Raw genomic sequence first — 71,478 nt, forward strand, 5'->3', positions numbered from 1 at the left:
GCAAAACATGGTGACTCTGTAACACTGCATGGATGTGCTTCAGAGGAGTGCAGAGCACTGGACTCTGCAGAAGAACGAGGAAGGGAACAGTGCTGGATGGGAGAACACTTTTTCAGGAAAAGCAACACTTTAATGCGTCATAATTCAGGGAAACATGGACCACTGCATTCAGCATTGAGATGATTCTGTGGAAAGTTGGTGGTGGGTTGGAGTAAGCACTTTACCTTTCTCACTTCTCCTACAGCCCAACTCAACCACCACTGGAGCCCGGCTATGGTCCAGAGAATCCAGGGAATCTCTCCCCAAAGACAGAAATCAGCAGCTCTGAGCATCCCCGCCTGATCACCTGAAGAACCAGGAACAGCTCGTCCCTCCCTCCAGAGTGCCCTCACTCTTCCACAGCTGCCAACAGCACTCTCCGGGCTGTGCTGGCCCCGAGGCCACCACTTCCATTAGCCCACTGGGCCAGCCGGACACGGAGCCAGCTGCGCGGGGAAGGCAGCAGGAGGGCAGGCAGCGCGCTCCCGGATTATCACAGCCCGCAGGATCTCGGATTAGACAGCAAGGCTGTGTCCCGGGGGGAGCGGAGCCCGCGGCTCCCCGGGCTGACCTTGCCAGCCCGGACAGTGACGGGGCACAATCGCCGATCCCAGCCCGGCACACACCGCGCTCCTGCTTCGCAATGCTGTTAGTGCAGATTCCTCTCTCTTCTACCGCTTCGTGGTTTGTTTTTTTTTTTTTTTCCCCTTTATATTTTTTTTCCCCAAACCTTTGTGGAACAGACGCCCTCTCCTTGCCCCAGTTGGAGCTGCAGTAGAATGAAAAGGGGGGGTGGGAAGGAGGGAGGAGAGGAGGGAATAAAACCCCCGCTTTTGGTTGAGGTTTTCCTGTTACTATCACTGTAGCGTTTATTTAGCCAATCTCCTAACTATGACGTGAGGAAGGCAGGAATCATGGCTCGCTCATAATATTTAACACACCCACTGAAAGCTCGAGCTGCAGAGCTACTAGTCCAACCAGTCTCCAGAATTCAGTGTAGCTGAAAGAGGTTTTCACTCTGCACCTGCCAAAGATCTCTCCCCCCTTTTCCCTTCTCTCCCCCCTTCTCTCTTCCTTTCTCTCTCTCTCCTAAAGAAAGATCTGTAAGACCCAGCAGAGATCAAAGACCTTTTCGCTAAAAGAACCTCTGATTTATATTAGTTTCTTTCCTCTAATCCTTCCTTCTCCCCCCTCTTTTTTTTTTATTTTTTCCTGTGCCATATTTAACCTTTATGTTGCAGTTGTGCCATCAGACAGTTTTGCAGCCAAAAAAAACCAGCCCAAGCCAAAGCACAAGCCCAGCTCGGATACAGCAGCCACCCAGACTCGATCTCAGTTGAACATACTAATCTCTCCCAAGCACTGGACGCGATGGATGAAGAAACTGGAACCGCTCTAAGAAAATGATTTTCCAGCCAAGGTTCTTAAAGAGTCTGAGAGAAGAGAGGGAGCGAGAGCGAGTGGAGAGCGCTTCTGCTGCATCACTGCTCAAATCCAAGGGAAGGGAGTCAGCGTTTCCAGCACAGCCAAATATTATGGATGATTTTTTTTCTTCTGTCGCCTTTCCGCACAGGTTTTCTTAATATTTTTCTTTCCCCCCTCCTCCTCTCCGTTTTTTTTTTTTTTTTTAATTTTATATTTTATTCAGTCAGCGGCTGTGCTTGATGCCGGTTTCTTTCCAAGAGCCAGTTTTCCCTGTTTGTTGTGATCCCTGTAATAAAAAGAGGGAGAAATCGTGAACAGATGGCTTTCTATATTGCCATGCCGCTGGCACTGTTTTCCTGTTGATTTTAAAGGCTCGGTCCGGAGCTGCTTTTTTTTTTTTTTAATTATTATTATTTTCCCCCTTTATTTTTTTTTCCTCCCCCTCCCAAGTTCTTGATGATACTGAGACATGAGGACCTATCGGGTTTAGCCTGTTTATTTCTCGGCGCCTATGGAGGTAACTTTATTGACTTGATCGCTCGCTTCCCGACCCGAGAGGAGCACGCCGGAGCCCCGGGGGGGGCCCGGCAGCCCCGCGCCCGCCCGGGCTCTGTCCGCCGCCTCTCCTCCCTCCCCCTCCCCCGGTAATTCATCAGCCGCCCCGGCCATGAAAATGCTCCTGGTCCGCAAGTTCCGGGTGCTGATCCTGATGGTGTTCCTCGTCGCCTGCACCATGCACATCATGATCGACCTGCTGCCGCGCCTGGAGCGCCGGGGCCCCGAGGGCCGCCCGGGCTGCTCCTGCCCTCCGCCCGCCGCCGCGCCTCCCCGCGCCGCCGCGCCGCGCTGGCCCAGCAAGCACACGCTGCGGATCCTGCAGGACTTCAGCGCCGAGCCGGCCTCCAACCTCTCGTCGCAGTCGCGGGAGGCTGCGGAGCGGGCGGCGGGCGGCGCGGGCGGCGCGGGCGCGGCGGCGGCGGGGAGGGCGCGGCGCTTGATCGGCCCCGGGGCACCGCGCCCGCCGCCCCCCGCCAGCAACGCCGCCCCGCTGGCCGCGCTCTTCGAGCACCCGCTGTACCGCGCCGCCCTGCCCCCGCTGGCCGACGGCGACCTCCTCTTCAATGTCAACAGCGACATCAGGTTCAACCCGCGGGCGGCCGAGCAGCCCGAGTGGTGAGTGGCCGGGGCGGGGTGGGGACGTGGCGTGTGTCCCCAGGGTCGCTGCGCTCCGGTGGGTAACGCGGGCTTTAGGGTGTCGTGGCTGGGGGGAAGTGGGCAGAGGGTTGAACGGAGCGGCTCGGGGTCACTGGGAAAAAGAGAAACGGTTCGCAGGCTCGCCGCGGTCGTGTTCCTCCGGAAAATAAATGCCGTGAAATACAGAATAAACACAGGAGCACGGGAAGGCTGGAGCGCTGGGGCCAAGGGGTCGGTCTCCCCCCATCTCCAGCTGCAGCCGAGGAAGATGCTGCCAGAAGAACGGTGTGAGGAGGAGGGTGAGCTCACAGCGAGCCTTCCCTGTCGCCCACTCAGAGGTGAAGGGGCTGAGCGGTGAGGCCAGCCAGTAACACATTAACTTTTCTCAAAAGCAAGGTCTAGTACCACTAAGGCATTCATCCTGGCAGGTATTTCCGCTCTCAGGATCTGATCTGTGCTACATTTTTCATCCTCAATTAATTCCCAGTGCCCTGCACCTCCACTGCTTTCCAGCCTTCAAAGCAGTCAGTTGCCTCTGTGAATCGTATGCCCTGTTGGCTCCTTAGAAATGCTGAGAAATTCAATGACTGAAAAATCAAAAGGGTTGTCTAATACAACAGCACCCTCTTCCAAACACACTGACATTGTAATGTTTAAACAGCTGCATTGTACCGTGCAAAAGCTCTGTCAAGCTGCAGAGCAGCCAGCATGATCTAAACCTTTAGAAAGAGAGGATAAATAATTCTGATTTCCGCCCCATGAGCATGTGAATTGTCCAGGCCTCTTCCGTCTAATAATCCTAATTGACTGTGAAGGGAAATAACCTGGAAAAGTTTTGGTTTCTCTGAGAGAAAAAGAAAAAAAAAGTCACAAATGCCTGAACATCTGGAGATGACTGTAAACACAGAGAACTCTGAATCAAAAATATGGGTTAGTCTGTTCTGTAGGTGAAGAGTGAAATCAGCACTGATATCTACAATGCAGCTGCCTGTTGTACGTATTTTCCTTAGTGGCTGCAGCCAAAGTTCACAAAACTAAAGGGAAATTTGGAAGGTAACATTTTAACAGTTCTTTGGTGTAGTAGTATCCTACTGCTCAGGAAGGGGCAAAGCCAGCCAGTTCCTTCGCAACCAGTTCAGAGTGATGCAGTTTCTCTCATTCTCTCTCTTTAAGAAGGAGGAGGGAGTGGGAGCGTTGGGCACCACAGGTCAGGTTCTGCTGCACTCGTGGTTTCCTGCCCCACGTCCCTGTTAAACAAAGGTTCAGGATGATGCTGTTGTTCGAGTCAGACCTGTAAAAGCTGTGTGTAATGTAATGCAGCCTAAGCACAGGGTAGAACTGAGCTCTGTGTTTCTGCTGTAGAAGGGCCTCTGCCAACGCTCAGTGATGCCACTCTGAGTTTTGCTCCTGACTTCCATGGGCGTTAAATCAGGCAGGGTGAGGGAAAGTGAGAATCCATCTCCCCATTAGCCCCAGGTGGGAGAGGGCTCCTGGTGCAGGAGGAACCTGGGACTTCTCCCCCTCCTGTAGTGCTTTGCCTGTCCAAGTTGTCACATTTTGAAGCCCTGTTTCTTGACGCGGGTTACAAACTGTAGCATTATTTCTTTCTCCTCAACTTTGGGTTGTTGTTGTATTGTTCTTTTCTTTTTTATTTTTTTTTTTTTTGCTGGTAGGCAAAATGAAGATCATCATGAAGAATTTTTGCCAACTGGAGAAACCTCCATAGACTCCTACCCAAACTGGTTAAAATTCCACATCGGCATTAATCGGTACGAGTTGTATTCCAGACATAATCCTGCAATTGAGGCTTTACTGCAAGACCTTGTCTCCCAAAAAATAACCAGCGTTGGTATGTTTGGATATATGTTGTTTTTTTATCATTATTTGCTCTTTATTCGGGATCTCACTGCTGTTTGAGTATTCATATTTTGCATGGCTTCTCTCCAGCGTCCCTGCAACATCGTTTTCCGACTTCCCTGCTCATTTTCCGTGCTAAACATTAAGAGATATTGCCAGCTCTGTATTACCTGAATAATTGCCAAGTCTGCCAGCAAGGCAAACCTCATTCATGTCAGAGATCTTTTAGTCACAATCAGGCTGAAAGTGCCCTATTCGGTTATATAAAATAAATACGCTGACCAAAAAAAAGGGATGGCAGAAAGCAGACAGCATCCTGCACGAGCTAGATTTGTATTGTTGGCTGATTATGATTTAAAAGGCTGTGCCTGGCAGCGCTGGCCGTGCCAAGGAAGGAGAGGCTGCCCTGCAGCCCTGCAGCGGTGGCTGCGGGAGCATCCGGCACCGCGGGCTCTGCGGCTGCAGGAGCTGCAGCTTCCCCAGGCATGGCAGGGAGCTCCAGGCAAGGCAGCCTCCTGCTGAGCACAGCTCAGCTCTGTTTACTCTGCTTGTGAATCCACAACAGGGATGTGCCCACGTCAACCTTAGGCTCTGGTTAAGCAAGGTGACACCGTTCAGGGCTTTTCTCCAGGGTTGTTTAATGGCAATGTGTGTCTTCTTGAATTTAGCTGCGTAGCTGCATGGGGGAAAAAATGATACAGCCTTAGAGGAAAGCCCTGGGATACTAAACAAGTGCACACCCCGTGGTTTCCAGAGGTAGGGAATTGCAGCACAAGCAGTGGTTTCCATCCACCAGGCAGAAAATGGAGTTACTTGTGCTGACCACAAAGTTGCAAAGTCCCTTTCAGAGGGATGAAACAGCTGGAGCTCTGTGAAAGTGCTGATGGTGTGTTGGCACTGTGGAATGAGGTCAGCAGGTCTTTAACCCTGCAAGGCAAAAATTCCCCTGGCTTCAGCAGGAAATGGCCTGGGCAAGAATAGCTCAAGCAGCCCTAAGGTTTACATTTTCCATTGTGTGAATCACGGCCGCTGCTGAGCAGGAATAAAGGAGATCCTTGGTCATCAGGAGTGGGCTGATTTAGCTGGTTGGGATGGAGTAGGTGTAAAATGCAGGATGCCACAGGAGACCTCCAGCTCAGTGCATCTTGCTGCATGTTGGCTGTGCTCAGCACACTGCTCTGCTGGGGCAGCACTCTGAGTAAAGCAGTTTGTGGTACCCAGGTGCTGTCCCACATGTTGGATTCAGGGGTCCAGTGGACATGTAGCTCAGGAAAGATGACAAACATGGGCTTGTTTATTAACCTGTGATGGGTTTTCTGTCCCCAAAAGTCTGGATCGGAGTGATTCATTAAGGGGGTCATGTTTGACCATCAAGCCATGTGTTTTCCCTTCCCCAGCTCAGAGGTGACACTGCAGGTAGCAGCAGACTCTGCCCATGCTCCTCTGGTCTGCACTGGAGGGTGACGAGGGCACTGAATGGACACAGCCTGGGTGATTCTCTCCCTGACACAGCCCTCACCTTTCCTGAGCTCGCCCCTCAATACCCACCAGTTTTTGGACTATTAGTGGCACGTGCCAATGGGGATTGAGCCAGCACTTTGTAACACGTGTGTGAACGTTGCTCCTTGGGCACATCCACTGAGGAGGGAGAGATGCAGTCTGTGCCCATCCCTGTCCCTGCAGAGAGCAGCAGTGCCCAGGCAGTGGCCAGGTTGTCCCCAGAGGGGCAGAGGTGATGTCCAACCGAGCCATCTCCTGGCCCATCTCTTGAGCTTTGCACAAAGTGCAGTGGCTGTAGCAGTTTGTACCACGTGGCTGCTGAGTTCTGATCTCCACTCACCTCCCCAGCCCTCCAGAGCTCAGCCATGTGGTCTGTGCAGGAGGAGGAGAGCAGGGTCTGCAGCAAACTCAGCCGTGCTCGAGCCATGAGGTCTGTCCCTTTCTGCAGAGCAGGGGGATGGCTGAGGTGGAGTGGGGGCACACAAGCTGGGTTGGGGAGAGAGGGAGGTAGGAGCAAGAAATAGTAGGTGAGTGCTCACTCTTGATCTTCTGGGCTTGGTGTTCACTTGTGCTTCTGGGCATGTGGCTTCACCTCTCTCTGCTTCAGTTGAGAGCAGCAAAAAATTATTATCATAGAAAATGGGAGTGAAATCCTGACCCTGGTGACGTAAGTGGAAGTTTTTGCCACTTACTTCCCTGGGGCCATGATTTCACCTGATGTGTCATACAGATGTATCGTGGGGTTGCCATTAATTCTGATTTTGATAGAGCTTTCAGATCAATGGGGGGAAAGGGCAGTGGGACCTCAGAGGAAGATTTATGGCTGCTATTAGTGATTCCCTTTGGGATTGTCTCTGTTAATGTTTGAACAAGGCTCTTAAGAGCATGGTAGGGCCTCTTATGCCTCTAACAAAAACACAGAGCCACGGTTTCTAGCAATGAATCAGGATAATTTCCATAAATTAAACTATGAGGTGTATTTGGTATTGTTGTTGGCCGCTATGGGAACTGACAGGGAATGATTCCTACACATAAATCCCAGTCTAAAATCAAGTATATGGAAATGGAAGGGGACTTTTTGCCGATGCAGAGATGCCAGGATCTGAATTTTGGTGGTAGCATTCACTGCCTGGCCCTGTGGGGATTCAGCTTTGTCAGCCTGCAAAGAAAAAAAGAGCATATTGCTAATATACTTTTTAAAATTATTTTTTGCACAATGCAGCATCTCTTACTTTATGTTGCAAATTCTTCGGATGTTTAAAAATACATGCTTTAAAGTAATTCCTGCCAGTTTTCAGCTTTACTGCAGAGCAGCAGAGGGATTCAAAAGCATGTAAGCTGATTAATAAAGAGTAATATATTTGACCAAAGGACATTTATAGGGCTGTTACATTCTTTGCATATTCCTGCTTATCTTCTAATTAGCCTTGGAGTTTTACCTTATGGTAAATTTTTGCTGGGTTGTGTTGGGTTTTTTTTCTTCTTTTTAAGCCAGCTGGCAAGATGTCAGGTTAGGAGTAAAAAATAAATTGAAACCTTGATAATGCCTGGTCTTCAGGCTTCTTTTGGCAAGCAGGACAATTAAATGTACAGGGTTACATGCATTAGGTGAAATGGGATATGGCTTTATCCAGTTTCTTCCCGGTGTTCAGATTTACTTTGGCTCTAATAGAATTAGATGATTTGCCTGATACCTACAGCAATTAGATCCAAACTGCAGCGAAACAGCATTCTTGGCCTCACTGTGATTTCTCTGCTCACCCTGCATTATTTATGGGGGAGAGTGGGGACCAGACTGGCCCACCACATCTGCTAGAACCACTCACACGACTCTGTAACGTGCAGGGGTGTTTTAAAATGAAAACGGTGACAGAAGCAATTCCCAAGAGCAGGGAGCACCAAGGTGACATTTTCTTGATGTTAAAGTTTAAATGGAACAAATCCACGGATGGGAAGGAGCATCCCATCCAGCTCCCACAGTGACACCTAGAGCTGGCCTGGAAAAGGACAGGGTTACCCAGGCTCGGGCTGAGGAAGTTTCTGTGCCCTGCATCTATATATGTATTTATATATTTCCTATTCATTTTGTTCAGCATAAAGGGGTAGCTCTTAATTTGATTTAATTCACTGAAAATTTCCTCTTGCCATAAATAGGAGCCTAGAGAGAATTGTTTTTCCACTGAGCACTGAAGCCTGGTTTTCAGAAGCACATGCACAGGCAATTGCACATTTCCTTTGCCTTTCATTGCTGTTTATTGCATGCATAAATAACCATAGTTAGCTGTTTTCTTGCATATTTACAAGATGTCTGTGCATAATTGTGGCAGCAGTATCAGCAGTTCAACACCAGCTCTGGCATGGTGCATTGGAAGGGCAGTGTGGGCTTGGTCTTGCTGTCCAGAGGAGATTCCTGTAAGCAGAATAGGCCTTTGTAATTCCTCTGAGCAGCTGGGATTTATTTTTTGATTCTTTAAGTTCTCTGGTTGTAAAGGCTTGGAAACATTACCTGACTGAGGTGATTTGTGAATCTGTGATGCCTTCAGTTTGTTCAGCGAGTAATTAGACAGCAAGTGTGTGAGATTACTCACTCTGGGAATAAAAGCTGCAGTTACCTGAGGTGGGCTCTGCTTCAAGGCAGGGGAAGAAAAGAGAAAAGGAAAAGACAAGGCTCTAAATACTGAACATAAATTCTGGTTCTAAGGAAAGTTGTAAAAATTTCATCCGAAGGAAAGGAAGAAGTGCTTCTGAGAACTTGTGAAAACAATGAAATGTAGCACCTTTGATTTACTGTGTAAGAAAACAGTGAGTCTGCCAAGAGTCAACAGATTGATTTAATGTACTATTCCAGATGAAAGGAGGGGACTTAAAATGTACAGCAAAGCCTAAGAATAATTTCACAGATCTCTTCCCCTACAGTCTTTACTTCCTTGACTAAACCAAGAAAGTCCTTTAAGAACAAGTTAGCAGAATTGGCTGAACAAGGACAAACAAAGAGATGATGAGGGCTTGAATTTATTTTGAAATTTATTCTTCACAGCTTGTACAGGGCCATGTCTCTAGCCTGGGGCAGAGCATTACTTGTTAAAGGCAATCAACATGTTTATGTTAGATTTAAGCTTGATCTATAAATAGGAATCCAAAATGGATCTGAGCATCCTCTGTTTCAGATGTTAACTGCATCCCAGGCTGTGACTGTATCTCACTTCTCAGGAGTTAGCACTGCATAATTAAATACATTTTTAAATGTTTGTTGGATTCTGACCAAAAGAATCAGAAAAAGTTCAGGGGTCCTGTTGGGACTCTCTCTCTCTCTCCATCAGAAAACAATATGGTTTAGACAGGCTGGTAGGATCAGGGCTATCATGGGGCAAAACAGAGGAGCTGGAAAGCCAGACTGGTTGGAATTCCAAATCCCTTTGGGTCAAAACCCTCTGGGCAGCGTTGTCAGTACCAGACAGCAGCCAGGAATTCTGTAGCATTCAGCTTGAAAAGATGACTGAGAGATGATAGCTGGGTTATCTTTTGTGCTGGATGGGCTCTGTGGCTCAGGGAGGGAATTCAGACCTTGTGTTGCTGAGGGGACAGGGTGGGGAAGTAGCAGACGTGGCATGTGGCCATGACAGCAGGCTCAGAGATGTAAATGGGGTGGGGATTTTTGCAGGCTTGATCCAAAGTCTGTCAGAGAAAACAGAAGGAGTCCCACCAATTTCACTAATCTTTGGACAAGACTGTAATCCCAAACATTCATGCAAAAAGATTTCTCAGGGAATTTTTTGCAAAGCCTCCTGAAGTTAGGAAGATTTCTGATCACACCCTAGAGCCCTTACACTGGGTTAACAGGAAAGGTTAATGCTGCTTTCCATTTGCTTCTGCTTTGGAGGGAAAAGAGAAGCTTTGAGTTGCCTGAAGATGAAAAGTAATGATGGCATTGGGATTTGTTTTTAGCAGTGTGCCAGTACATCCAGGAGCTGTGTGAGACTTGATTTGAAGAACCTGCTGTGAGCTAGCAGGTTTATAAAGCCTTTACAGAGCTGTTTGTGACCTGTGGTGTTACAGTATATTAAAATACTTAAAAAAAAAAAAAGGTGAATTCAGAGTGTGACTGGTGGTTCCTCTGGAGTCAGCACAGCCTTGTGTTGCAAGGCTTTTGTAAAAATCCCTGAACTTGCTGATCACAGATGTGACAGAGCGCGATGGTGCAGCACCCTCCACTCCTTGGAAAATTGGATGTGCTGCTTCTGGGTGTGCCACATTCTTCAGGAATGGGCCTGTGGGCAGTAGATGAAGGCACAAGGATGTCTCCAGATGAGCAAACAATGTTTGGGACAAACCCCTGGAAGATTACAGGCCATAATGGCCAGAGGGACATGTTTAACTGAGGCTGAGGAGGAGACAGAGTTCCTGAGGAATACAGCTCAGAAAATGAGAGGGAAGCCAGTGTGCAGATGTGATGCTAAGTTAGGACAGGGGAAGAGATCTGACTTAGAGTGAATCATCTCCAGGGAGATCTGCTCTTCTCTGGCATTGCAGCCCCAGAATGTGGGCACCCCAGACTGCTCCAAGGCTGCTTAGTTTGCAGGTACAGCAAGGGTCTTGTCGAGCTCAAAAGAACAGTCCAAGCACAGGTGTTTCCATCTCTGCAGGGATTACAGTGCTGGGCTCTAACCAGCTGGGATCTGGAGGGTGGCCTTGCATCACCCCCAGCCCGGCCAGCACATCAGTGGCACTGGAAGAGCAAAGTGGGAGTAGCTGCACATGAGTCTGGATGACGGGGGGAAGCCAAGGTGGAGCTCTGGCATGGGGTGTTTTCCATGATCCATGTGGGTTCCAGCATGCCCTGCCACAAAGCACAATGGGAACACAATTCCCACCAATGTCCCCCTCTGGTTTTCAGAGTTCCAAAGTTTGCTCCCAGCAGCAGTGGAGGAACAACTTGTGCCGGCAAAACTTGTGTTGGGGGGAGGCTACTGGTGCAAGCAGTTAAGGCAGTACAATAAGATGGATCTAAAAAGACGAGGGGGATGCTTTTGTCTTACTTCAGCTCAGTTCCTTCTGACAGGAAAGCAGGCTTTTGTGTCTCATGGAAGAATTATTCTGAATTGTTAATCTTCATACATTTCCCTGCTTGGTGGTGACATCCTCGCTGTTGAGTTTGGCTGCTAACAAAATCATTATCTGTCGAGTGGCTTCAATTTGCTGAGAAACCAGTCCTTTTAGTATCTGAAACTCTGTGCTTAGAGAAGGCCGTGCTGGAACATCGTTTTTTGCTTCTTCTTTGTACTGCTGTGATGGTAGGGGTGTAGATTAGTGGATCTTTAAGGTCCCTTTCAACCCAGACCATTCTGTGATCCCATGTAGCTTTGAAATGCCACGCCTGTGGCAGTGGCTGGGCAGGGAAGGTGGTCAGGACTGCCCTGTGCCCTGAGCCCTGTGGGCATGGGGCAAGGGCAGCTCCAGCTGCCCAGCCTAACCAGGGCTGTTTCCAGAGTGCACAGACGGTCCCAGGGCACCACATGCAGGGTTTGGACTGGAAGGTTTCTGCTTTTTATAGTCCTCAGGATGGGAGCTGGCCATGAAAAAGCCTTGTGCTCCTCCTGCCCTCAGGTGCAGATCAACTGACCTGTCCTGCACAGGAGAGGGAGTTTAATCCTGGAAAGCCCTGTGCCTCTGCTTTACTTGGTCAGTGCAAATTGCTTAATGCCCTTTAATTTCTAATTATTTATTTGTTCCTTTGGGATGAAGTGGAAAGGCGAGAGAAGGCTGGGATCAGCAAAACAGCAGGGCAGGAGGGATTTTATTCTAGGAGAAGTATAATTACACTGACCAGATTTGCATAGCATTTTGTTGCAAAAATATAGGCTACAAGTGCTGAAAGAGAGCTGATGACCTATCAGTGATAAGGCACAGAGATGAGTAATTAAAAAGATGTGCAGCTAATAGCATTGGTTAGAGAAAAAACATGTACAAGCTTTATAGGTGGAACAAGGGCAGCTCTCAGCCAGAATTTACAGAGCAAGATAACCTGACATTTATGTAGTTCTCCAGCTGACACAGGTTTTGTCAGAGCTGCAGAGAAAGGGATTGATTATCTGATGATTTGTAGAAAGCACCTTTAAGAGACTGACTCATCCAGCCCTGCTGGCCATGGTCTGCCTTCCCAACACAGAGGTGCATTTAGGAGTCAGACTACAGGTAATTTAATTTATTAGGACACTTTTGTTTGAGGCAGTAGAAAAGCAGCTGTTTTTTGAAGTATAGGTTTATCTTTTTTAAGTAGCCTTATCATCAAGTAAAATGCATTTTTATGAATTCTTATATATAATTTAATTCTTATATATATAAAAATCATCCTAATTTTAGAAGCACTATAATCTGGCTGTTAGTGTGACATTGTCCAAGTTTTTCAGAATGTCATGAATGAGTATCAGTCTTATATTCCCATTAGCTCCCAGTTGGGAGAGGAGCAAAACCACTGTCCTTGCCACCTCCACTGTCCTCTCCTGCCTCCACATGTCCTCTCCTGCCCTCCCAGCCAGGCCAGGCTGCTCTGCACAGCTCTGCTCTCATGTATGAACCACCTTGGGATGCCTTGGAATTAATGGTTGGGCTTGGATACATATCCACTGTGCATGGAGGGGCTGAATTTACATATCTCTGCTGCTCAGAAACTGTTATTAAAATCGCAGCAGAGATCAGAGATTGCTGCAGTATCTGCTCATACTTTTAATTAAGGAGCTGTCTGCTGTGCACTGGGCTGTACATCCCAGCTGCAGTTGTCTTTGAAAGCACCCCCATCTCCTTTCCCAGTGTGAGTACCTTGTCAGAAGGGACTCCAAAAGCAACAGGAGATGGAGAAAACAAGACTCCAATGGTCTGCTCCTATAGGTGCTGTTCATCTGGGGTGCTTATGGAGCCCATGGTGGCCATGGTAGCCAGAAGAAGGCAAAAAAGTGTCAGGAAATGCAATCCATGTTTAGTCCTGGTCAGCAGCTCAAAGCCTTCCCCTGTAGTCTGCTGAATAATCTGTTGTCCACTTGGGATCACCCTGCTTGATGCTCTGATAGCATGGTGCTGAACTGATCCAGAGGAAAACAGATAGGATTTGGTTTCAAGGAAACTGAGTGTAAGTAGATCCACATGTCTCATTTTAAAGCTGTTTTGTGTTTTTCCCCCGCAGCAATGAAATCAGGAGGCACCCAGCTGAAGCTGATCATGACATTCCAGAACTATGGACAAGCATTGTTTAAACCAATGAAGTAAGTCCAAGAAGTCTGTGATTTAAAGTGAATTTGTGGTGGAGTAGCCATCTTCTAAGCTGTTAAAAGTTTGCTGTAGGATCTCCCAAGGTTAATGTGTCTGGCTCCCGAGCCTTGCTGCTGAGCCTGGAGCTGCAGGGTCTGTTGATACCTTGCCCTGCTAGACTGGTCCTTGGAAGAGATGCTGAGAAGGCTTCAGAGACATTACAGTCTTCTCAGGAATGCTGTTCACTCTGATCTCTGTGAAATCTCCCGTCATAAACACAGAATGTTTTCAGCATTTCCATCTCATGTAAACTTATTCCTCAGGTCTGAGCTTTATCTAGTGTCAGTGCTCCTCTGGAACATGGCCAGACAAGAGAGATGATTCAGAACAGCTTTGAGAAGAGCTAAACAGTATCTGTCTGATAAATCAGAATTTAATCAGTTGATTTATTGTTGTTTGTATTAAAGAGTTGTATTAGTCATTTGGCTGGGGCTATGCTGAGTCTGTGAAAATGAGTTTATCCAAGAGTGGTACTGCAAGGTAATGCCTCTGGAGAGAAAGGGAAGGACTAGGATTATGCAGCCTTAATTTGTGCCTGCCTGGATCCCATTGAGATGAGACAAGTTATTCAGATACAAAACAGACTCCCAAATCCTGACCTGTATGTTTGTGCTGTAAGAAGGAAAATGACTCTGTGCTCATTGTAGAGGGTTTAGCAAAGACACTTGGGGCTGCAAAATGTTTAATGGAGCTACTCAGTATCTGTGTCAAGGGTACCACTGGAGTAAGAAATTCATTTCCTTCTTTTGTTCCCACTGTAGGGAAGTTCAGTTAATTTCCTCTAAGATGGTCCATAGAAGACTAAAGTAGCTGAGAATGAGTGGTTTGGAATATGTGTTGGCATTGTGTTAGAGCTGCAGTGGGGAGCACAGCTCAGGGGGGAAGCTGCTGGCTGGAGTCTGAGAGATTCCCTGTTTCACTACACATTTTGCTGTAGATTGACTTCAGACAAGTACAGATTTGACTTGATTTTATTTGACTGCCAGAAGGGTCAAAAAATTGATCTGACCTTCCTTCAACCTTCAAGGTTTGAGCAGGAACCCTCCCTATGTGCCTCTGCCCTGGGAATCACAAGAAAATCCTATGAACTTCAAGAGAACACAAGGCATTTGTACAAAGGTCAAATGCCTCTGTGTCATTTCCCAAATTGCACACAAATTCTCCACGTTTCTAGTGGATCACTGGGTGCCTGAGAGAGGCTGGAGGCAGCAGAGACAATACTGGCAACTCAGAGGGAAGGTGGTACCAGAGAGCATCTACTCCAGCACCTGCCCTGCCTCCCCCTGAGTGTTCAGATAACCAGTGCATGAGCCCATCCCCTTTACCTGCAGGTTTGATGCATATAGGCACAATTCCTGATCACATCTTGTCCCACATGCAAAATCAAGAGCCAGGGGGATTCAGGCAGCCTTTGAGTATTTGGCAGAGTCATGGTTGTGCTGTTGTCTGTTCACATAGTGTGTGATTTGCTCCTTCTCCCTTTCCTCAGATGCAGATAATCTCAGTCTTTATCATTGGTATGACATTGTAATTCTGGGAGTGCTAATGAGGTCAAATCAAAGCACTGTACAGTGCACAGCCTCAGCAAGATGATGGATGACAACAGAGGTGTAGCCACGTTCCTGTGTAGAAGCAATTACTACAACCCGCTAGAAAAATAACAGAGAATGATGATGTCTTAATCATTCCCTTGGCTTGATTTGAGGGCCAGCAGCACCCTGTTTGCTCACTGCTCTTTGCACTGCACAAACCCCTGGAAGAAGCACTCAGCAGCTGCTTTTCCAGGCAGCACACCTTCCAGGAGCAGCACTGCTGCAGCTGTGCTGAGCGTGGCTGAACACGTTAGTGATTTGGAATAAGGGTGTTGGTGAGCATTTGTCTTCACTCTGATAACAGGGAGCAGGGAGCCAGATGCTCAGCTAGCATAAATCTTCTTAGCTCCTTTGGCATCTGGTCTCACTGGTCTCTTTCTCCACCTTATGGATTGTGGTTGATGAAGTTCTTGGAGAGGTTTGCAGCATCAATTCTTTATGCAGAAATAAGCAGCTTAAAATGAAATTTTAAAAAATAAAAATAAAAAACAGGCTTTAAATCTATGAGACTTCTGCTTGTAGGATCTTCTTCAGGTCCTAGACTGTTTCTGGTGCTCCCTCTTTTTACATGATACCCTTTTCATCCAGACTTCACAAAGCTGGCTGTTCCTTCCCAGGACAGGAGGCTGTAGGTAGCTCAGAGGCATTACTGCTCATCAGGCCTGGCAGACAATATTTTTCTAAGTAGTTTAATTTGAGAGCCATAAAATGTCATCCTGGTGGCTGCTTCTGAGATGAGCTCATAGGAGGAAGCCCTTGGTGGGCAGTCAGGTTGTCTCCACCTGGTGCATCCTACGTGTTTCCCTTGTTTCTGTGTTACCAGCTCTGTGGCTTTTCAAAGCAGCAGAAATTGCACTTTTTTTTCCTCATGAGTTGATAAGCCTCTTCAGACAAGCAACCTCCTTCCTGGACCCCAGGTAACATGGCTATTAGATGAGGCTGAGTGTAGGATTTCAGGCCTGATCCCAAGGAATATGGATAATCCAGAGTTTCCCATCCTGTCTGAGATCTCGAGTACCCAAAGCTGCACAGTGTGAGGTACACAGAGGGTGTTATGTAGACATGAGGCCAGTCCCAGCCTCTGCTTGGATTTGATTCACTGGACTTGTCTGGAAAGCTGTTTTTTGCTACACACAGTTCTACTCAGTGTCTTCCAAAGTGAATTAATACCTGTTTGAGTGGGGTTGCAGCAGACAGGGGAGACCATGCCAGCCCCTCCCTGACACAGCTGGGCATCTGCTCACGGGAGGGGAGCTCTGCAGACCTTTGGCAGTGACTTCTGCAGGGCAGCCACAGCAAAATGTGCTCCCTGGAAAATGTGCTCGCTGCACAGCTCATCTGACTGGCTCTGCCCTTTCCCAGCCTCTCAGTTCCATGCTGAATTTATCCAGGGAGCAAGCCAGCTCCAGAAAGGCCCAGGCAGAATTTGGAAGTGGGGAAACGAGAATCAGCCTTTGGCATCTTTTGTGCTCTGTGTTTGACATTAACTGACAGCTCTTCATCTGGTCATTGATTCAGGCTAGTGGAGCAAATGAGAGGAGGGAAGTGTAGCAGTCAGGGAAATGTGATAGCGGTAAATAAAGCCTGATCAGCTGCAATTATTTTATTTATTTGTGGCTCTGCATCTTCATTTCTGAAATAATTGCCCATAAAGTATTGCAGAGGAAGCCAAATCTATTTATAAATCCTATGGCCCAGTGTAGATTCCTTTACTAATTCCAAATGCATGATAGAAAAAGCACGTATTTGCTTAAACTCCAGGGAAGATTTAATGTATTTGCAATGTATCTTACAGTTAATGTGTACTTTTATTTAGCCCATAACAGTTCAATCATACAAAATTATTACCATATGGGACAGGAGAAAAATAGCAACCTCCCCTCCTCCCATGATTAGTGTATCTAACTGTACTAGTATTGTACATACAGCATAATAAAATTTATTTACATGATTGCTGGTATCTGCAGTTGCAGCTTTCTGTGTGACTTATCAGGTAGGGATGGGTAGAGCCATAAATGTCAAAAGAGTTTTGGCTCATTTGTCCAAAAGGAATATTTGTAGCTTTGTAGTTCTATTTGGTTTCCTTTTGTTTCTGCTGGCTCGTGGAGTTAAATAGCTGGCTCAGCCACAAAACCAACATGCTATTTTTTTCCTCCCAAGGCTTTATTCTTGAAGAGGGAAATTCTGCTCCAGCAGAGCCAGTGTTAGGATTCCTATTGCACCCACTGGTGCCAGGATTTTGAGAGAGGTTTTCACAGTCCCTTATGGAAAAGCCAAATAGGATCAGATAGAAAATCATACCTTGTTATTGGAGTTGTGAGTATAGAGTCCTGTAGTCTGTGTTTAGGAACGACATCTCTCATTCCCATTTTTATAGACTGCATTGTACAAACGTGTGCAAGGGGTATTCATGATAAAATCTCTGAGGCTTATTTGTTCCATTCAAAGAAATACTACTGTGTCTAGTGAACTCACTTTTGACTGAACAGATAAAAGCCAGTTCTGTTCCAACTTTAGATTTTACTTGATATTTTTAACATCTTCTTTTCTTCTGATTTTACAAGTCACAGTGCAGGATTAGACAGAGCCACATGACTGTTTCTTCCAGTACATGAAGTTTGCAGTAAAAGTCTTTATTAATGTAGAGCCAATTAGTATCAGGGTGATACCAGGCCAGAAGAGGCTTTTGGGGTGGTGAAATCCAGTCTCCTTGGATCATGGGCATTCCTTACCTGATCAAACACTGCTGACCATGTTATTTGTAACTTTGTCCCTCACTATCCCTCCTGAATCTTGCTGCTGGAAGCATCTACATGTTCCTGCAGCCTTCAGAGCCCTCACCCATCACAGTGCCAGCCACAAAACCAGCTGGTAGTCACAGGCAAACTGCTGCTCTACAGGAATGGAACAAGCACACCCATCTTTTGGTTCCTGTAATGTTCCTGTAGCTGTCTTGTGGCTCAAAGGCACTGGTGCTGTTAGCTGGGCTGAAGTCAAGCAGCCAAGGTCACAGGAAAGCTAATTCTGGCCCTCAGGGATGTGGGTGTGACACCTGGGGATGTGGCTTAGTGGTGAACACCCTGTGCTGGGTGTTGAGTTGGGAGTTGGGCTTGGCAGTGCTGTGCTAGTGGTTGGACTCAGTGATCTTAGGGGTCTTTCCCAACTTAATCGAGTATATGATTCTGTGATTTTTGTTTCAATTGGCAAAGCACAGCTTTTCACTGGCTTTTAGTGTCAGATTATTGTGACAAAGGATTAGCAAAGTTCTTCAAGTTTCTCTTTGATTTGTTTTTAGGACTGCTCAACAAATAATGCATCTTTTGATAGGGATATTAAACAGTCCAAGCAATCCCCGTAATGCAAACAACTGTTAATCACTTTCATTTCCTACAGTTATACTCCCTTTCTGAAGTTGTGGCTGTTGTACCTGGGAACTGCAGCCTCCAGGCTTGATTATCATATCAATTAGGGTGGTGTAATCCTTCTGCACTGGTAGCACTGCTTCCAAGTCAGAGGAGTTGAAATGAACTCCAGAATGGAGGCTGCTGAAAGATTGCTTTGCTTATTACATTGCATCTCATGCTGTTTTGAGGAAATACATTTTGCCAACCTGTTGCATGTGAGCTGGCAGGCATCCAGTATAAACACACTGTTATAAGTCAACATAGCAATTAAATCAAATTGCAGTGTTTTCTCTGAGCAGCTAGAGAAGTGAGATGTGCATCCAGTAGCTGCTCTGCTAGGAGCTTTCCAGGATTAGCACTTTGGCACTCTGGAATGGGCTGTGTGAAACCCAGCTGAGCAGTCGATGGTCAAAGTACAGCCCAGCCACTGAGGTTTGTCCCTCAGCTGAAGCAGTGTTACTGTGCCAGTCACTGGTTCTGTGCAAGGTGGGTTACTGGAGACCTAAGGTTGAATAAACTGGTTGGAAAGGTTGAAACTGGTGATCCCAGCACTCGGTTTATGTAGGAGTCTTTTAAAATTGCAAGGAATGCTCTCGTTGTATCATGAAGAAGAAGGGCTTTCTTTGCTGCTGGAAGGAATAATCAGTAATCAGATATTCTATGGACCTCATCTATGAGATTTGGGGCTTTTTAAGGGCATTCAAATCCTTGCCAACCAAATCTCTGCTGAAATGTTTACCTGAATGAGACTGATAGGCACATTTGATTGTACTTATATCAGGAATAAATCTGGAGTTAACTGGATGAATTATATCCTTTGATATTTAAAGTGCATGAGATCTGAATGGGGTCCTAAATAAGGACAGTGGAGGATGCTGTGTAGTACTTTAGCTCTTTAACTTTTGGTATATTATGCATGAACATTTTTCTGTTTTATAGCTAATCCTGTTCATCAGATCAGACTTCTTCAGTATTTCAGTGCAAATTGTGTTTCAGGACTCAGCAGGGCCTCTGGTCCAAATCTCATTTATGCAGATTGGAAAATTTGTGGTGACTTCAAGGGGAGCTGGATCAGGATTGAGGCTGGCTGATGGCCCTGGACAGCAGTGAAATCCAGTCTCTGTCTGCCACTGTGCTCTGCATTTCCCCTTGCCACAGCTCAGCAACTGCTGGTTGGAATATTGATCAATCCCATCCAGCTCAGGAGCAATGTGTTCTCGAATTCTGCAAACATGTTTATGGAATGACCCCAGAGTCAAAGTCTGCATGTCCAGGTAGCTCAGAGGTTGTCCATTAGGATCTGCAGGGATCTGGCCAGCAGCCAGGAAGGGGAAAATAAACCTCCTTCCCTCTCTGGGCAGCAGCTCTGTTGTGCTGTCCCAGCCGAGCTGCCCTGGATTATCCCCTCCTGGAGCCAGGCAGGATCTGCTCTTAGCCAGGACTGAACAATGTGAGTCCCAGTGGTGGGAGGGACCAGACCTTCCTCCAGCAAACCAGGGCTGTTTTGCTGGATATCACCATGTCCATGGGGTTCAGCTCCATCCCACTTCCCACCACTGGGAAGCTGCCATCCACCACTCCTGGTGAATTATCCCCAAAATCCCTCTCTCCTGACTCCCCCATGGCATCTTCAGCTCCTGACAGAGAAAACTTTGCTCTGCAGCTCACAGAAATGCCAACCCCATGATCTCTGTCACTGGGGTTTTTTGCACGGTCTTCCAGCTGTGCATTTTTCCTCAGCTCATTTGTTGGTTTGTTTTTGGCAGATGATAACAGGATGCTCAATATCTATTTCTGTTCTTGTCTTGCACTGACACAAATGGCCACAGGTGCTGCCTGTACCTGCCCCTTATCACAGTTTGAAGGGAGACCTGGGTTTGCAGTCACACTTTACAGTACAGAATTGTCTCTGCTCGATTGGCTGCCTTCTAGGTGCTTACAGAATCTTGCTAATTAGTCTTAGGGAACAAAGACATGCTTGTGTTTATTTTTTCTTTAAAAGCTGATTATTGCAGCAGCTAGCTTTTATTTTTTTATTTATTTTACATTACCACAGTATATTAGGAAAGAACCATCTTCAGTGTCTGATTTTAATCAAGCCACTTCTTCACTCTAATTTTCTGCATACCAAGAAGCGCAGTCCTGTGGCTTTGTCTTTTAATCAGAGAGGCACTTTAGCTCCTCAGCTCCTTATTTCACACAGTTTACCATGTATCAAGGGTGCAGAAAAGCAGCAAACATTGCTGAGGGAAGAGCTGGCATGAAATGCACAGTCTGTAATTTACTGCTGAGCAACAGGGCTTGGCACACGGGGGACTGGTGGAGCACTGAGGTAAGATGTCCCAGTAAATCTAAGCAAAAAAAATGTGTCCACAATGTTTTCAGTGGGATATGCAGATACTGCTACCCTGAAACATTCCATGGGAATTTGTCTCCGTTTCTCTACAATTTATAATCCTTAAACTAGGCTCCAGAGACTGAAATTCAGGGAGGGAAAGATGAATTGTGCAAGACTTGTGGCGTAAACCACAGGCTGAGGCTGTTTTCCCTCTGGAGCAGCACACACGCCTTTGTCCTGAAGATGAGTTGCCCGTACTCATCTCGCCCCTTGGGAGGAGTTATTTTTGGATGTTTTATGGAGCTCAATTGCTCTTTCTCTGCCCCTGGTCTTTATCTCACACAGAGATAGCTCTGGGGATCGCCACCGCTTTGGAGGAGGCGGATGGGGATTTGGCCACTTGCACCAAGATTTGTTTGAAGTTTGTCAGCTCATTTAAGCCCTCAGCATCTCTACAGGTTTTTGAGTCAGGGCTGCTGGCCATCCAAAGGGGCAGAAGATAATCAGCAGTGAAATGGATATGATGAAACAGCAAGTGTAGGACTGAGGACCCGTGTCCAGCTTCTCCAGAGGTCACCGGTTCAGGCAGCACAGTCCTGTGGTCAGTGACAATGCAAAAATGGTGTGGTCTTTAGGACAGACCCACAGCCAAAGTAACAGTGTCTTGCAGGTTGAGACAGGAAGATTTTGGCGAAGCTTAGGAGAGAGGGCACAGCACAAATCCAAATTACGCCCTTGGCATGGTGCTGTGGGTGACTCACTGCTGTAAACCACCAAAAGAAGTGTGTTTCAAAGAGCCATAATAGCTGTTAATAACAGAGATTTAGGGCACGCTGAAAATTTCTGAAGTTTTTTTTTTTTTTCTTTTCAGTGTCTGGTTCAATAGTCTTAGTACTTTTCTTCTTAATTTATAATTTTCTACCCTGCTGTAGTGTTGTGCATATGGGTAAATAAAAGTGAGAAAGCCTGAAAGACTCATTTGCATGTGAAGAAGTAGCAGAAACAGAGTAAGTAGCATCTGCAAATGTGTGGGAGCTGGAGAGTAGCAGGGGGACAGCAAAACTGTTGTAAATAGAAGCAGCTTAAAGTGCAGGATTATGTGCTATGGATAATAAAACACCCCAAGCCAGCACATGAGCCAGATACTGTTCTCAGCAGCAGCATCCAACTGATCCTGTTAGCACTTCAAGGCCCTTTTGTAAACCTTGCTAATTGGTAGTCCAAATTCTTTGTGCCACGGTGTTCACCTGGCCAGAGGATGCATAAAGCCATGGCTGGCCATGGAGACCTGTAAGAGCAGAAATATTGCACACAGACCTCAGCTACACACAGGCTGTACATGGATTTTTAACTGCTTTGATTAGCTAGCAGCAAGCAGCAAAAGAAATGGAGATGTTATATAAATCTCTAGGTTTAATGGGAAATCTGGCAATAATTGGTGTAATTTTCTTTGGTTTCCAGTATGAATGACCTGTATTTAGTTTGAGTCTATCTCATGATATACAGAAGAGAATTTTGACCCAGCATATTTGTGTTTCCCTGTATTCTGGGCCTGTTTGAATCACCACGCTCGGATAACCCAGCCAAAATTTTCAAACAAACCTCTTTTGCATCTGATTCTTTAGGGGGTTTATTAAGCAGAAAATCTGATTCCCAGGGCATAAAACCCAGAGATTTTTCAGCCTTTCATGTTGCAAGCCCAGGTTTTGTGTCAGGGCCCTGAGTGAGCCCCAGCCAGGAGGAGGGAGAGCAGTGCTGTAGTTCCAGCGCCAGCTCTGCCTTCCGGGCTGATGATGGCAGACAGCTGACAGCAAAACCATGACTTTCTCCATAGGATTGAAATGTGGGGCTGGGGGTGGTTGGCAGCAGAAAGATGGGATGCAGCAAGAAGGGCTTCTGCCAGCCCTGGAAAAGCTGGGGACAGCAGCTGTGCCTTCAGCTTGACCCAGTGCCACCAGGAGGGCAGAGTCTGCTTTTCCCATTGCCTGCCTAATTTTCCTATTCCCAGAGCCAGCTCAATTTTTTTTTGCATTCTCTCAGGGACAGGAGGTGGGTAACTGGGATTTTAGCCCAAAACATGCCCTTTTATGCTCTGCCTGACCTACTTGTCACTGCCCGTGGGGAGCCGCAGGGGTTTCTTCTCTGCTTGTGCTTCGCTTCCAAGAGTCAGGTTTTGTGCCCGATGGTGTCATGGAGCCTTGAAGTTATCTTGGCGTACCCTGGGTATTTTGGTACAGAAGCTGTGCCTGCTGTGCTTCAGCAGCACTCAGGGCCCTGCTGCTTTGCCTGAAGCAAGGCAAGGCTTTCATGCTGCAGCGTGGAGGGGCCGTGGCAGTCCGGAGTGAGCTGCGGCTCCGGGCGCTGTGAGCACAGACAGGCCCTGCTCTGTCAGCAGTCAGCGAGAGGAGATGGATTTTGCAGCATATCCAGGCCACCTATTCAAGTCCAGGTTCCTTTGGCACCCGTGAAATTGTCTGACAACTTGTGAGCGGGCAGCGTGCCATGTGAGCAGATGGGCTGACTGTCCTGGCAGCCAAGAGCCTGGGATGCTCAGCTGGCAGAGGGGAACGGGAGCAGAGCTCCTCGGTGCTGCTGCCCAAATGCCTGTCCCTCCTGACGTTACCCTGGGAAGAGCAGGCACATGGGGTGTCTGGCATGGGCACGGGGTGTTTCACAGCAGAGATGATTCCCCCACATTCTGCCCCAGGCTCCTGCTACTCCATCACCAAGGATAAGGGAGTTTCTGAGATGCTTTCGGCCCAAGCTCCCCACTGGGGACAGCTGGCACCTGCCACTGTCCTGTGTCCTCCAGAGACTCACCTTGAAGGCAACAGCACAGCAATTATTTTTTAACTACCTCTGCTAGGTAGTTTCCTGTGAGAGGCTGGCTCTTGCCAGAAGTGAATCCTGAGATAAAGGGATTAAAACATCCTCTTCGAGGCTTCAGAAATTGTCACAAGGACTTTCTCCAGGGAAGGCCCTAATGCTTACTACCCTGAGGGGCAGCTTTCCTCACACAGGCATGCACTGCATGATGATTGACACATCATTAATTAACTCTTATTAATTAACCCCATAATCTGAAGGGATGGGGAAGGAATTGCTCGAAGAGCTGCATCCTGTCACTTCCTTGAACATACAAGTCCCCTGTTCTGCTGCATTCCCACACCCATCTGGCTTTGGGACTGAAGAAGCTCATAAAGAAGGCAGGACTAATGAACAGCCTTTTACAGGCCCCCCTCAACTGCCTTCATTTCCTGGCAGCCACAGTTCAAACATGGTTTGCAGGAGACCAACTATTTGTATCTATTACTCGGAGTTTAGGAAGAGGAAAATGAAAAAAAAAGGTAAAGAATTGATCGCCCTTGTTCCCTGCTGTGTAGGGTGTGATGCTGTGAAGGATAAAGGATCTGTCCCTGATGTAACACGGGTTCCACACGTCCTGTCCCTCCCATTAGGCTGGTTGTGCTACATGAACCCAAAATTAGGACAGAAAACCAGTCCTGCCTCTCCTTCTTTACTCCATCGGGGCTTCCTCCCTCCCCACAGCTCTCCAAGCCCAGACTATGCTGAAGGGTCGAGCTGCACCCACAACAGCAGCACAAGGGACAGTTCTCCTGCTGACTTCAGCTGGGCTCTGCTGGTGTCCTTGAAGACTTTATTTTGCTCCCATCATCTGAGCCAGCCCGTATCCTGTGCCAGTTCTGCCTAGCGACCGCTAACAATCTCCTGTGTCAGGCAGCAGCATGATTATAGCTTTATTTCACTCATTTTGTCTGCATTTGTCTTTCAAGGAGCAAAAAGGCAGCGATTCTGTCGTCTAAATGAGGCCTAAGGACAGAAATTGCCCTGTTTGCCCACAAACACCAGATTCTTGGGGTGATGCCAGTCTCAGTAAGACATCAGTGGTGCTGATAAGCCAACAGTCATAATCACTGATAAGTGCTTTGCTGATGTTTTGGCAAGGTTGTGCGTCCAATATTGTTGACCCTACACTTTTCCTATTATGTGCTGCATCCTTTGGCAGGAGAAAGGATTTCTCAGTGATCAGAATGGTACCTGTACTGCAGGAGGTGCCCAGACCCCCACTGTGCCTGGCGGGGCTGGCTCCTTTTATTCGGGGTTGTAACTCAGTGCTCATCCCTCCGATGCAATTCCAGGCCCAGCAGCATTAATCCTGCCATTTTGTGTCTCTGCATTTGGGAACAGCCTCCTGTTGCTGACATCTGAATTACATTTTTAACAACAATTTCCTTTGTTATACAGAATGATGCCAAAGCAAACACTGGTGTTGGAGGCTCACTATCTGGTTTAAATAACATAGACCTTTAAGTGGATGAGGACTACAAAAAAAAAATTATGTAGATTCTGGGTTTGTGTTGTTTACTTGCTTGTTTGTGAAGGATTTTGTTCTTTTTTAATTTTTTTTTTTAATTTTCCCTGGCAATGTGAGCCTGTCACTCTTGCAGTAGGACAGTTTGGAAAAGCTCCCTGATCCCTCTCAGCTAATTGTATTCTTATTATATTATTGGATTCTCTCATCTTTCCCTTCCCCTAAAAAGTGTATTGAATTGCCTGATATTGCACCAATTCTTTATTGCAATATCTTCTAGATTTAAAAGCTACATGTACTGAAACTATTCTGGTGTTACCAAAGCCATTTAATACCTGTGAACTTAAGGAATGTATTTTCTGGCACTCAGCAGTGACTCCAAAGCCCCAAAGAATTACACTCAACAGCCCTGAATTTCAAAGCCTGACATCACTGCAAGCAAGGAATACAAATCCATCAACAGAAGCAGGATTTTAATTGCTTTTGAATGATTCTATAGAAATCTAAAATTGCTTTGTGGGATGAAAAAAAAAACAACCCATTTTTGTCTGTGAAGAGGTTTTAATTCCGACGAATAAAATAAGTGGTTGCTGGAATAATACAAGATTTTTTCCCCTCTGACTGTGGAGCTGTTCCTACAACCCCTGCCTGCTGGGATTTTATCCTTGAGCAGTGAGACATGAGAGTTCATCAGATATTGTATGTGGCAATTGCCAGGCCAGAAGAGGCTCTTTGGTGGATGGAAGATTTGTGCTTCTATTGCATTCACTGTTAAAAAAGAGACCACCTGCATTCTTTTGCAATGTGACCTTCTCTAGCTGGTCATATGCTGTGTTTTCTTTGTGATCTGATCTGATTTTAAGGGTAATCAAAAGGCCAGCAGTGCTTGAAAACCCAATAATACCTTGACTCTTCTTCTATGGTTTTCCTTTTTTTTTTTTTCCTCTTTTTTATGAAAGGAATGAAAACCTTTGCAGACGTTTCTGCATCTGGCTTAGCTTCTAGTTAAATGCATCCTCAGGGAGTGCTGGAAAATATTACTTCTGTTTAGAAAAGAAGTAAATGAGTCATATTTTACAAAATAGTTTTCAAGGAAAGGGATATCAGAAGTTGTTTGTATTTTCCTGTTTAATAAACTTAGCGAATGCATAAAATCTGGTCTGCATCACGAGAGGAGCAACACTGGGGTGTGAGTGGTTCCATTGCCTTGGCAAATGGCAAAAGCCTGCCCAGCTGGCAGGTGCCAGGGCAGAATCCACAGCTGAGCCCCTCAGGGATGGGGCAGCCTGAGGGTCCCTTCCCTGTCCCACCTCTTTGCTGTGTGTGGGGTCAAATGCTGTGGCCCTCCTGGCCTGCAGAGGAAATAAAATCTGGTTTCTCATCTTATCTCAGCATTTCCATGTGTGAATCAGCTGGAGGAATCCCCTTCCCCTACCTAAATTATTTAGGATTTCCAAAGGTATCCAGGGCACCCAAACTGGAGGCCACAGTGGAGGTTGGGAGCCTGTCCCAACTTCTGCCTCTCCGTGTGGCTCCTTGGCAGAGAAGCCTTTGCTGAGACCCTGAACAAGCTTCAGCCTAGGCCAGGGCACAAAATCGTTGTCATATCCCCCATGTCCACCCAAACCAGCATCACTGATGAGCAAAACCTTCTCAAAGGCACTCAAGGACATCCAGAGACATGCCTCAAGTGGGGCATAATAACATCTAATACAGCAATGACATTTCCTTAAACAGGTATGGAAAGTATTGCTGAGCTCATTTCAGGGAAAACAAAACAAGACAATCCAGTATTCTGTATTTTACTTAACGTTACACTTGCAAAAAGGTGTGTGTTTGCAGCATCTGATGTTCCACACTGGTATTTTCCTGGCATTTGAAGCATGTTGATAGTGAGATGTATTAAAGTACAGAAAACCTTCCTACCAAGGGCTTTTAAATATTTTTAATTATTTTCAGAAACAAAACGAGCCATTATTGTATTTTTGAAAGACAGTCATTTTGTCCTTTCTTGCATAACCACATCTCTTAAAAATACTTTTTAAACAATTATTTTTAAGTCGTTTTTCCTTTAAATTGACCATAACAAACCAGACAGATCTCTTCAGGATTAATTTTCCACCTAGCTGAAGAAATTAGTTCTTGCTTTCTCCCTCCCACCTTGGAGCCGTGCTAGGATGGTTACCTGGATACCCTGCCTGTAAAGGATGTATGTGCCGAGGCAATTTAAGTAGCCTGATTTGTCATCTAACTGCAGACATCATTAGCAAAGCATTATTTGGCTGGAACACTGTAGGCTGAATGTGGAGAACTCCTCTGTGTTGAGGAAAGATTTAATTTAACCACCTTGTGACCAAACACTGGCTGTCTTTAATGCGGAGCTGCAGCAAGGCTGGTGTGAGGAATACAAGTGGTATCTGGGTGGGAAGTTACTTTCCTGTGGTGTATAACTATTGGGATTTTATTCTGCACCGGGAGGAGGACAGCTGCTTTTAAATGTGTTGGTTCTGAATCTACTAGTTGGTATATTTTGGGGCAAATAATTTTTGTGTCAAGGAGGAGAAGGGAAGAAAATATGAGCCTGGCTTTTTCTTTTTTGCTATGTAACTTTTCTCCTTGTCACAGTCCCCATTTCAGTTTATTTCTCTGGTTATCATCTCTGCTTTTAAAATGGCAATTCCATCAGGATGGAAGGATCCTTATAAGCAGGTTTTTTAAAACAAACTGGTGGAGTTACAACGATGGTTTGAAATATGTGACAGAATGTAAAGCAGAAAATAGTGGCCTCCTCTGATAGGACCTGCATGTCAAAAGGCAGAAATTGGCATTTCCTTGGAATCTTTGACTGTGGAGCGTGGTCAGGGGCGTAGTCTGGGCATAACAATAAAGAACATATGAAAACAATTCTGAGTTTTAGGAAGAGGGTTTTTTAGTTCTCAGACCACTTTTTAGTTTAAGATTGAACATAAACATTTTAAGGAGCTAACCAAAATCGGGTCATTTATTATTGAATCCAGTATGATTTGGACAACTCAGCTGGAGTCTGGGGATCTGTCAGGTTCCACAGACCTGCAGCCTCCCATCGAAGGTAATTCTGCAGCTACAGCTGAATTGCAGAAGCACCACAGTTGCAGAGCTGCCAATTATATATTCCTGAACATTCTTCTTGGCAAATCAACTCCCAAATCATGTTCAGAAATCATAGTCTTAAATGAAGCACGGCTGCAAAATATTCTGCTGATCTATGGTGCAAGTCCTTTTCCTTTAGTCATAATTGATGTTACAAAATATTTTACGGCTTCTGTCATTAGTATTCCCCAATTGGCTTAAACTACAATTTAACTCATGCTGTAAAAATGCAAAGAATTTTCTACTGATTAGCAGCAACAGTACTACATTTATCAACATGGGGTATTTTTGGGTGGGTAAGGAGTCCTTTGTCTTTGACTGTCTAGACATTCTGTTTTTGTTACAAATCTAGCAAAATGAAGATGCTTTTGAGGTAGTAATTAAATTCTTTCAGTGACATATAGTCTACTGTGCACAAGGCTTCAGGATAATGAATATATTTATTTCCAGGAAATCTACAGTATTTTCCTTGCCATTTGTAGGACTCAGCATATAAATAATGCAAGCCATGCTGTGCTGATTTTCAGTTCATCCCAGGAAATTATGCCATTAAAAATGCCACAGTTCTTTCAGGCACACACAGACACAGCAGGTAAAGAGAATATTCATGTGATGAACAGCGACAGAAGCAGCATTAGCTAATGCATAACCTTGCAAAGCACCCCTTAGACAATGAAACTGTTTGCAATAATTATAGTGCGGAATGAGACTGTTGTTTAACTTAACATCATGGCAGCTAAACTGTGATCCATCAAAGTGGCTCTGAATTTGTAACCCAGGGTTAGGACTTGGAAGTGCAAACGAAGGTGAAGGGAAATGAAGAGCTCTGGAGCCTTCCCTGACACTCCAAACACACACAGTTGATGAGCGTGGTGAAAGTGGAACTTCTTTTAAGCAGTTCTGGAAATGTAAGGTCCCCATAAATTCCTCACAGCCTTGCTTTTGTCTGTGAGCATATGTTGCTTTTTGAAACGTGCAATTCCGGTGTTAAAATCTCCCCTCTCCAAAAGCAGCAGTGGCTCTTGCAGTGCTCAGGCAGCAAAGATCACACGGTGTGTGAGCTGTGTAGAAGCAGCATTGTGTGTCTTTGCTCAGTAAGGTGAGAGTGGTTTGTGTGCTTAAGAAGGAAAATTTACTGTCTCCCCTTCGTAGGCATTACTTATGCATAAGCAGAGCTTTAGTACGTGTTGCAAATGGAAATCAAGTACATGATGTGCCTGGAAGGAGTTTATCCGACTATTTATGGGCTGATCACATTTGGAGCTAGAACTGGCTTGGTTATTTTTAGTTGGATAACGTTACAGTAGTAGTTGCATTTACAAAGAAGTGAGAAAATTCTCCTGCAATTCACAGACGTTTCTCGCTGGATCTCAAACCTCAGTGTCCCCACACGCCGTGTCCCAGAGGAGAAGCTGAATGCCACATGCCAGGGGCTGCCTGTCTGACTGCAGGTTAAGGAGTTGCAGCTCAGACACAGATTTAAACTCCCACAAAGCAGCTTTGTGGGTCTTTGTGCCTGTCCTTCTTCCCTCCCAGCTCTGTGCAGCGCACTCAGACGGGCTTTGCCTGCTTGAAGCCACGTGCTCTGCTCTGGAAGCAGACCATGACTGTGTTTTGGCAATGCAGGACAGGTTTTCCCATCCCTCAAAGGTGGTACCTGCATGGAGTGCATGTGTGTGCCCAGTGGTGTTGGAGGAGATCTGTTTTCAGAGCTGGAGTTGGGTGGAACTTGCACAAAGGGGCTTTGTGCAGGAGGGAATTCAGCTGGGCACGAGACTTGTGTGTGGAAAGTTTTGTCTGGATCTCTCAGGATAGTTCAGAAAGAAGGAAAATCTCGCTGTCTTTGGAAAAAAGAAAGGCGTCCATCTTCTTTCTCGTCTTTATTTTCATGATAAAAATCAACAATTTTAAGCTACTGGTCTTTGATACACCTCTGAAAAGAAGTTCCAATATTTTTAAAAATGCAGAGGTAATACATAGGTACACCATTAGCATGAGTCATTGTTCCTTCTTTCTTGCAAAGAAAAGGAATTGAAAACCATTAAAAATTGTGAAATAATAAGGCAGAAGCATATAATTTAATATGGTCATCTATTAAAAATGCACACTGTGTATAAATAGTCAGACATATCAGCAGGGAATCCACAGCCATCTAACAACTAAGTTGCTTTGCATTTGCCATCTGACCTGTAGATAAGTGGAAACAATGTCTTCATTAAACTTACAGAACTGAATATTAATCATTAGCAAAACCAGCACTGCAAGATGAAGGGGAAGTCTTGCTATGTCCCTGGGAGCTGTGTGCATGTACCTAATGGCAGGGTTTATTAAGGTCATATCAAAAATAGATCTGCTATTTGTCCACGGGGCTTACTGGTCTGCTACAAAGGTAATCAGATTTAGGATGTCGTTCAAAGACTTACTGCATGGTGTGGGAAGAAAAGGTGTATCTGGAAATAGGCCCTAAAATCTTGCCTTCACTTGACTTGCCCTCTTATTTTCTCCTCTGGGTGAAAAAGATTAAGAACAACTGAGTGTTTAATTTTTATTCGATTTTATGGAAGAGTGGGGGGTTTTTTGTTGTTTTCAGTGTCCCCACTGCTCTGGCCTCTGCTCCCTGTCAGAGCTGGGTGGTGGGAGCAGGAGGTGGTGATTCCCTGACATTCCTGGAGCACCCCATCTCACGCTCTCAGACTGCACTGTAGGTACGTAGGTGAAATCCCAAATTTGGAGAATGTGATGGTGTGACATCATGGCACCAGCATGTGCAATGCTGGAAATCAAAGGGTAGAGCTAATATTTTTAAAGAGGTGACTAAAAAGATCTGTATATATATGTATAAAAAATGGACTGTCAAATTTAACCTTCTTTACACCTTTGGGTCATTTTCCTCATTTTCCTGGAGGTGAGCAAGGAACACACTTTATTTTGTTTCCTTTGGTTTCCTCTTCCACCTGTTTGAACCAGTAAGCTGATTGAGTCAGAAGGTGCTCTGGCTGTCTGTAACTCATCCTGAAATACTTTCCTGGCATTCATATTGCTGGTGAGCAGTTCTGTCAATACAATCACTGCCTGTGAGCTGCATGGAAAACAGCACCCAGGAAAAAAAAAATTTAAAAACCAGGTTTAAATCTTGACAATATTTGTTATAAAATGAAGATCTTCACTCAACTTTATTGGAATTTACTCAGGCATTTGGTAATAGCAGCCTACAGGAGATTGCTTAAGGAGAGAACTCGAGGGGCCTGTAATAAACCACAAGAAGATGACTTGTGTATTCTTTGCTATCTGGTATCTCAGGTCCTGAAAGTGTCAGACACACAATGTGCTTTAGACGGAGTTGAAATTCCAATATTAATTTAAGATTCTTCAACTCCTGCTCTTGCCTAATCCTGCATTATCTGCCTTGATGCTAGCAAGAGCTGTGGAGGATATCATGGACGTATTTAAACTAAATGCTAAAACCAGAGGTTATGTATTCTGTCCCCCTCATCCAGGCATGGACAAGAAAGGGGTGTTTGCTGTCACAGGTGGCTCATTTAGTTATTTGGTTGAGTCTGCATGTGTGCCACAATCCTCTGGAGTCAACGGGGAGCTTTTCCCATGAATTCACTGCCCTTTAAATTTGAGTACAGGCAGGTCAGGTCCCACTTTATGAACTGGCTCTGTCTTTCCTGATCCAGTTCACCTTGACCTCATGAGAAACCTTTCACTGAGTAGAAGGAAAGTTGGATCAGACCCAGAGGAAAAACAGTAAGTGCTGCAGGAATGGGACAATGAAGTCCAATGGTTAAATCACACAATCGCTTTGCTCTGCCATATACTTATCCTCACAGTAGGAAAACTGAAATACAAGTGTCCTTGGCTTTGGGGAAAACATCATTCTGTCTCTGAAACCAAACTCCTGTGGGCTGTGCACACACACAGCTATCGCACTGTACATACAGTAGATAAGCTTCACATTTTGTAGACATTTAAACACGGTTAAAAATTCAAGGAGAGGTAACCAGACATTCACCGCTACAGAAAAGCAGCTGCATGTCATAAATCAGCTCCACAAAAAAAAAAAAAAAAAAAAACAACAACCTGGCAACAATATCATTTCACTAAAGCTTTTACTGCACATCTTCTGCAGAATTTTCCTCCCTTCTCTTGTCCTCTACTCTTGCATCTTTTTTCATATGTTGTTTTTTCTAAGCTCTGCTTTTATTTTCAACCCTCACATGCTTTGCTGAAATCTCCCCTTATCTTACCAAACATCCTCAACGTAGATAGACTTTAAAGTTTAAATTAGCTGAAACTAATGTCTAAGAGTGGGGCAGGGGAGCACACCTGTGTCACATTGAGCACTGGCTCAGCACAGCCTCACCAGGGGGAAGTGTTCCCTGTGTCTGCCTGTACACGCACACACAGATCCCTTTCTTTATCTCCACTCCAGCTCTGAATGGGTGCATTTTTGCAACCCACCAAGCGTGAATATTCCTCTGCACCTCGAGCGTGGGAGTTCACCGAGTGATTGCACTTGATGGGAGATGTTTATATAAAACAGTGATTGCCCTGAGCAGCCAGGCCAGCCACAGCCTTCCTTCCCTTGCAGTGCCACGGAGCACTTCCCCTAACATCCTTCTGCTCTTTCTCTTTTCATGTGGAATATTTTTCAGTGATTTCAGTAGTTTGTTTTTTTTTAATTTATTTAAGAGGAGCAGTTTAGGCCAATACTGAGCTCTTTTGAAATCCTGCATCCACTGTCATTTTAAGTGATTCTCCTCAAAACCTGCACCTCCATTTCTTTCCCTAAAATGCTGTGTCCATAACTGGGATTAAAGGAGGAGAGAGATGATGCTCTGTGGCAAGCAGGGACTGTATTTGCTGCTCCCCAGCAGCAGGGCCCACATGGAGGCCAGCAGGTTAAAATCCTCCTTCTCAGTGGAGGTGGAGGAGAGGGAAGAGATGCTAATATGGTTTGATTTTCCCCTGGGAATAACCCAGTGACTCCCTGTGGGCTGCAGAGCATTAACCCACCCTTCATGCAGACAGCTGCAAGCTTAAAGGACCCTGATGTGTCATTTCCAGTGTAATTTGTGACTCATGTGGTGCCCTTAATATAAAGCGTGGATTAGCAGGGAAGGCTTCCAGCCTGGAAGAGGAGAAGTTTACAGGGAAAGTAAAAGGGATTTTTTATAGTTTTGTAAAACAGCATGATTATTCTGTGAAATGGCTACTAATAAAAGCTTCCAACCCAGTATGCTCTTCCTCATGCAATAAGTGAACAACCAAGGCTGAGGAAAATACAGTAAAATAACTCAAATTTAGCCAGGGAGTGAAACATGTGGGTTAATACTAAGATGATCCAGGCCTGTGTTCTACCTGAGAAATTAAGGCATCCTCTGACTGAGGCTGAGGAACACTGTTCCCAAGTTCTTGAGAGCTTTAGGAGCACCCAGGAGTGCTCGTGGGTGCACGTGTAAGTCACCTTGGCGGCCTCCAGGCAGTGAGTAACTCCCTGAGAAATGCTCAACGCACATTCCCAGACATGTAACCCTCTGCAGATGGAAATAATCCAGGTGGGAGATGTGTCAGTGAGGGGAAATCAGCCTCAGAGGTGTACTGATCCCACAGCAGTGGGATGGGGCCAGTGCCAGAGCTCAGCTGGGGAATGGCGAGCAACAAAGTGCTGCTCCATATTCCTTGTTCAGGCAAAATTCTGGGAAAAATTCTTGGGAAGAAAACACATGAGAAAATGAGGGGTTACCACGAACTGCAGAACCATCTTAGGGCAAAGAGTAAGTTGGGCACTCTTCACAGAGATTGTGTTTGCTGACAGGAGTTAAAATAAACGAGGAAACAGAGAGGTTGCATAGTTTGCTTTATTAGAGCAATGAAATAACCACGAAGCAGTCTGAGGTAATGACACCTCCTTTCCAGCTCAGAGAGGCACATCACCCTTAGCCACAAGTTAAAGAATGTTAACAGCAGCAGGGAGGCGAGTTCAGGGGTGCCTGTGCTTTACTGGGAATCCCACCTCTGACAAATTACAAACACTCAGTCGTGGAGAGCAATTATCTCGCAGTAACCACGGTCCTGCTGTCCTTGGTGGCAAAATTACAGAAGATTCTCAGGATTTGGGATTGAAGAAAGCTTGAAAAGCAAAACTTGTGGTTCTGTGGGTGAAAGTCCCCTCTGACAGGCAGAATGACTGGGCACCAGTGCATCCTCTGGCCCCTCTGTGGGACATTTCTGGGGGAAATGATGTGTGGGGGCTGGAGCTGAGCTGTCTGCTGGCACTCAGGAGGTCTGGGGTTTGCAGGAGGAGGTTGCACAAGATGCTCTGACCCCTATTTCTCATTTTGTACTGAAACTTTGACATGCATAGCTGGTGTAGCAGCTCTACAAATAAGAATTTCATGCTCTTTTTTTTAATGTATTGGTCCACACACTATGTAGGCTCTGTCCTGTTTTGATGGTAGTTGTTTATCTGCAAAGTCTTGGACACTTAACTCAGTGCAGTTCAGTATCCAGTAGCTCCTGCATGGTAAACTGGAAATATAAAGCCAAAAGTGTTTGAACTTCTGTGTGGGCAGGTGGGAAGGGAGCAGGGAGCATGCCCTAAATTAGCATGGTGACTGCTTTGGGCTCCTTGGGGGAGCACAGCTCCCCTGTACAAATGCAGATATATAGGTCAGCCAAGACACAAAACAGTGAAATCTCAAAGGATTTTTCACTTTTATAGCCAGAGCCTTTTATTTATTCCCCCAAGCCATAGGTTTTATACCTGTTATACGAGCTTAATGTTATAAACGACCCAGATCCGATATGGAAATGAGTTATCAAAATTTATTGAGGACTCAATAAAAACAGCAAAGCAAAAGGAGACAGCACTGGGACTGTGGCTGGGTGCCAGAGGCTTGCCCACAGAATTTATACCCTTGTGGTTGCCTCAGCTGGATGCGTATTTACTTCTTGTTTTGCATAGTTTCGCCCCCTTGTCAATCTTTTGGGAGCCCTGCTTTCCTGGTGCTGTGGCCCTCAGGGTCCTCACTGGTTGGAGTCCCATTCCTTTTGTGAAAAACGAGGTTCATGCTCCTGTGAGAATTTAAAAGTTTAATAAAAACACAATAAGAGACACATAAAATAAAGCAAAGGGATAACAGCCGGATGCCTTGGCGCTCTGCCAAGAGCACACCTGATGCTCGAGGTGAGTCCTTTTTATACCATTTTTACTGTCTGTTCTCTATGCATATTCAAATTTTTCCTGGAGCTGTTCTGCGTGGCCACTCCTTGGTCCCGCCTTTGTAGAGCATGCATATTCTTCTGCCTTGCGGTTTTATTTCTTTTGATTCTTGGCCTTGGGCTTGCCAGGTGCGAGTTGATAGTTGAGTCGGGCTCTTAATACCCCAGACAGTCAGGGTTGATGGCAGTTTTTGGGCCTCTTTTCCCCCTGGGCAGAGTGGTGATTAGCCACTTTGGGCCCCTTTGTTCTCCAGGCAGTGTTGATTAGCTGCTCTTGGGCCTCATCCTCTGTTAGCTTGGAGGTTCTCTTACTCGCTCACACTTCCTAAATTCTTGCTAAAAAGAAAAAAAACTACATCCACACAGCAAAAGCATTTCTATCATTATATAATATCTACCTTAATACTTGCGAGAAGCCAATATTACAATATATGTTTATAACACTTTTGTGGCGGTGCCTTCCAAGTCTGGCTGGCAACAGCCCGGCCCTTTGCACACCTCACAGAACTGATGTTACAGCACACAGATCATCCAGCCCCTGTAAAAACCAACCCACACACAGAGCACCCCAGCAACCATTGAACAGCTCTTACAATGCAATGTTAGAACTCATGATTAATTCATAGCCCATACAACATACGGCAAAAGCCAACTCTCAATAATTCATCTAGAACATTAAGAACTGTAAGAATTGCAACACTTCATGAGAGAGAGAGAGGGCAGGGGATGCAGAAATTTAAACTGCAAATTTGAAGAGGGAGCCTGGGCCAAATGTGCTGAATACAGAGTGCAAACACTGTGGTGCTTCTAGTGGTGTCCATACAAAGTTCAGACAACTTTTGGCCTGGAGAGGAGAACATTGGGCTTGTACATTGTGCTCATACAAGTTGTTCATACTGCCCTGTGGCCCCTCAGCACATTCCTCTACCTGGCACAGCTCAAAAGGCATTTCAGGAACACAAGAGCTCACAGAAGTTGTTTGAGCCGTTCTAGATCTCTTTGTGTTTGCCTGTGTGGGGCCGGAGACACACTGAAAGCCAGGATTTGAGCCTTAATTCACTTACAAGGAGTCTGGATCTCACCAAGGAAGTGCAGGCCTCAGTGTCAACCGCAACGGTGACATCTGGGATCTACCAAAGCCCGTGGCCAACCTGACTTGTGCTTTTGGCAGAATGACAAAACGCTTTTTGGGAAACGATCTTTTCCCACAGAAGTTGTTGTCATGGGTGGAAAGAAGAAGAAGGAGAAAAACCAGCTCTGAGTCTGGCAGTGGCCAGGGTGAGTGGCCAGAGCTGCTGCGGGGATCTGGTGCTGATCACAGGCTTGTTCTTGCAAAGTGCTGAGCACAAAACAGCTCCGAGGAAGGATTAAGTCTGTGCTTGACTGTCAAGGACACACATAGTTCACTGGCTATATGTGTGCCCAAAGTTAAGCATGTGCTTAATGAGGCTCGAGTGCTTCGCTTAGGGCAGAGCTGAATCCGTAATAGCTCCATGTTTTTGCAGCTTTTGCTGAAAAACGGGGCTAATATTTTCCTGCTTCCTGGGAGATTTTGAGGACAAACTTGCTAGTGTTCATGGTTCTCGTAATGATAGCAAGGAAACTCATGAATAAAAAGGAAGAAATTATGTATCAATACATCAGACTCACAGTAATTGCTTTTTCCTACAAACCTATTGTGAACCCAGGAATTTCAATAGACACGTACATCACGTACAGTGAGAAGAAAAAATCCAAAAAGCTGAAAGAAATTTGAGCTCTGCTATGCTTCTAATATGTTTAATGTTATTGTTCCATTAAATCCCTACCCTTAATGACCCCAGACATATTAAATAACATTCTCAGGGCTGAAGAAATGTTTCAGACTTCTAATTTTACACATATTTTTTCCTCCTGTGCTCTCAGACCTCTAGAAGTGTTATATATTGAAAAGCCTCTGTAGAAAATACTCTGCAGTCTTTTTCCTGAAGGGAGGCTGCAGGTGACTGGGCTGACATGGAGCTCTGTTTGCTCTTGATGGTTTTTCAAAAATAGTTTTTGCAGCTGTATCATTTTTCTTGTTTGCAATTTGTGGCAAGCAGACAATGTACAGTGGAGCCTCAAAGGGATAAATCAAGGGGAAAGATGACAGATATCATGGGCTTGGCATGGCAAAAATGCTCACACTGCTTGCTTAAGAGCACAAAAGAACCTAGGCCATGCAGGGACAGAAAGTATTCATGGTGATATAATTTCTTTATGAAGATGCCTTAAAAAAGGCACAAAATATCACTGCAACACCTCATTAATGACATCTCCTGCTTTTTTAATTGCTGTGAGGCTTTTTTCTCCCTGCTGTGACAACAGCATTGACCATATTAACATTGGCACTGGGAACTCTTTTGTTGGGCTGTCAAGTACCTTTTAATCTTTCAATTCCTGTATGTCAAGTCAGGTTTCTATCTCAAGGATGAACCAAACCTTATTTCTGGGTCAAGAATTTTTTTTTTTTATCTGCAAAGTAAATTAGTGACAGGAGCTTCCCAGCTTTCTTTTCACACCGTGACTCATTTGTTTTTCTGTACAAGCCCTGCTTGTTCTGGATGATGGAAAAACATTTCTACTCAACAAGCACTGCCACTTAGCCACTGTGGCATCAGTGTTTGTCTGTTCTCTACATTCCCTCTTCCCACCAGCATCTCAAGAGGGGAGACAAAGATGAGTTTGCAGCCAGAGTCCCACCTTTGCACCCCTGTAATTTATGGGTGCTGCCTCCTGTGCAGTCAGCACTCCAGAAAGGATTGTAACCCTCCTGGGCAGGGGGAGGCTTCTCTAAATCAGGGTGTGAAGACCTGAGATTCTGATTTTTGAAATGCACACTTCAGTCCCCACTGCTGGCCAAAAAGCAGCCGTGCCTGTTGCTGCTTACAGCAGAAGCAGCCCTGGACAGAGCTCACTACAGCAATTGTGAAAAGCATCTTTATTTCCTTTACCCCAGCATCCAGTGGGGCTGCTTTTGCATGATAACTGAGATCCGCCCCATAACACTGGAAAAACTCATCTTACCTCAAGTGTTTTTTAAACTTGTGTGCTTTCTAACACTGCCTGCCTCTAAAATTTCAAGATTCCTTAAAGAAAGGCATAAAACACCCTTGTAGCACCTCACGGATGTGTGCAGGGGAAATACAGGCAAATGTTACTGAGAATGATCCTACGTGTCGGGTCACATCATGTCCAAACCACAGCAGGCAGTGTTAGCTATTGCTGTGTGTGCTGGGATATACATTAAATGCCTCTCTCTACATCCACCTGGAGCTGGGTAGCACTGGAGCTCATCTCTCTGGTTTTGTAGGGCTTACCTGCTCCGTAACAGCATTTCATTTGGCTTTCTTTACAGCCACCTCCTAAATAATAGTATAAAACAGTTACAAGAATAAGAATCACAACTAGCCTGTGAATCTCAGCTCTGCCCAGGCTGAGAGCTCAGCACCCAGCACACCCCATCTCCTCAGCCACGTTCCCAGGGGACACGAAGGGGACCGGCGGCTGTCACACCAAAAAGCGTGGGTGGGGAACACATCCTGACAAATGTGCTTACAGTAAGGGATTTTTTTTCCCATTTGCTTTTCCCATGGCGACAGTCAGCTACTTACTGGGCAGAGCTGGAAGTAATATTCTGAACTGCTGGAGGAAATTTTCCCAGTTGATCAAACTCTTATGTGCTTTGTGCTGATCAAAGATTCTCTTCATGTCTTATGCATTTGAAAGCACAAAAGAATGAATGAAAAAAGAGCTATTCTTCTGAGCTGGTAGACAATGAAATGATGATTGGTGAGATTATGCCTTGACTTTACTGTCAGCACAATGTCAGTAAAGGCAACAGTATAGAGAAGGTGCATTTAGAGATATTAATACCACTAAAAGAAACAGAAAATCCCCCAAAAAGAGGAAAATGTCTGGGTGTATTATTATTTTTATAGTTTAGTGGAGAATAAAATGAATTTTTCATATTCTTGAATCATATATTTGCCCTGATTATTCATCCCTTCATATCATATCTGCTTGTGTAGGCAGGAGTGGTAACTCAATGTTTTGCTCAGGTGAAAACCTGCTTTTATATATATATATATATATATATATTTATATATGTATGCCTCTAGTGCATGGCATGGCAGGAACCTTCCACTGGTGCTGCTCCCAGCAAGGGACTGACTTTGCACGACCTTTTCACAAATGCCCTGACCTGTGTAGAGGAATTAGAGGTTGCTTCTTTGACTTCTAGCAACAGTGTTGGTTTTAATGGCAAAGTCTAAAATAGGCTTTTTTAAATGAATTTAAAATAAATTAATTGTGCTTAGTAAAGAAGGCACTTCTGAGCTGAGGAATCTGCAGTCTCAAGGCGTTAAGGCTTCGTTCCCAGGTCTTGGCTTGGCGATGCTCTTTTCAGGAACGGGAGCCAGTTGTTCTGGTGTGTTTGTCACATGTATCACCCCTCAAAAAGGCACACACATCAACTGCAGCAGGTGTCCCTGGGATGGTTTTGTCCTGCTCATGGAGCGAGGAGAAAGAGCAAGACTGGAAATAAGCAGGGGAGGAAGGCAGTACATGTGGACTAGGATGAGAGCCTGTAGCCATGGGATCACAAAAGGACGTTTTGAAGATCACATTAGAGCAATGTCTGTCAAGAATGGTTTAGTTCTAGCTGATCTTGCCCTGGGGCCTGGGAATGGGCTAGGTGACCTCCTGAGCCTCCTTTTGCTTTTACAAAAGTAAACTCACCTTAATAACGCTGCTTCCTTGTGGATTTTCTCTCCCTCTTCCCCCCACTGTCCTTCTATGCCAGGTAGCAAGATATTTATATACACAAATGTGCTTTCCAAAGCTTATTGTCATTCTCTGCATAAGAAGTTTGTGATTTATATTAAGCTGACTGGTCCTTGAGCATGTGCTGTTGTCAAGCTCTCTCCGTCTGCTCAGGAGAAAAGCACTCCGGGGCTGGCACTCAAGAGCATGATCTGGGTATTTATCCTTTTGGCAGTTTGCTAATTATTCCTGTTGCTATCACATCCCCGTGTGGATTTCTGTCTCTCTGCCACAGTAAATATTCTCTCATTTTTTCGAGCTGTGGAGCTGGTACTTATACTGGAGAGGCCTGAATATCCTGCAGGGGCCCATATTGTCATTTGGTTGATAGCAGTGGAATGGGCCAAACATCCTTTCTGTACCACTCAAATTGCATGTCTTTGCATTCCTGTGTTGGCCACTCATTTTCTGGCCCGTATTCTGCTCTTGTAAACAGCTCCTATCGTCCCTGGGAGTGCTCTTTGTAGCAAATGCTTTGATAAAGCCGGAGCCATCAGCTGCCAAGACTCCATAAGGAGTCAGAAATAGGCACCAGATATCTCTGCTACTGTAGATGGAGCTGCATTAGCAGCATCATTTCTCTTCCTGTGGACTTAGTAAGCCATTAAAATGTATTATAAAATTAAATGGCATTTTTTCCACCTGTTCTAACCGGTGCCAAGTGCATTGAAAACCCTCCCAGATGACACAACTCTGCATGCAAAATCTCAGAGTTTGCCCTCCTAAGGACTGCAGCTGCCTCAGAGACACCTTTTTTTTCCATGGGCTGCCTCCTTCCCTTAGAATAATAAGCTTTAGATGATCTCGGGGCACTCTAGATCCCCCTGCTGCACAATCCAATTTGACCTAAGTGTTGCATGGAGGGGAGGGAGGGAGAAAATCTTGCAAGCAGACACCAGACTTTCAGTCTGAGATTTCCATTAGTACAAAGAAGAAGTTCATCAGTGAGGGCTTGGGAGATTTCATGCCTGTCTGTGTTGGAAGAAGGGCTCTCTGGAACTGATGGAGCATCATCTGTGCTTCAGTGGTGTGCTGGATCAAGGGGCTGCCTGTGGAGCTTCCAGATGCAAAAAATCCCCGAGTCCTTTCCAGGCCATAAAATCATTGAAACAGCAGCAATCTGCTGAGTGGACACCTTTTAGTCTTGCATTAACTATCCTTTTAGTCTTGTGTTAGCTGTATTTTATCATTTAGGTAACGCTGTATATGAACTGTTGAGCCTGCAGCTCAGCTTCAGGACAGGTATTTAAACACCTTAAGTGCTCCACAGGAAGAGAGGAAAGCTGCTTTCCAAAGGAGAAGAATAGCAACCTATGGCCGTGGGTAGACCCAGTTAATCTTCTGTTATCTGTTCTGATAGCCAAATTATGCTCTTATCAGTGCTAGTCCTGTCCCTGCCAATGCAATTACGAAGCCTCACTGGTTTATATCTCTTAGTGAGTTTGCTGCTGCCCAATTCCCCTGGCTGGGTCAGGCAGGGGCTCTGTCTGCAGAATGGCCTGACCCAAGCAAACCTGCTCCCTGCTGCAGCAAAGCTCATTGTTGTGCTCCCTAATCATCCCTAATCCCAGCGGCTGATTCCCCTGATTATGTGTCAGAACACGAGGCTAACCTGTTTAAAAGGAGCTGTTTTCCAACCAGCAGCACTTCCTCTCCTTAGTTCAGGGACGTGGGTCTGACACAAGAGGTGTCTCAGAGAGGTCTCTGGATGGCAGCATGGGAAGACAGCATGTGTCTGTCAGGATAACACTTAGCTCACATTGGGCTCTTTGCCCTATTTTCTAGCTTTTTGGCTGCTCTACAGATAATAGAACCCCTCCAGAGCAGAGGAAGTCTGGCACTGAGCAGGATTCTTTCGAGTAATGCATGGCCCTAGTGGGTATTAATCCTGGTAGTTTAGGCAGGTGTATGCTAGTGATCCTGGAAACTAAATACAGATTTCAATGGTAAAGGTTTTATTTTTTAGAATATAATGTTTTCTGAAATACCAGAGAGTCTGCAGAGCCTGCAGTCACCCTGTGGTGATTCCGTTCATGAACAGCAAAAAGAAAAATCCTGAGAAGTTGTTAATGTTGAGGCTGGGGGATCAAGTGATTGGCAAAAAAAATGTTTCCAGAAATATTTAAGAGAAGCTTGAGACTTTGCAATTATTTCTGAACCCAAATTACTATGTTGATTTATCCAAATACTACTGAACACCAAACCAGGTCCCAACCATAGCTAGAAAGGAGCTGATTTATTCATGACTGTTCATTTATCAGAGCAGCTTTCTCTCTTCTGTTTGTAAGCATGACTCACTTTTATAGCCACCAGATCAGATCACAGTTGCATCTTGTCTTGTGTCAACACAAACGTGTCCCTGTCCTGTTTAAAATCCTTCTTTGCTTCCTGTGTTTTTTCTGAGTTGTGCCATGGTGGGAAAGTCTTCATGGGCTTTGATTTCCCCTTAGTTCTTATTTCTTCCCTACACGTGTTACCGTGCTGATTTGTCTTTTCCTCATGCTGTAATTGGGCTGGTGCCACTGTGTAATTTTTAACTGTGTGCAGTATCAACAGACCTCCATCTGTCTCTCCTCCAGAGCTTCCCAGCCTGCCACTATAAATATCTGCCAAATCCTTCTCCAAAGAGAGGATCACCAGATTCCAACTGTTTGCAAAATACGAGCCGCTGCCAGAAATCCTCTCCCACCGTCTGCAACCTGTGCAGAACCTGTCCCTGCTCGGTGTGGGATGGCACTGCTGGCACTGAGGAGCTCAGACTGGAATTCATTGTCCCTCAGAAGCGTGTGCTGCTGCAGAGGGCTCAGCATGTTGGTCTCTTTGCTCAAATACCTCATTATATGTGTCATTTTATTAGACAATGACCTTCAATAACCATCGGGTGATAAAACCAAACTAACTTGTAGGTAGGGTTTTTTTTTTTCCCTTTTAAAATGAAATTCTAATTTAAAACATGCTGTGGGGTGGATCAGTTCCAGTGTTGTTTTATAAGATGCTTTACTTGATCTGGAAGGGCCTGGGAGTTCATCCCCCTGTCCCAGCCTGTCACTTAGGGACTGAGGACCAGCCTGGAGTAACTGGTTGGACTTGCTCAGAGCAGTTTGATCTCCACCTCTCTATACTTATACATCAGAATAGATCATTAGAAGAATTAAGAATTAGCACCAAACAAGCTTGGCTGGATTGTGCACAGTTAAAAAAAAAAAAAAAAAGAGGCAAAATAAAATAAAATATACCTTTTTAAAAAACTATATCATAAAAATAAAACTTGGATAAAATATTTTTATGTATCAATGCGGTTGGATAAAGTAAAAATTCTAGATTATGACGTAGGTGCCCTTTAACACAGTTAAAGCCCTTCTCATATCAGTCTGTTAATGGCATTGATTCAGAGCTCTGTGAGGCTCATGTGGCTTTGTAAGTTCAGTTGTGTACCTTGGGCTATGATCCACACGTGTTAGTGTTTGCTGGTGGTATGGCAGCTTGCTCTGGCTGGGGAATTCCCAAGGAACCTCTTTAGATACTGCTGCAGACATCACATTAAAAATAAATGTCTGCTTGAATAAAAATCTGTCTGTTTAATGTCAGATCCAAGGAACCAGGTTTCTGTTGTATCTGTGGAAGGTTGGAGTAAGTCAACAGAAAGGATTTTTCAAGGTTATTTCAGGAGAGGGTTTCATGTCTGGACCTGCCACGTCTCAGTTGTGTAGAGCTCTGCAGAGGAGCATAAGGAATGTAAAGTATCTTGGGAGGGTGGTAAATCCTCCTTCCAGTCTACATTCTGAGTAACAGGGCATTTTCAAGAGGCAGAGAAGTGGGTGCCATGGGTTTGGCATGAGCATGGACCATGTGAAAAGTGGCTGGGGAGCACCTGAAGCACCAAAGAAACTTGGGAGTTTGTGTCATGATGTGTCAGCAGGTTCAAAAAGTACTGGGGTTTCCATTGTCTAGATTGCACTGTGGATTTGGTGTCCGTTTTTGAAGGTTTTAGGGCAACCAATTTCATGGTTTTCGTAGGAGGGTGTGCTGCCACTTAATAATACATTATGACAGCAGAAAGATATGTACAAACAAGTTTGAGCCTGCAGGGCACCTGAACTTACTCCCAGCCAAAAAATATCCACAGCCATTCCCAGGGTGGCAGGGAGCACCGGGAAGAGGGGAAAGGGAGCACAGGCTGGGCTGGGGCAGGGCTGTGCTTGCAAGGCTGAGATCCAGCCCTCAGTTAAGTCTGATTTTCTGAAGCAAGGTTTTCTCGTAAAGGAACAGCCGTGGTTTCTTTTACGGTCTTTGGAGATAAAAAGCACATGGCATTGATTAGCTAATTAGTAATATTTTCTGCAACTTACCAGCTTGATGTGCGTAAAGTTTGCAAAATCTTGGGGTGAGGATTTATTGAAGAAATCAACTCTTTTAAAATCTGGGGAGGAGGGAAGGTTTCATGCAAATGTGTAATTTTATGTCCAGCAGAAATAGGTTAATCTTTTTTTTCTTTGAATTCATATTCAGAGCTCATTCCTTCATTTTTTAGAGGAATATGCACAATGAGGTTGCAGCTCTCCTAACTCTTGTCTTGACTGCGTAGTGCATTGTGTGAAGTGCCAGAGGTTCTGCTCTCCCCCATTCCTCTTTCTGGGTGTGCTCCTTGCCCTTTTGCATTTCTTATGGAGACAAAGCAAAATACTGGTTTTTATTTCATTCCGGGCTCGCTTTTAGCTTGTGTCCTTGTGAACCCTTTGTGGCCACAGCAGCCCCCTAGCAGGACTTCTGCCAAGTGCTGGCCACCTCCATGACCACTGCTGTGACACTGGTCAGTGCTGTTTCGGCCAGAGCATCACTGGGGTGTTTAAGGCTGCTCTGACCTTGAGTTCTATTGGACATGAGTCAAATACCTTGATGTTTTTCATCATTTAGGGCAAGACAGAGTACCTTGCCAAGAGGTTAATATAAAAAGGAATGTCTGAGAAAGGATATCAGGCTTTCAAACCCTGCTGGGTGCACAGCAAACTCTTCATACGGCACAAAACCACAAGATTTTTCTCTTTTCTCCAGCAGCCTGGAGAGCCCTACCAGGGCCTGTGGGCAGACACCAGCCCTGGTAGTCACAGTGGTGGGTGGACACAGCTTCAGGTCCCCAGCAAATCCCAAATTAGGACTTCTGCGGAGGTTTGAGCTCTGCACCAGCACCACCCCAAAGCCTCTGATGCACCAAGGTCCCCGTGCAGAAGCTGTATTTTAATTGCCAGCGTGCAGCACGAGTGACGCACGAGCTGTCAGCTGGGCCACCTGTGACAGCGGGCAATGAGAAGAAACTTTGTTTTCCTCTTCTGGAGAGCTGTCCTCCCTTGCAGATGCTCTGCAGGCAGCTTTGCTGTGCTTATCTCCTGCTGAAGACTTCAAAACAGGGCATTACACAGGTTGAGGTGCAGCCCAGACATGGCACTGGTCAGCTGCTTGAGTTGTGCTCCATCCAGAAGGACTGGAAGTTGCCTGAAGTGAGAGAAAGATTTGCTCCTGTCTTTGTATTTTCTATGTAGTGTGATATGGAAGCTTTAGCCTTCCATTTCCAGCCTTCCTATCAGAATGACATTTTTTATTAGTTCTTAAATTTAAGAAACATCAAATTCTGCATCCTCTCTCAAGCACAGTCTTGTTAATGTTCTTTGAAACATGACAAGTGTTGTGGCCATCAAACTGCAATGATCCTGTTCCTTCTGAAATGAGAAAAACATGTCACTTTTGGCTCTAAGTAATACAAAGGGAGAGGCATATTCCAAGAGCTGCATGGCTGCCAAAGATGAAAGAAAAATGTTATTACTTTTGGAAATTTCATAATTACAGTTAATTATAATTTATTGAAATGACATTGTCTTCACCGCTATTGCTAATGAAATGTTTGAGAGTGATAAAACAGGTCTTGTTAAATAGAGGAGAGTTTTGAGTGGAACAGCTTTGTGACAGCAGACTGCCTGCACAAGTCTTGAATTCCTATTTTTTGTTAGAGTAGTTTAAAAAAGAAGATAAAATGAAGGCTGTGTGGGAAATAATGCACAAATGAGGTATTTAAAGGTCTTCCATTAAGCAAACAATACTGAACTACTGAACAGCATGCTGATGACTGAGCACTGCTCCTTAGAAATGCTAGCCCTTCATTAAAACTCTTCCCTTGTTTTCCTTTGCAGGCAAACCAGAGAACAAGAAACCCCGCCTGACTTTTTTTACTTCTCAGACTATGAGAGACATAATGCAGAAATAGCAGCATTTCATCTGGACAGGCAAGTAGAGTGGATTTGCATTAAAAGAAAAGGGGAAATATTGTGATAAGTTGCTGCACTTGGCCATTCCTGAATTACTTTATAAAAGGGGAAAGTGGAACAAAGTGGGCAAACGTCATAAATAAATGAAATGGCAGATGATGAAAGAGTAGGTTAATAATTAGGAAATGTGACTTGCTCTGGGAATGAGAAACCTGGCAATAAGTAATTCTCAAAAAGAAAGAGAAGTTATATTGAAGAGAAACTGAGGAATTAATTTCCCTTGTGATCTTGAAGTACATATGGTGAGGACCCATCTCCCAGGGAACGTGTCACGTAAGTGTGACGGGAGTCTGGCTCACCCCAATTAGCTCCAGAGCACGGAGATCCAAGCGACACGTGGGGAATGGTGTGAGTATTCAGAGAGGAGTAATGGAGATGGGGAGGGAGTTCTGGTTCCACAGCAAAAAGCTGGGACTGTCCCACATCAGGAGCATATTTAGGCCCCAAGTTAGTGGGAAGGAGAGGGCAGTGGTGGTCATCTCATGCTCCTGTTGCTGAAAATGTCCCCCCTCCAGAATTAGTGCAGGGGATGGTGGATGCCCCAGGACTGCAGCCCTCCCTGCCTGCCCAGGTTAAAGGTGGGAATTACTAATTAGTGATTAACAGTATGTCTGGAAACAATGGCATTTCACTGAAGCATCTTTTGCACTGTGAAAGGCCAAGAAACATCCTTTCGAAAGCTCAAAGCTTTGGGGCCACAAGTTATTTGGGGGTTTGTGTAGTGTTGCTGCCTTCTAGGATGATGGCTGGGATATGGGAACATATCAGCAGGTGGCACAGGGTAGGATTGCCAGTAAGAGGCAATCCTGATCAGATCCTTCAAGGATCTTCTCTATTTTATTGTTGTTGACCTTGGTGTTGATCCCTTCTGCTTTATATTTTATAGTGCTGTTTTAAGCAGATGGTGCTGTAGAAAAAAACATTAGTGGAGTTCCTATGGGGGGTGTGTTAAATATCCACACACTAAGCAGGAAAAGCAGTTGCTATGCAGTGTAGAAAATGTGAACAGCAGACAGTGGGTATAAAAATCCTGCCTATGGGGACACTTTGTATGGGGTCTTTGCTCTTTTACTGTATCTAATAGCAATGCTTCCTAGGGAGGTTTTTATGATCTACGAGGGCGGGGGAGTTTGGAGTGGAGAGAGGCTCTTCTCCCAGTCTTTGCCTGTGGGAAAATTTTTGGTCTCAGGGAGATTGTTTAGGTTGGTATAAGGGTATTAAAACAGAGAGGAGCAGAAGGAAATAAATCAAACACATACTAAGACTGTCAGCAAAAGAATTACATGGCGTTTGTGGGAGAAAGAGGCTGAAATCCCATTCACCAGATCACTTAAAAGGCTGGTGAGCAAAATGCGTGTCACAACAATCATACAGTAGCATGAAGTAGAAAAAAATAAATTCTTGCTGTCTCTGGTTTTTGGAATCATATGTATCTTCATTTTTATCATGGAACAATGCCTTCCATACTTTTCTTGTATTTTTCTGCATACTATGTGGGCAACTCAGAGCTCATCATATTCAGGACATATTTTGTAATATATTGTGTGAGGGATTAGCCAGTTTAAAGTTGATGGGCTTTATACTCCTTAAAGACCACGGATAAATGTGCCTTCAGAGTGTAATGAAGCTTCCTAAAACCTCTAACTATCATTACATCTTAATCCTTTACATAAACGATGTCTTTTCTCCCTCTTGCAGGATCCTGGATTTCCGGCGCGTGCCCCCGGTTGCAGGTAGACTGGTTAACATGACGAGGGAAATACGAGATGTTACTCGTGACAAGAAGCTGTGGAGAACATTTTTCATCTCACCAGGTAGTCCTGGAAATAACACTCTATTCTTTCTATCCTGCTGAACACATACTTAAGGAAACGATGTGTAGATTGCTTAATTGCTCAGATATTTCTAATAAAACTGTCTTCTAGACCTTTGAATAAAAATAGATGTGGAGACATAGCTTACAAAGAAGACTTTATTGTTTTGAGTTGAGTGCCTTTTCCCCTTGACAAATTATCCGCAGAGAGAGGCTTTTATGTTTGCCAAAGCAATGTATTCAACAAATGTTTTATGTAGAACAATTTCTAAGGCAATTTTTTCTGGTGCTCTCCATTTACCCAAAACCTTATTACCCAGCCCATTAGTTATTTAGGGTTTTTTTCCTACTGCAGTGTGATCTGTCACTTCTGTTGGTCAGATGCCTTTATTTCTGGGTTTGACCAGAGGACCAAACCTAATTTCTCAGGGTCATTCAGGTTTTATTACAACAGGAGTTTGGGAAAAAAAATCAGGAAATAGATATGTAATATATCCTGCTTCCAGCTCAAATTCTCTGTTGGGCTAGAAGTGACCTGAATTGTTGCCAGTCCTCACTCTTGCTTTGAAGGCTGACCCAGGAGCTGATACCACTCTCTCTTACTCTTCACTCTTTCACAACATTTTATGGACCCAGTCAAGGATGGAGCTCCACAAGGTGGGAATTTTACAGACACAGGATAAAACCCTATCCTGCTCACCAAAGTATACAACTGGAATAGGGAAAAATGGGCAAAGGGTGGGAAGAAGTAACAGCATCTCTGTTCAGCTTCTGGGATGCCAAGATGGAGAAATTAAGGATCTGAGTTAAGGCACAGAAATAATGTTTAAGTTTGTTCTTACATATAGAATTTATAGGTTATAGGTTCAATTTAAAGCACAGTGCCATGTTCCAGTAGCTTAACTCATATTGTTTCAGCTGTGTGCAAATGTGCTTTGCTGAACTGAGGCTGTGACTTGTGTAAGAGGCAATCTGGAGCAGAAACCTCTGGAGATCTCTCCCTTGCTCTGTGTGTGATTGGCCAGAAGCTGTTTATCCCAGATCCCTAAAGTCGAGATCCAAAGACTTAATTACAGTTTCTCCCAATGTAACTGTAATTTATTGCTGTTAGCTAGAAACCAGAGCCCTGTCGTTGCAGAGCTTTTGCTCTTAAAATGTTTATCACACTTTTCTGATCCCCAGTAAAGTCATTATTACAGCTGTTATTTTTAGCTTCGTATTTATGTTCAGCTCTGCAGGACACAGTTCAGCAGACAGTTATTTATTCCAGGAACTTTACTTGTAAAATACATTACATAATTGCAGAAGGTTTCCTTTTACCCTGTGTTCTGAGCACTCCAATTTTACATGCATGGTTATGGTGACAGTATGTGTTCCCCAAACCTGGTGGGCAGACATTCTGCATTTGCCTCAATTGCTTTCCCTCCCTCTTTGTCTCTCTATACTTTTTTTTGCCTTGATTTTTGTAGGCAAACATGCGCCAAAAAAAGGGCAAAAAAATCTTTTGATGCACAAAGTGCTTTGGCTCACGTGAAATATAAGCCATTTTATTCCTATTTTGGCAAGTAAGGTGTGGATTAGTAGGTTTGCTTGATTTTTAGTCTTCTCAGGTTATATTTCAAGGCTTAGGGGTGAACTTGAATGATTTCTGAGAATTACAAAACTGTTCACAAGTACTGAGCAGCTTACAGCAGCCAGAGCAGGGCAACACAGAGTTAAGGCTGCCAGTTCAGATGAAGATCTTAATCTTGTCATTATGAAATTCTGGACATCCAAGGGATGATCCAAGCATAATCCTTTATTCAAATTTATTTAGAGGTCTCAGATAAATTCAATTAAAATATTTGATTAACTATGAATCAGGCTTTTCTGGAGAACAAAATGCTTAAGCAATTAATTTTTCTTTCCATTTTACATTTCCTGAATCAATACACTTTGGTTAAATCACGTTGGTTACTTGTCAGAGTTCTTCCCTACAAGTCCCCAGATTAATTAGTCAGGTTCTCATTAACATGTGCCCAACCTCTGTCTTGTATTTCATACTGACCTTAAAAGGCAGACATTAATTAATGCTTAATGAAAAAATAATAAAGATCCTAAATTAAGCTTTTAGAAGCAACTTTCACAAGCCCAGCAGGCAGCTCAGGCAGCAGATTGAGGGCAGAGAAGGAAGAGGGAGGTACTGGGGTGAGATTTGTGGTCTGGGGACTGAGGATGAAGAGGGAGCAGGGAGCCTGGGGAAGGCTGAGGGGCTGACCTGGCCCTCTGGCAGATGGAGGGCAGCTGAGTCAGTCGGCTTTGAGGGAGAGCTGCCTCCAAAGGTGAGAAATTGAGGTGTGACCTCTTGGTACATGCACAAACCAGGCTGTGCACCAGCATAAAGCTGCCAAGGACCCTCTGGAACTCCCTTTCAGGTAGCTCTGTCACTGCATCTCCATCCCCAGCAGTGCTCAGTGACAATTAGTAGTCATGCGGACACGTGGTGCCTGCTGGCAAAATGTCCCTCTCCATACATGTGTACCCAGCTCTTAAACTTAAACGAGCACTAAATGAAATGGATTTTATAGGAAGATGTTCCCCTCAGGCTGGGAGGGGGACCTTTGAGGGTGGTTATTGATGATGCTCACCAATCACAGGATCATGGAATCAGCTGCGTTGGAAGGGGCCCATCAGGCTCATCCAGTCCTGTTCCTGGCCCTGCACAGGACACCCCAAGGATCCCACCAAGAGCATTGTCCAAGCATGTGTTATCTCCCAAACTGGTGTTGGAAGAAACCTCACTGCATTTCCACTCCTGGGCCACTCCCTTGTCCCACCAGGCATGGAAATCAGGGCCAGGGAGCCACAGGCAGCCGTGGCTTCAGAGCACGGTGCCGAGCAGCATCCCTGCTTCCATGGAAAAGTGACAATGGCTGCGAGCAGGCAGATCACTGGATGCATTAGGCTGCAGTCAGAGAGAAAGCAGATTGCAGAAAAGTGCACTTCCAGGCAGTTTGGATTTAAACATGAGAAATGGAATTAGGTCAGTAATTATTTAAATTAATTTTATGTCCTTTGCAGCAGGGCAGACTGCAGTAGTCCTGCTACTCTTACAAATGAATGGTAATTTGCTAGGAAAAAAGAGACATACTAATGATGTCAGCCTTCATTTTGGAAGTAATTGAGGCAGCAGCTTAAAGAAATCAATGTTACACAGCGAGTAAGCACTATGTTTTTGTTCATATTAACCAATTCCAAGGGATTATGGATTTTTTTCTCTTTCAGCGTACAATAGCGGTTCTGAATTACCTATTATTATGAGCAGGTAAATGAAAGATCTTTTGATGCATTGCTGTAGTAAATATTCAGGATTCTTTCCAGTACTCCAATTGCACAGGCTTGCTAAATGTCCTCTATTAACAGTCATGCAAAGCTGAATAAAAGAATTGCTCTGCCAAGCAATTTGCTTTAAGGTATCCCACCTTGTTCCTGTTCTTCCTGAGAAGAATTACTGTTCAGCTATCAGGAGGATGCACAGAGAATGTGCAGATGAGTACACAGACACTCTGGTTCTTAATTGTTGTAATTAGTTAGAGTTTCAATCACCAGACCATGATTTTTGCCTGCATTTCGTTACGAATCGCATCCATTCCTCCTCAGATAATGAAAATCAGACACTGCAACACATGGTTCTCTTCCCTTTCTGGTGCTTTGGGGAAACAATTTTCATTTCTAGTGAAGAAGGATTTTGCATGTTGCAAATGCACAGCATTTGAACATTCCAGCAGGTATAAACATCCCTCCCTGCCTGGTTTGCCAGCACTGCTGCTGTTCCCATTCCTGCCCACTCTGCAGGAGCACAAATTCCTGGCTGTTGCTCCCTTTGCAGGTGTACTTATGCAGAAACACCTTCATCTGGTGAGAGGAACACATGGTTTGGGCAATTTTAATGAGAGAAGAAGGACTGTGCTCCAGTAGGGAGCTCATCTTCCCTTTCCCTCTTATTTTTGCTTCGGAAAGCCAAACCCCGCTCTCAGCGTGGGATTGCCATGAAGCGCTGGGCTTGTGTCTCTAGCTGGAATTTCACCCTCAGCCTGCTGTGCAGAATGTGGGTCACCTACTTAGGTTTCAAAGAGCCTTGCTACAGCACCTTGAAGTCTTAAATGAGAACTGTGGTTTTCTAAATTTGGTGCCTCTTTTTTTTCCCTACATTTTTAAGAAGCCTTAAAAATGAATGTTTCCCCAGATAATTCAGGCTGCTGCATCTTACTGCTGGTATGTAAGGACTAGGGTAGACATAATAAGACGTCTATTCCGTGTCAATCAAAGCAGTTAATTTCTTTAGCAGCAGCTTGAGATAAAGCATCCTTTCACCTCCACTATCCCCAGAAATTGGACAGGAGCTGTGGGGAGTAGGTACCACAGGTCTGAGCCCATGGGGGGAATAACTGCTGGCAGAAAAGGATTTGCCATTGAAAGTAACTTCTCACTGAGAAACATACTCATGGTTTTACTGCAAGTTCTCTGTCTTAATGCCAGTAAACACCTTGCTGCTGCTCAGGGGATTGGATGCCTGGAGCTGGTGATGGGGCTCCGTGGAGGATCGATAGCTGGAAGATCGTGGCAGGGATGAGTGGCTGGCATGGTGCAGGCAGCACACGTGCTCCCTGCACAGCTCTGCAGCAGCAAACACCAGCACTGCCACAGCCCTCAGCTCTCCTCAAGATTTACCTGGATACCAGTGTGTGATTACTGTCTAGTGATTAGCCCCAGTTACTTTCGTTGACAATACAGAGCAGGGTTTCATTGTTCCCGAAGTTAAATTCAGAAGCGAACTATTAAACAGAGTATTTATCTTCCCACTGAGCAAAATGCTGTGTTTAATACAACTTCTTTTTCTTGAAAGGTCAGATTTACATAGTGAGCAGCAGAGGCTGTAATGGCGTGAGGGGCATTTGCTGGGCCTTTTGCTCTTTACAAACCTGTTTGGCAGGAGATAAACGAGCACTGGCTTCCTGCTGCCCAGTGCAAGTCAGGTCATAGAAACCTTGGAAGATAAGTTATCTCAGGCAGTCAAGATAAATCCGAATGGTTCCCTCCCTCCACAGATGAGGGGGTGATGCTGAGACAGCTGAATTGAAGCCCAAGCCCCACTGCAGCTGCAAATCAGTGGAAACACAGTTTTTAAGAGAGGATATTCTGCTTGGTAAAACACCTAAATTGCAAACGTAGAAGTACAGATATGTAGAGTGATCCCTTCCTTCCTTTTGTAATTTCTGTTCTTCGTTTTCTCTTCCCTCAAGTGCTTTTCTTTTCCTTGAGTAATTGTCAGCAAGCTTTTTGGCCACAGAGTAAATATTTCTGGCCTTGGCTGGGATATGTTTAACTGCTATGATCCAACCCTGTGAATATAAATAACACAGTTTGGGTCAGCTGGTCCCGAGCACGGATGGATGAGTGGCCCTTGTGAGTCAGGCACGGCAGAGTGATGCAAAAAGGCTGTCTTAGAGTAAAGTAATCACAACTTCATGGACAGATCAGGTGGCCATCAACAGGAAAAGCTGGGACATCAGTGGGAAGCTGGGACAGATTGTCAAGGAGCAACACATCAGCCTTATAGTGTGGTTATTTGGTGTAATTCCATGGTTAACAGCCAGTCCCAGCTAATGTAGCTAATTACTCAAAAGCATCACAAGACCTTATTGCTACTCCATGTTCCCCTACTTCTTCTTCCTCAAACACAGCTGCTTGCTCTGTTCCTCCCTCTCTGCTGTCATCCCCAGAGTTGTCCCCTGTCCTCCTGACTCACCATCTCCTGCTGGCAGTGCCCCATCTCCACTGGGCTGCCGGTTTGGACTGGGGGATGTCACAGTGACGTGCAGGGCCGTGTGCTGCAGGGCATCACTGCCATGCAAACCCACCCCTTACCTTCCTGTGGCAGGCAGAAAATCACCTCCTGCTACTCCCAGCTCTTCCTGCCCCATTTACACTGAGCCTGCCCAGAGGGAGAGGAGCTCAGAAACAATATTTGAATTTAGAGGCCTTGTGGGGAATTAGGAAGCAATGTGACTTCTCAGCTTCATGCCTTACCATGAGGAAAGGGCACAGTCTTCCTCTAATGACATTTTATGTGCATAAAGCAGTGTCAAAAAGAGCTGTAGCACACTGACAGGAACAGCAGTGTGCTCCTATTCCTGTTCCCAGTGCGGCGTTGGTGGGCTTTGGGATGAGCTGCTCTCTCTCACCCTCAGTGAATTCCCGTGGGCAGGGTGTTCCTGTAAAGAGGTGGGTGTTCCTGCTGGTACAGAAGTATGTGGTGGCACTTTTGGGGAGGTTTTAAGGTAACACACGGTCCAAAACCTGCTGCAGATTCTTTTTCTGTGGTTGTTGGAGTAACGTGAGGTGTGGAGGACGGAATTTGTGTTTGGGATGTGTGCTGACAGCGTTACGACCGTGCTATTTCCACCTTCCACGCACACCCCCACGGGACTCTTGATGGTAAATAATTCTCCTTGCAAAAACTGCCAGTTCTTCTCATACCAGCAAGGAAATGAATGAAATGTTCTCTGTTCTTAAAGAAACGAGCCAAGATTTTGAGAAGTGACTTAATTTTGGGCACATGCCACTTGTTCAGCTGTGGGACTTGGGGTTCCAGCCTGGGGTAACAAATAGCTCCCAAGGAATGTATCAGTCTGGGAAAACGAAAGGAGAAGGACAGGATTTAAAAAAAATGGGCTTGGGGAATATAAATAGAGTGCAAATAGTCACAAAGAGCTTAGCACAGGGCGTGATCCCAGCCACTGAAATGAATGTCTTTCTAGTGGTTTCAGCAGAGGAAAACTATGTGTGGTAACAGGGGTTTGGATTTATTTCTGCTCCTACATACACCAGTGCTTTTATGAATTCTCAATACTGATTTAAGAATAGGCTTTAAAGCTCTTTTCCTTTCTTTGCCAGCCAACAACATCTGCTTCTATGGGGAATGCTCCTACTACTGCTCAACAGAGCATGCCCTGTGTGGAAAACCAGACCAGATTGAAGGGTCTCTGGCTGCTTTCCTGCCCGATTTGTCGCTAGCAAAAAGGAAAACCTGGAGAAACCCTTGGAGACGTTCCTACCACAAGCGCAAGAAAGCAGAGTGAGTAGTGGTGAGCAAAGCTGCACAGGGTGACAGGGAAATAACCCAGCTCCTGGCCTCAGGAGAGCAGCTGGGTTTCCCCAGCCCTGGGAAGGGACAGGGCACTTCACATGCCAGGAGCTCCAGCTTATGGTCCTGAACCCAAAAGGACCTTCAGTGGCATAATTCCCTCATGGGACAGACACCTCCAGTGGCATTGACAGGATGCAAGGGGACCTGTCTAAGTCCTGTCAGGGAGGAAGATTCACTGCTCTTAGCAGCCCTAAACAAGTCTCAGATGTTGCCACCATATGACTGATGGTGCAGCTCATCTCCTAAATCCTGAAGCTACTGGCCAGATAGTTTTCAGTCTTGTGATTTTCTTCCTTTTCCGTCAGTCACAGTCTTCCTTGCTTGCCTGCATTCCTGGAAGCAGTCTGAGGAATGTGCTGCCTCTACCTGACCCTGCCCTCAATCGAACATGATACAAGTAGATCTTTGCAAAATAACAACGGTTTTTTTTGTAGTTTTCAGTAAGCTTTGTATGTCACATAAAATATCAAAATATTGCCTTTTCCAGATGGGAAGTTGATCCAGATTACTGTGAAGAGGTTAAACAAACACCCCCATATGACAGTGGGACCAGAATTCTGGATATAATGGATATGACAGTTTTTGATTTCCTAATGGGTATGTTTCATCTCTTTCAAAAATTAAATGCAACATTTAATTAGAATAAGAACCATTTCTTTCTGCACTGCTCTGCAGAGCTCAGCAGTTTGCTAAAGCATGGCTGAAGCTGCATTTATTGTATGTGCTGTTCTAAATGATTATGAGGAAATGCAGATTTACGTGGTTATGTATTCCCATCAGTGCAGATTAAAGGAACAAAGATGTTCAGAAATGTAGAGTGATGATGAATGCAGGTCAGGCCAGTCTCCTTCACAACAGTGAAGGGCTTCACACTTTGCTTTAGTGAGTGCTTTACCCCTGTAATACATGGCTCCTGGATGCACATGCAAGGACTGCTCATTATTGGTGCTTTGTTTTCATCCTGCAGGAGTGTTCTCTGCTGCTTCTCTACAAAATGTCAGGGTGGGGGGGGAAGAGGCATTGCTTTGTCACCAAGGCAGCTGTGGATTCTATCAGGATTTTTTCTCTTTATGTAACCTGATCTCAATAAAATAATTATTTACAACCAGGTAATATTGACCCATTCCAAGCCTAATTCTCCTTCTCATATGAAACCTTTCGTGCTGCAGCGAATACACCTCTAAGGTGCCAACCTACATCCTTGATCTTTGGGCACATGCCAGCATGGACACATCCTGTGCCATTGCCCCCACTGAGATTTCTGCAATAGGCTGCAGCAGGGGAGGCCAAGTGACAGCTCAGGAGCCATAGGTGGCATCTATAAGTAGCTCAAGACCCCTGCCATAGAGACAAAATTCATAGCTTGGCAGCAGTCCTCTGCACATTGACCTTAAAAAACAGATCACACAGGGAGAGCTGTGCAGCTGTGCAGATCAGCACCATCCTCATCCACATCTACTGTTCTGGCTTCCCAGGCAGTCAGCAATTGGTGCAAAGTTCTTGTTAGAGGAAAACCAGGGGGTGTGTGGTTCAGAAAGTTGAATGCAGTATTAACAAAGTGATCAGGATTAACACCCCTGCTCAAAGCAGGCATTATCTCCTCCCTGAGCTAAGCCTTGCACATGCTGTGTGTACCATGTCTGCTTCAGTCACCCTACTGACCCCAGGCTGCAGCAGCAGGGCTTACTGTCACCAGGGCAGGAAGCTCTGGTGGCTCAGGACACAGCTACCCTACAGGTGACCAGGCTCCCCACACAGCTGATGCCCTTGTGCTGGAGAGGGATTTCCCTGGTGTACCCCAGGAGGGGTTGCTGGAGGCTGGGAAGGTTGGCTTTGTCTTCTGATGGGCCTGTTAGAGCTTAAGTATAAAAGCCACAGAGAGCTTGAAAAGCTGTGAGAGGCTTAACAACCCTTCCAGCATCACACACTTTGGGGTATCCATGGTAGGAGCAAAGGAGCTCAGCAGATCTGTTGTTTGCTCTGCTCTACCAGCCATGGTTTCTGGGCAGCACTAGGCTTTTACATTGCCCTGACCTGCAGGCTCGAGGCAGAGTGAGAATGGCCTTTTTCTTCCTTTGTTCCATAGGTAACATGGATCGCCATCACTACGAAACCTTTGAGAAGTTTGGAAACGAAACTTTTATTATCCACTTAGATAATGGAAGAGGGTAAATACCTTTAATAATCTTTCTGGGGTTAAAGGAAAACGAGAAAAGTCACTCTTTAAAACAGCCTTTGTTACATTCTTGCCCTTATCTTTAAATAGGTTTGGAAAATATTCCCACGATGAACTTTCCATATTGGTGCCTTTAAACCAGTGCTGCAGGTACGTTTTCCCTCTGGAGGTGTTTCCTGGTTTACAGTTGTTTCCACTGACAGGACTGAAAATGTTCAAGTGAATCTTGCATTGCACACCATGGAGAGGAGGAGATGGTGTGATCCTGCCCAGCTAGCCCTGAGCATTGGCACTGCCATATTAAATGCCCTGTTGGGTCCAGGACCTTGCAGGAACACAGCCGTGAGCTGTTGGGGGAGAGGCCTTGAGACAAAATACACATCCCATGGAAGTCAAATGACAAAATCCCAGAAAGTGCTTCTCAACAGCTTTCCTTGGTGCCCGTGGCCAGGGTTTTCAGAGGGGTCAGGTGACATTTGGAGTTTCAGCTCTGCAGGGTGAGCTCTGTGTCTGCGGGGGCTCTGGGCAGCCCTGCAGGGTGAGCCTGAGGAGCCTCTGCTGCTGTCACACATGTCCCTGCTCACGTGTGTCACACGTGTCATTGCCAAGATGGGCATGGCCCTGTGAATGCTGCAGCAGCTCCAGTTGGTGCCCTTCCCAGAGAGGGGCACGAGGGCTGCCTGCACTGCCCCATGGATCTGTGCTCCAGAACCTCTGCCCCTCTAAGGGCCCCCAGAGATCAGTGGCCAGGTAACAATGCCAGCTGCTCATTAGGACTGTGGCAGTGCCTGAGTCTCATCATTTCAGATCCCAGAATAAGGCTCTTAGACTATTATTGTAATGCTGGCTATAAGCCTTTTAGCTTTGTCGAAATCAACAGCGATGGAAATACCAAATTGCTTTTTTTTCTCCTTTTTTCTCTTAGAATCAGGAAGTCTACCTATCTGCGATTACAGTTGCTAGCCAAGGAGGAATACAAACTCAGTCTCCTGATGAAAGAATCTTTGCTAAAAGATAAAATAGCTCCAATCCTCTACCAGCCTCACTTGGAGGCGATGGACAGGCGGCTGCGGATTGTCCTCAAGGCTGTCAGTGACTGCATAGAGAAGGATGGGTATGACAACGTGGTTGAAAATGACTTTAACACGGATGTTAACACTGTTACGACTGAGAGGTAGTGAAATGGCAAGACTACGTTTTTACCAGCCGAGTCAAGAAGATTCAAAGAGGAAAAAGAAAAAAAACGAAAAAAATAAAAATAAGTCTTGCAAAAGACTGTGTATGCCACTTTGTGAATTCAGTGAATTCAGAAATGAGATATAATTGTTCCCAAAGTAGGTAAAGTGTAGACTCTGCAAAGGATTAGTTCATTAAGAAAAGTAAGTCTAATGTGATGCTTTTCATTAGTTCCTGAAGAGAGATTATGAAAAGATTCAGAAAATACTCAATCATTGACAGACAACAGTCTGATAGCAAAACACCTCCTGTCCTTTTTGTATAGCAAGGAGGCCTTTACTTAATATTTTGTATTTATATATGGTATATCTATGAAACCCCAGACCTACCTTCCAAATTTAACTGAGAGGGACAGCATAGTTTTGTGACTCACACTTTATTTGTGGTGACAGTCCACTTGGTATTTTGTGTTAACCCTTTAAGTGCTCTAATCCACTGTATCTTATTTAAATTGAATGCTTATTTTCCCCCCAGCTACTCAGCATTTAAAGGGTTAAGGCAGTATGAACTTTTAAAGGCAAAAAATAATAATAATAATTATAATAATAATGATAATAAATACAGGGGTTACCAGAAGGGAATTTCACTAATTGTGCTTTGACAGGAATACTTGAATGTTGGTTTTACAAAGTGATGTAAAATGACAAGTTGTACTATTTGTCCATAAGGAGGTGGCAGCTCTTATCTTTCTAGACTGTCATAGCTGAGCTGCTACTTTTCAATTTTGCTTTTGATAGTTTTGTGTAAATATATACATATATGGGTAAAAAGCTGCTTTCAGCAGCTCTAGGCTTACTTTTGCAGCATTTTTGTGGAATTGTTTGCAACGTGGTAAAAGTGCAATAAAGATATGCAAAATGTGTAGCCACCTTGTCTAAATGGATTCGTTCATCTTGTTCAGAGCAAAGCTCTGTGCACCAGCCAAGTGTCCCAGAAGTGGTTGTTTAAATTGTCATCCCCTTTTGTAGCAGCAGCAAGTGGAGCTGGAGCAGGGAATTGGTGATGAATACTCAGTGAAACGCTGATAAGGGCCGGGGTGGTGGAGAAGGCTAATCTTTCCTATGGAAGCATTGTTTTGACTGTCATTTCAGCATCCCTTCCTCTTGCAATGATAGCTGTGGAAACAAGCTGTAGAGCAACACCTCTCAAAGATTATGGCTTGACACGCTGCCCAGAGGGTTTAGAAACACCAGTGCCTCTCACTTGGGCTGCAAAAGCCCTTACACAACCTAGGAAATCTCAGCCTAAATTAGCTGGAAACATGGTATTCTTATCCAAATAGTTTTGAATCACGCTCAGCTGCATTCATTTAAGATGTGTGGAGACTTTCAGCCCAAAAGCAAGCTATAAATTCAACACGTGGCTGTATTTGACTTGTGGAAACATGGTGTGGTACAGCAGGAATCCCTCATCGCTCCTCTGAGTGAGGGAAGAATTTATTATGACAATGTTCATCACAACTATAATTCAAAGCTGCCATTTGTTTCATTTGATGTCTTTTTTTACAGGGATTCATAACCATATACTTTAAAAGCCAGGTAGACTAAAATGTAGGCATTTCAGCATATTAAAATTTTGAATGAGAGAAAAAGCTGCTATATGGGCTCATTCACTTCTTAGGTTGGTATATTATCACTAAAAAACACATCTTTTATATTTTATGGCCCATTTTGAATTCCCATGGCTCTCACAGACATGGCATATAAAGACAACAGAATATCTCAAATTGTTCAACTGTGCATGAACTTGGAAAATTTCTGTTTTATCCCATGGCTTTTTTTCACTTTTGAAGACCCACCTATCATAACAAGGATCCCTCTGCAACACAGCACTGGAACTGCAATGCTCTCTCCCCAATAGCCAAAAAAAACCCCAAAACACAACATTATAAACAGGTGAAATGGGTGATATTATCCTTGGTCTATCTTCAATGCGTGGCTGTGGTTTTCCTGCAGGTGCAGGTTTTTCTCGCTATGAAATTGTGCCAGGAGAGCAGAGGAGCTCTAAAATCACCTTCCCAGGGCAGCTCTGCTTTCTGCTTCCAGGGCCAGCTCAGCAAACCTGGTTTGCTTCTGGAAAGTAGCACTTGGCAGCCTCTTAGTTCAGAGGGGATCAGATCAGTGAAGGTCTTGGCTCTTAAGAGGCTGGGTGTAGGTCAGGAGCTCCTGGCAGGGTGGTTCAAGCTGAAGGTGTCTGCAGAAGGCTGCCTGGTGCTGTCAGGGATATGAACTTACTGTTATGGATCTGATTCTGAATTCCTATAAGCAAAATTAATAGTGTTTCTATAGAATAAGTGTTGTTTAGGATGGAATAAGTAGTGTTTGTATAAAGAGCTAAAGGTTGTTAATCCTTGCCACACTGTAAAGAGTTCTGATGGTCTCCAGTTTCCTTCTCCTGGACTTTGATTCTTCCCCTCATAAACTCTGTGCTACAGCTTTCCAGACTTGTAAAAATTCTTCCCATTTCCAGTCTTAAATTAAGCATACAGAAAAGCTGAAGGGGAGGCTTTTCTTTGGCATGAGACCTGCACGTACCTTGGAAGAAGGGAAACACTGGCTCACATGCTGGAGAGGTTTCCCCTCCTCGGTACCTCAGATGAGAAACTGGGGTGAATTAGCCCCACGTGGGCAATGCAAGTCTAAACCCACTGCGGGGTGCTCAGGAGATGGATGGCAAGAGCTGAGTCTAGACCCCACCTGTGGTCAAGGGTAGCTGAGGACACAGCTGATCTGGAGGGTATTGCAGGGGTGGAAGGGATGATTAATTAAACATGCTGTGGAATTCTTCTCAGTATCTACCAGGAAGCTCTGGTGTGTTTGCATTCCCGCTGCCAGGCAGCTGGAGCTTTGACTCATGTTCATTTTCTGGGTTTTCAGGAAGGGAAAAGAATTATTGCCTTGTTCCACTATTTTTTTTTTATGTGGGTGGGGGTGAGTGGGCACAAGAGACGAGAAATTGGAGCCAGGGAGTGAACTTGTGGCTCTGCCTCTCAGTTCTTGGGGTAACACAGCCCTGAGGATGGCTCTGTACAGCCCAGGTAGGGGCAAACCCCCACTTTTGGAGTGCATCTGCATTGCCCCAAGACATAACTGGTCTGAATTCCTTCTGGAAACCTCATGGGTTTGCCTTTAGGCAGAGGGTGTTGCCATGTAAGCCCGTGGCTCTGAAAAGGCTGTCACTGTGTGTTTGGTCAGCAATCCAGGAACTGATGAGGATGGTGTAACATTTCTTTAGGAGTCCCACATATTTACCAGACAAAAAGATTTACTCTAGGAAGATAAATAAGTGTTAGAATTCAATTGGTTTGTGTCTGAATCTCAAAAGCGGGTGTAGCAGCAGGGCCCAGACAATTAACACACCTAGAAATCTGCGGCAGCCTGTCAGGGGCATAATGTGTTCAGCACGATGAATACAGTATGCACAATAAATAACAGATAAAAATGGATCATATATTTCTAAAAGCACCTAATTACAACAGTATCTGACAGTGTAGAATAGCTTACCGTATTCTCCTGAGTAATTCAGAGGAGAGCCTCATTTGTTTTTGTGGTTTTCCTGTTATTTAGGCATCAAAGGGAAATTGAAGGCAAAAAGTTCTCATTGTTTGAAGTAGGTATCACTGTTGTGATCAGCAGAGCCCGTGATGTATATACAAGCTGGAAGCCTGAAGCAGATTGCAGTGTAAGCAGCAGCAAGATGTGTTGTGTAGGAGGAGGGAAACTGGGATTTCAGCCTGACTGTTGCCCTTGAGCACTGAACTGAAAATGAACTTGTCTATGTTGGCGTTACAGGGAGGAGCATCCAAAGGGTGTTCTGGTTCCATCTATGGACCTGTACGTGGTGATGATAAGGGGGATGTCCTGCTGTCTTCCACTGCAGCAATGGCATTGTCCCCTTCATCCCCTTGGCACAGCCAGGCTCCACCTAATGACAGTCAGCAAGGCTCTTGTGACCCCCGCCTGAAAGTGCTCATTTCCAGCTTGGAGCTGGACACACACTAGAGCGTCGATAATTTGCATCCTGAGGGAGCAAACTTTTCTTCTAGTACTGAATGTAAAGGTTCATTTTCCAGAAATTATTCCAGCTACCAGTTGTTTCTATGGAGTCTCTTGCCAATGGTTGTTTACTGACGTATTCGGGGCTCAATACGCAGAAATAAGCGCGCACAAGGACAATTCTTTTGAAAGTAAATTGAGCGTTTGGAGGAAATTTTGAGTGTTGGGGGATGAGTTTTCACATGGAATTTCAAGTTATTACCAGTTGGAAGCTGCTGGATTTCTTGAGAATAATATTTTTATGCTCAAAGTCATTCATAGGTAGCCTCCAGCCATAACTCTGTCTGACCAGATCAAACTCAATTATCTGCTCCCTTCTACATTTGCATCAGTAAAGTACCACTTCAATGCTTTTGGGGGCTGGCTAGAAAAAAAAATGAAAAGCAATTCAATTTGGTGGGTCAAAAGACTTGAGAATTGAGGTCAGACCAGTTCTGGCCATGGTTAGAAATGAAGCATCAGCAAAAAGGAGGCTGTTGATTTGGCAGTACCTATTCCTCTTCCTCCAATGCAAGGGCAGAGCAAATACTTGTGACTAGGAAAGGGCTGCTGGAATACCTGCTGCTCCACCTTTTTAAACACTTTCCAAGGTTTTCCATTTATGCAACTCTGATGTAATTATGATGACCAGCTGAGGGGATTTTGAGCAAGATGGAGGGAATGCTCACATTTGTATCCAATCTCCTCTATGAGGATTTAAGTGCTGGGAGATCAGCTCCTCTCTTTCAAATGACCTTACTGCACAATCAGCCCTGTCCCCTGTCACAAGTAACTTGTGTTATGCCTTGAGCCTTGCTCAGGTATGGGCCCAAACCCAGCAGCTTGCAGATGGAATTGGCAGCTGGAAGCAAAGCAGAACATCTCAAAATTGGAGATGTCAGATCGGAGCACTCTCCACTCTTATGAATGTGGGAATCTGGGTCACGTTGTGCCTTGGCCACAGTAATGAATAGCATTAGGGTCTCATCATAAATTCTTCTGTTGCTTCTTCTGGAAAGGTGCTGGCTGACAGACACATGCACAAAACCACCTGTGACATGTGCTAGTTGACAGAACTTAAAAATACATCCCAGGGTGACTTATGACAGATGAAATCTCAGCCCCCAGCTGCTGGGACTGCACTAACACCAGCCATGTGTCACTGCAGAGGTGGTGCTGGATTCTGCTGGAACACGATGATCCCCGTACACCCGCCGTGCTCGCTGGAGCGCCTGGGTGCCTGCAGAAGGTGCCGTAAATCAAGGCAGGACAACGATCTGCCTGCATCTCCTGAGCCCCCATGCACACATAAATGAGAAATGAGAGCTAAAGCTGTCTGCAAAATGCAGGCAATACAGCTGAGGAAGACCAAGCTGGGGGAAAGGAACAACCCAAAATGATGGAGGCAAGTTGATGGTCAAATCTATTCTTGTGAACACCAATACCTAAGCCAGGAGCAGCACTTATTGCTCTGATCACAGGCTGAGCTTTGGAGATGGAGGACAAATCTGATTTGTAAGCTAAGCAAATCAGGCTATCCAAAACTGCAAACAGCTTTCCTCATAGCTTTTCCTGATAGTCCTCCACCATAACAATTTATGCACCAGGAATCTCTGCCACAGGCAGCATTTATAAATAGCAGTGATAAAAGGCATTTCGAATGAAGTCTGCATTGTTTTCTAGACCAAATCAGAACCCTTTCTGCTGATTTTTGAGCACCTCCTTCCTAACCAGTGAAGTCAGTGAGAGTTTTACAGATGCAGAATTTAGGTGCATTATCTTCTTTCACTGCCCCGTTCACAGATGAATGGTCTCTCTGACGTTCCCATGGCTTTCTTAATTATAAGCTTTAATAATTTATTATTATTGTTTATCTTTTCTCTCTATTTCTTTTCCAGATGTTTGCTTCACTGATTTGTAGCAGATTTCCATTTTTAATGGTTGTGGGTTTTGCCTGAATAAACACCAACATTCATTATTTATAACCTGAGGTATCTATAGCCAACTCTTTGCACAGTAATTAGAGATTTTTTAAAACTGGCAGTGAACTTTAGTCTCTGCTGTTTGCAGCAAGTTTCCTTGCATTGGTTGTGCCTTCAGAGCCCTCACTTTGTGACATGCCTGATAGACTAAAATAGGAGCTTGTGTGATGATCCCTGGCAGTGTTCCAGGCCAGGTTGGATGGAACTTTAGGAACATGGTCTAGGGGAAGGTGGTCTAGAGATGTTGGAATGAGATTGTCTTGGACATCCTTTCCAACCCAAACAATTCTAGGATTCTGTACTTCCTGTGAAATCACTTATTCCATCTTAAATTTATCAGGAGGGACTGTAAACATTGCTGGCACAAGAGACCCCCTTGTCTGGTGTAAGAAAAAACCCAATCTCATTGATTCAGTACCTACAGATCCTCCTGACTCCAGCTGTTTTCTTGGCACTTGCACTGAACCTGGTGTTTTGAACTTCCAGCACTGCTCAAACACCAGAGTGTCTGTGTGGGGTGCTCCCCCTGATTCCTTGCTGTCCTGAAGGCTCTAACAGCTGTTCAGAGCAGGGTGAGCAAGAGGAGCCTGCTGGCAGTCTTCAGGTTGGATGCAGGAAGTGGAAGGAAGCTCTTCTTTCTGGAGAAGCTCAGATAAGGTTAGAAAATGTGTCATGACTCACGTTTCAGTGATAGCCAAGCGCTGGAACAGCCTGTCCAGGCCAGTGGCTGAGTCACCATCCCTGGAGGGATTTATGATGTGGCTCTGAGGGACATGATTTAGTGGTGGAGTGGAGTTGGCAGTGCTGGATTAATGGTTGGGCTCGATGATCTAAGAGGTCTTTTCTGACTTAAAATTTCCTGTGATTCTATGGCTCTAGTGGAAAAATTGGTTTTGTAGTGTTCAGGATGTGTGGTGCCCACAGTGCATTTTTTCACCTCTTAAAGAGGCAGTGGCAGAGCCATCCCATGAAGCCTGAAACTAGGAATATTTTCCTGTTACAGGACCCAGTCTAGTGAAGTTAATGGAAACCTTCCCAGCTGTTTCAACTTCCTTTGGATCCAGCCTAGAGCAGCTGCAGAGATACAGTGCTGCTCACATGAACTTCTGAGAAACACCCTGGAAATAAGAATGTTAAAAATTAAGTGTTGTACAAGTGTTTTATTTGACCTGGTGGTGGTATAGCTGATTAAAGAGTAACGCCTTTGCTGTTTACCTGGGTCAGTTTTGCAACAGAAGAAAATGGATGAGAAGGAAGGGTAAGAAGTCAGAGCTATGATGTAAGGACTACACCATCCTGTGCAGCCTGCAAACCAGCTGGCAAGGCTGCTGCATATTTATGAGAGCATCTCACACATCCTTACCCTTATTAGAGCATCCTACCTCAAGCCTGTGATGGCTGATTGGCATTTTGAGAGGTTCAGACACTTTTTTACCAGGTCTCCACAGTTTATACCCCAGACTGAATGATTCCAACGTGGAGTGCTGGCAATTTGCAAGGATGTTGCCTGTCTGACAGCAACCCACAGCAGCCTGAGAGTGCTTTCCAGTCCCCTCTGTTGCTAGAAATGATGGTGAACTGACTGGTTAGACACTGCTTCAGCCAGGCAATAAGCTTCTTATTTGTTCATCAGCCTTCAAGCCCCTTTGCAGCCATTCAACAAAACCAGCACACGGTTTAGGTTGTCTGTGCTACTTGGCCATCTGAGGCACCTTCAGTGCAAAGCTGTAAGGACACCAGGAACAGTGGTCTCCCGCTGCCACAAAGGCTATGGCAGCTGCCTAGGATAATTCAGAAGCCAGATAAGTTTCAAAAGTTATGTAAAACAAGGAAACATGCTTCAATAAAACCACTATTTAAATAAAGTCAGCAATGCACCAATATTGGTGATTTTTAAAGAGCAGCTCCTACTTCCACAGCTTCTGTGCTGCATCAGCACGCCTGGCACACCCTGCTCCCCTATTCCCAGGCACACGTGGGTGTCCAGCTTTGGCTGGAAGTGAAGTCAGTAGAAGGACTACAGCAATTATTCTGGTTATGAATCACACCTTCTTACGAACGTCACTTGGAGGAAAATATCGTCTCTGTCAACCTGTTAGCAAGACTGGTGGTGGAAGCACGTCAAACCCCAAGAGCTGGTGATATTTTTTCTGGAAACCTCTTAATGACAGCGTTTGGAGGTGTTGGTGCACACCCTGCAGCTGTGGAGCAGGTCTGTGGGAGTTACACGGGTCACTTACCATGGACCTAAGCCCTGCTGCAGGAATACCCTGTAGGTGCTCTCCTGCTGGGTTTCTAGCATCTGAATTACTCTGGGAAATAATATACTTTTAGATCTATCCTCTGAGTCATTAAAGGGAGAAATAAAAGCTCATTATTTGGTTCAGTTGAGCAATAAAAGTTGCTTTCCTTTGAGGGAAGGGTCATGCCTGAGCTCCAGATCCATCCTGGAGTGGAGGCTGATGTAGGTTGTCCATGTCTTCCACTGTGCTTTGGACTTTGCCCTGTCTATGAAACCATGACATGGCAAAACATATTTGGAAGAACAGCTAATGGCCCCTTCCCTTGCTGCAGCATGGATCTGGGGGTGACTGGAGAAGCTCCCTCCTCTGCATTTCTCAAGGCATCTGTCCAAAAGCATTTTTCTCTCTCTCTCTCTCTTTCTTTCAGGGAATGTACTGTGGGGAGCTGCATTTCCTTCTTTCTCTGCAACATGTTCTAATTTACGGGATGAGATTTGTGATAATTGAGTTTGGAGCTGAATGCTGAGCCTTCTCCATATCCCCTGGGGTTTTCCTGGGAACAAGATGGATTGCCCAGTACGCTTCACACAAAAAAAATAATGAATGAATAAATAAATACATGAATAACAGCATGCCTCGTTTTGCCTATATCTTAGCGAGAGGGTAAGCTAATTCTTTAAGTATCAGGAATGTGCTCATTATGCAAAAATGATACAGCAGATGCATATATTCAAAATAAGTATATTAAAAATCCCATTTTAGCTCCTGGAGGACAAGTGCAAGTGCAAAATTGGGTGCAATTATATTTCTCTTCCCACCTATGGTGTGTTCTCATTTGAATATGTATTTGAGCTGGTTGCATCGAGAAGCGTGGAGTTTCCTGTGATTGAAAAAGCAAATTATTATCACTACCAGCTTGTGATACTTTACATCAGAGGCTGGCTCCAAGGTTGTCTGAAGTCACTACAAAGGCTCTTTTTGAGTCCAGCTGGCTTTGCATGCAGGCAAGGGCTGGTCTCTTGAGCAGCCAGTGCTAGGCATGTGTTAACAGCCACACAAAAGAGCAGAGGACACAATCCAAGTGGGGCTGTTCATCATAACTATCATTTAATCAAAATAAAATGATGAACTGATAATTGGATGTCCTTGCAATGACCGCCCACAGCCAGAGCCCGGGGTAGGGTCCCTTTCATACACACAAATAAATCAGACAAAGAGTCTGCTGTGGGCAAAGAGATTAATCTTTGGCATGAGCATGAACAATAGTGGAAATAAGTGTTGCTCATGAGACCATCGCTCTGTGTCTGACTGCAGAAATATGCTTGGTGCTTGCCAATGAAAGGAGCTGCTCTTTCCTACCCCTACAGTAGCATTAAAGATTGTTGAAGTTGTGCATGCCCAGATTTATGAAAAGGCTCTGATGGGGAAGACCTGACTGGGTCTAAGGCAGCTGCTTTAATAATGTACACGCTTCCACTTCAGCAACATAAAACAGAGGTGGAGATATAAGACCAAACCCAGAAGAGGACAGGGACATTGAGAAGAGCCCTGGAGAATGGACCCACCCAGGCAAGGAAGATGGACAAAGTTTTCCATGGAAATGTAGCCTCAGGAGTTATCCTATAGTTTGATTTTTTTCGATTAACAGTAACAGTAGGACTTTTCTCCCTAAATCCCAATCCCTACACTATCTGGAAAAGCCCAACCATTTTTTTTTAAACTTAACATAGTTACAAAAAACAGGGTTCCAAAGACCAAAACTCAAATGAACAGTAAGGAAAAGAACTTTTCTTTCACAGGAGAAAAATTAATAAGAACAAGAAGATGGTGCTGAAAATGCTCATTAACAGAACCGTTTCCTAACACGTGGCTTTACAATATTTTAACTGAAAATTCTCTTCATTGCTGCCCTGCCTGCTCAGCTGTGGTGCCCTGGTGGTGATGCTGCTGCCACTGCTGGGGTGTTTGGGCTCCCTCTGGTACCACCCTGTGTGACTGACATCTGATCTGGTACCCAGCCCTGCACTCTGCACTGAGGAAAGTGGAGATTTTGTCTGTGGGTTATCTTTCCTCCCCTTTTAACTGATCCCATTACCCCGATCCCCCTGGAGCAGGCAGAGCCTCAGAAGCAGCCTTGCCCTGTCAGGGTCAAAGCCACAAGCAGCCTGGCTTCCCACAGCCCCTTCCTTCGGCGGGAGCCCACCGTGACCCCGGAGAGCCCTGTCTCCTGCACAGATCAATTCTGCTCTCACAGACAACTGTTTTGCCAGAGGAATGGAGCTGCTGCCTTCCTAGTCAAGGTGCTGTGTAATACATATCAGCTGAAAATCTGCTTTTCAAGCTTTGGTGAGCTAGGATTAATTGCAGTTTGGCGTTGCAGGCTCCCGCTTGGCTCCATTTTTTCAGTCACATATTATGTGTAATCTGAAGCCAGAGATTTTTTCTCCAATTTCTTTTGCTGTACCAACAATAATTCTCTTACCTTTTCTCTCTCTCCCTCAAGCAAACAAGTTAATAACTACATTTGCTGTTAATTATCCCTAAAATAAGTGCAGCTCCATAATTTGAGAGTTGGGATGCCTTTAATTTAATAAGAAGTGCAAAGTGAAATGATAAAAGCAGACACAAAAAATGTAACATTTTGAATAGTACAATATCCATCATCTGTGTCTCTAATTTTATATCTAAATGAGTGTTGAATCCAGGGTGGTGGGTACCAGTGAGACACTACAGCAAGAATGCTGATTAGTTATATGAAGAGAAGAATCTCTGTTAGATTATTCTGGGGTTATCGTAAACATATCCAGAAATAACAGAAGACAAAATTAGCTGCAATTGTTAACTGAGAAACCTGTGTGGAATAGGAGGAAAAAAAAAAAAAAAAAAAAAAAAGCTGTGCTTCTGGGACTATTTTTATTTCTATAAAGAAGTCTTTTACAAAGATCTTTCATCCTCACCATCATACAAGAGGAAGGTTGTCTGCTTTCCAAGGTTTAACGAGCAACACTTCTGAATACTGCTGCGGACTTAGAGACCTTTTAATGAATATGGTGCCAGTGGAAAGCCGCCGTCGTCCAAACTGAAAGAAAATATGGCTTAAATAACAGAAAATCTAATGTTCAGGACTGTGCCCGGGAAATACAAAAGCCAAGGCCTGTCACAGGACCATGAGGCTGACACAGACTGCAGCTTCAAGGTGTTTAACCGGGGCTAGTTCTACCCCATAAGGTGTCTGATGATTTGGGCCAGATCCTGTATTTAGTTCCTGCTGGGGCTGCTGGGCCAAATCCTGCTCTGTCTTGATTTGCATCTGGGCATAAATCCAGAGGGGATTTGTCACAGGAGAGAGATCAGGGTGACAGAAATCTGAAACAGTCTGCTCTCCTTATGAAAGGGTGAAAGGAGGAGACAAAAGTGCAGCTGAAATCAGTTTTCTAAAAGAAACTAAAAAAAATTTGTTTCTTTGCAATCTATTCTTGATTTCCTTAATTAGCTGGGATCAACGGCAGCAACACAAATAGAGAGTGTGGCATTTATCTGGACAAAAAGCAAGATGGACTAAACTTCTAATTAGACCTCCTGTATGACGACAAACAACATTTTCCAAAATAGCTAAATATTGTACTTTTATCCATAATTAGGGCATGATATTGCCCCAGAGGATCATGAAGGTAAGAAGACACAGGCAGGGAGAGAGGTTTTTTATAGATAGGTTTTTTTAAGAGATCGTTAAAATTGTCACTAGAAATTTACTGAAAAAGACAAGTTTGTGGGCAGAAGAACCACAGAATAAGGAAAAAATGCCACAGGAAGGAAGAAGAGTAATTCTAGGAGTAAACAGCTACTTTTAGAAAATACCATCTGTCCTGAATATGAATTTGCCATATATTATGACTCAAAAGATTTTTCCATTGAATTCCCAGCTTGGCCTTTGTTCAAAGTCAGAACCCTTCATCCTGACTTAGATAAGGTCACACCCCATCATTAATGCATCCCTTCATCTGGAGCCAAGGGTTACTGGGGAGGGAAATCTCCATTTCCAGAATTCACCTCAATTGTTCCTGTGATCTCATGATGCCACTGGGTTTTTTCACCTCCATTTGTCCACCTGCATCCCCTGGCAGGACCTGTATCCCTTGGGAAGAGTGTGGGTTAGCCTGGTCCCACTTGCTAAAGCACACGGAAGATACAGCAGCACGTAAACAGCAGCAGTCATCTCACAGCAGATGCTAAAAATATGATATTGCTAAAAGTCACAGCTGGCAGAACATGGACAACAGGCAGAAAGGGAGTGACCTTTGCC

The 71,478-nt window shown here is 44.9% G+C and overlaps 1 protein-coding gene across 2 annotated transcripts; it reads left to right on the forward strand.

Moving 5' to 3' along the window:
• Positions 1-633: 633 nt before the first annotated feature.
• On the forward strand, positions 634-59,515 carry FAM20C (FAM20C golgi associated secretory pathway kinase). 2 transcript variants are annotated; one of them, XM_082291997.1, is made up of 11 exons: positions 634-723; positions 1,281-2,637; positions 4,332-4,507; positions 13,193-13,271; positions 46,368-46,460; positions 48,201-48,316; positions 55,252-55,432; positions 55,992-56,101; positions 57,591-57,672; positions 57,771-57,830; positions 58,606-59,515. In XM_082291997.1, exons 2-11 carry the CDS (start codon positions 2,132-2,134, stop codon positions 58,856-58,858), a joined length of 1,656 nt encoding a protein of 551 aa, XP_082148123.1. In that variant the 5' UTR covers positions 634-723; positions 1,281-2,131; the 3' UTR covers positions 58,859-59,515. The 2 variants fall into 2 exon arrangements, with proteins under 2 accessions (XP_082148123.1, XP_082148122.1); XM_082291996.1 differs by lacking the exon at positions 634-723 and having other exon boundaries at positions 790-2,637.
• Positions 59,516-71,478: the final 11,963 nt, after the last annotated feature.

Source organism: Coloeus monedula (genome assembly GCF_965178545.1).
Source record: "Coloeus monedula genome assembly, chromosome: 16".
Classification (NCBI taxonomy): domain Eukaryota; kingdom Metazoa; phylum Chordata; class Aves; order Passeriformes; family Corvidae; genus Coloeus; species Coloeus monedula.

Coding starts and splice junctions, on each gene's coding strand:
- FAM20C (XM_082291997.1), top strand. CDS start 2,132: ATGAAAATGCTCCTGGTCCGCAAGTTCCGGGTGCTGATCCTGATGGTG. Junction 2,638..4,331: donor GCGGCCGAGCAGCCCGAGTG/GTGAGTGGCCGG, acceptor TTTTGCTGGTAG/GCAAAATGAAGATCATCATG. Junction 56,102..57,590: donor AGTTTTTGATTTCCTAATGG/GTATGTTTCATC, acceptor TTTGTTCCATAG/GTAACATGGATCGCCATCAC.